Here is a 72,089-nt window from a genome sequence, read left to right as displayed (position 1 = left end):
TTTGGTCGGGGATCCCCAGGAGATTCCCACAACAGTGCAGGCTACGGCTGTTGCTCTTTGTAGCCTTCCAAAGTCAGAAGGTTGAGTCCCTATTGTTGAATACACCATGCACTTTGGGCACTCGAAAGTATGATGCAAGCTGTCAAGGGAGGGATGCAAGTAACAGTCCTACTAAGCTGTGACGCCTATGAACCACAGCAACTGACGTGGCAAGATATCGAAAAAGGTACACTAACAGCACTCATGTCTGATTGGATTAAATCATACAGTACAGGTAAGGAACCATGCCTGGTACTGGAAACCTAGTCACCTACCCCAGACTAGTGAGTAAGATGGTAGCTCTCAGAGGAGGCCAACTCTCAGGTAACTCTCAGCACACTCGAGCGCGCACACACACACACACACACACACACTACATCACTGGATTGGCAATGAAGGAGAAACCATAGAGCATACTACTGCTTAATGCTTCTAGGCTCCTAATCCCACTGCTCCCAAGTTCATGGCCCTAAGCAATTTGACTTCCAAATTAATTTGATAGACCTTTGGTGCCCAGTAACCTTGAGCAGAAAGCTGTCACCCAACTGCAATCTTTGACAGCCACCAAGACTGTCTTCATGGCCATTGTGTTGAACATTTCACAGATGCCTTGAGGAAGCTGCATTGCCCTGCTCACTGCCAAAGCACCACTCTGGCCCCTGTGGCTGCTAAAACTGGTTTAGTCAGTGTACACTGAACCCGTTGCTATCCACAGCCCAGGTAAAAACTAGTTGGGGCCAGTTTAGACGGACAGCCTTCCCTCTGGTGGTCCAGCCTAAATACTAGGCTGGTACAAAAGCATCCTGTATTTCTGTTGACTGTACCTTGATTACCGCAGGCAAAGGCCTCTCTTTATGTGAGGGACTTTGGCACCCTTGTCTCAGCCCCCTCCTGACTATGTAGCCAAAATGGTCAGCTCACTTGAAAGTCAGCCTTTCAAATATGGTCTGCTGGCTTTAAATGGGACGATATAGAGCCAATAAAGAGCTTTTCTCCTGTGCCCTTTCCTTGTCGACTTTTCTCCTTTATCATTCGGGGAGTAAGGGGAATTGGTAACAAGAAGAGATGGCAAAAGCAGATCAGTAACAGCAGCGATAGAGTATTAAAGAGCTCCAGAGAGACAGCTGGAAGAGTCATGGCAAGACGCTGGCCCTGGATGAGCAGAAGGAAGAGAAGGGGACAGAGAGCTGAGGCTGAAGAAAAATGCTGACAAAGAGCCAGCGATGGCAAACCGTGCATGACCAATTCAAGAGAGCTACCAAATTTAAGAGCCCGAGCACCAACATCCAAGCTCTAAACCGACAGCAGATGCCTCTGCCGGGAGCCATACGTCCTGGCATTTGTAGGCACTAGAGCCGGACCCTCGGATCCTCGCCCTGCTAGCAGTTGAAGAACTGGCCCTGAAACCTGAGGCCAGTTCAGCAGCTGTAGCACTCACTGACTTTGCCTGCTGTAGGCACTCACTGCTGCTGGAATTACACGGCTGCCAAATGCCAGAGCCACTGGGAAGTAAAGCCCACAGAAACAAGCCTCCACAGCCTGAGTTAGTCTAGGGCCGTAAGTCTCTGGTTTCTAAACCCTAAGGATGTGCCCTGACCATCAGAGGTCTTGGGCACACAAGGACCCAGCACAGCCAGCAGTAGAGCAGTTTCTTCTCACCTACTCATGACTTCCCTCCAGTCAGAGCAGAAGGATCCAAGATGATTGGTGGTGTTATAATTAAATTCACGTAGTGATGCCTAGAAAATACTTCAAGACCAACTTAGTTGTAGGGGTGGTGACTAGTTCACTGTTCAAGAAATACGATTAAATTTCTTATATTAAGCTTTCCAAACATTACCACTGAAAAGGGAACCGGTCTCTGATACCCTTGTTCCTTACCCCTGGGTGTAAGATTCCTTTCTCCATGTGGTTACACGGACTTCTTTCTCCCTGTCCGCACTTACACTTAGCTTGCCGCTCGCTTCTCTGTCTCCGTTTGGAGTTTATCATCCCTGCTGTTTACTTGGCCTTTAACTTTGCACATGCCAGTCTGTTCAGGTTTATTCACACATTCAACTGCGAGAAGAAAAGGGCAGAAGCAGTGTGTGGCTTTAATTTACCAAATTGATTTCCCAGAGAGTTAAGTAAACTCCCACCTTAGTTAACAAATAATTTTTCTATTCCAATCACATAACCAATGTGATTCTTTTTCAGAGGCTGCACGCGGAGCTGCTAACATAGGACACCCTAAAACCTCCAATCTTCCTTCCCATTCCTTATCTCAATCCTGGCTGTGCCCTATCTCTGGCTTTGTTGCTTCTCTGAAGAGACAGGGACAGAGAGATCCCTAAAAACGTTGTTCCTCAAATGACGAAGACACGCCGAACTGCAAATTTTGGAAATCAAGACTATTGCAGTATATTATTCTCAAGATCAGTGAAGAAGACCCAAAATTCTACCACTAATTACGAGTTACATAGGAGCCACTCCTTTCCATGCTCTAAGGGGACCGACCAGCTCTGGGGCAGGCAATGTTGCCAACACATTCTTTAAAATGATGAGCTCACCCTTTAGAGTATGAAGTCACCCTTCTGCAACCATGTAAACTAGGAGACTTACTTAGCAGGTATTTCTGTCTCTGGTATCAGTGCTTCTTAGCGTTTGCTAATAAATGCAATTCAGTCTCTGTTTTTGCATCCTGAGCGTTGTAAGGGCAAGAAGTATGCAGTTCCCAGAAGCAAGCAGGGTCTTAGCACTCGGTTCATTCAACAAGCTTGCATCTTAGCACCTGCTATCCGTTAGTATGGCTAAGCTCTGCGAGTATAAGGAGGACAAGGCAAAGCTCTGAGCTCGTGGTTATGGAGTTTAAAGCTTATCATCTGTAATAAACGATATCAAAGACTAGTGGTGTCATAATGCCACTGAGAGAACACAGGAGAGGAAAATGTTCACTTAACTATACCAGGAAAGAATGGGAGCTTCAAGTCTACAAAAGGATGTTGCTTTGAAAGTTGATAAGCCATATGAAATAATGTTCTTCTTACCAAAATGGTACACTTAGATAAGATGTCAATAGTGTAAGAAACTATCACCTTGAAGCTGAGGCATGGTGAATATGCTCTTGTGGTCAGACAGCCAATGCACCTGTAGGCACGTAACACATCCTGCACAGCTTACCATCGTGTTGCACACGCAATTAATGCTAAGCTGTTGTGATTTTGTCACTGTGTTAGAATGTTAATAGCAGACCGTGGGCTGCCCAGGCTCCTCCCAAGGGCTCACCTCTTCCTCTTATTCAGGGCTGTGTCTAGTGAGCTTCTAATGCAGCTCCTTCCCACGGCACACTTAGGAGGGTTCTCCGAGATACACTGTTACTTAAGGAAGCAGACATCTTTCAAGCCCTGAGAACATTAGCACAGATGCTTGTATGGAACAAGCCGGGGCTGGTACTGATGTCTCTCCTTCCTTCCCTTCCTGTCCTTCCCAGCTGATTTGTTGTCCGTGAGAGAGGTGCTGGAATCAGTTCACACTCTCCACAGAATAACCCATTAAAAGAAGCTTTCTAGGGGTTGGGGATTTAGCTCAGCGGTAGAGCACTTGCCTAGGAAGCGCAAGGCCCTGGGCTCGGTCCCCAGGTCCAAAAAAAAAGAAGCTTTCTAACTGCAGAAGATGTTATTCGCTGTGCAGCAGATGCTACTCCGAGAGAAGGGTTGAGGGTGGGATTTGTGCCTTGCACTTGCTTTGGAAGTCAATTACTTCCAATTCACTGGCATCCCATCAGCTGAAGTTCAGAGACTTAAGCTGTAAGATCTGCTTACTACGTATAATTCCTCTACCAACCATATTATGCCGTCTATTTTCTTTTCTATGGATTAATCAAATTCAATCACTTCAAGAAGAATTGGTTGTGTCTGTGCATAAACACAGTAAAAATATGTGGGAAATGAGTATTGGTCACTGGGTCAATGGTCTCTTTAATGGGAAATTAAAATTGGTAGAATCTGGAGCTAATAGGATAAATGTATCTGATTGTGTGCCTCACACAATATTTTTGTTTCTTTTTCCTCTGATTCTTTTTTATTGGATATTTTTTGTTTACATTTCAAATATTATTCCCTTTCCCAGTTTTCTGTCCATAAACCCCCTATCCCATTTCCCCTCCCCCTTCTTCTATGAGTGTTCCTCCACCCATACACCCACCCCTTCCCGCCTCCCTGCCCTGACATTCCCTTACACTGGGGGTCAAGACTTGGAAGGACCAAAGCTTCTCTTCCCATTGGTGCCCAAAAAGGCTATCCTTTGCTACATATGCAGCTGGAGCCATGGGTCTGTCCATGTGTACTCTTTGGATGGTGGTTTAATCCCTGGGAGCTCTGGTTGGTTGGTGGTGTTGCTCTTATGGGGTTGAAAACCCCTTCAGCTCCTTCAATCCTTTCTCTAACTCCTCCAATGGGGACCCTGTTCTCAGTTCAGTGGTTGGCTATGAGCATCTACCTGCTCTGGCAGAGCCTCTCAGGAGACAGCTGTATCAGGCTCCTATCAACAAGCACTTCTTGGCATCAGCAATAGTGACTGAATTTGGTGACAGCATATGGGATGGATCCTCAGGTGGGGCAGTCTCTGAGTGGCCATTCCTTCAGTCTTTGCTCCAAACTTTGTCTCCATTTTCCTCCTATGAATATTTTTGTTCCCCCTTCTAAGAAAGACTGAAGCATCTATTCTTTGGTTGTCCTTCTTCTTGAGCTTCACGTGGTCTGTGGATTGTATCATTGGCCTCAGATAAAAGGCAAGGTCATGGCAATAATTGCTAGAAGGATCTTGTCCAGGTGGCCAGATAGGGAACCTCTAAAAAGAACATGACACAGCAATTTCACTTTCTACCTTAAAATCAAAATAAATTTACTTCCCCTTCAAAACTGATACACTTAATTCTTTCTAACTATATTTCTCTTTCTACTTTGGCTACCCATAAACTAATATCAAATGTGTGACATACACTTATTACATAGGACATACATTGATTACATAAGACATGTTTTCACTGTACTCTACAAATTCTAGTCTAGCAGGGTTTTCTTTCTTCCTTTTGTAAATTTTACTCATTTGCATTTTGTACTTTATTGAATGTCTACACTGTGAAGTATAAAGTTAAGTAAAGCTTTTCCTAATTGTCATGACCCTCACTAAATCCTTTAATCTCTAAATTTCTATTTTCCCATTTATAAAATAAAAGTATTACTCATGTAGTAAAACTCAGAATGCATTATTTGTATAACAGGTCTCAAAGAAAAAATATTTATTGCTTCCCAAAAGTACCGATGAAATTTGCATTAACTCGTGGTCCCAGTATTAGACATTTTTGCCATTCTTTCAGAATATCTTTAAACTCTGCTCTGGAAATCTGTCCCCTGCCCCTCCCGAACCATCCTAATCAATGACTCAGTCGGGTCTGAAAAAGCATCTCATGTCCCCAGCCCCGCCCCACACCATTCAGCCTTGCCCCACCCCCTTCAGCCCCGCCCCCCACCATCATGACCAATGACTCAATCCGTCTGAAAGAGCGTCTCATTTCCCCAACCTTAGTGGCCGATTCTACGTGGACACATGGCGAAGGCTGAAACAAACCACGCCGCACATAGGACAATTCTAACACTGAGAGCAAACAGTTTTCTTCACTTCATTGAACTCCCCATGGGGAGGTCAAGAGGTCTGAAAAGCGCATTTTTTGTCACTTTACAGGAGAACCGTATTTTGCGATAAAGTGACGAGATCACAACTGGGGTTGGGAGAGACCGAAGTGATATTCTGGTAACAGACTCTGCTTACCTTCTTCCAGTCTTTTGTGAACCCATCTGCACCCTGACCGCCAGCCGCTATCTAGTTCTGTACTCTAATTCAAGCAAATGTGCAGGACCGCAGAAACAGACGAGCTCACCGATAGCACCACTTTGAGATATGTCTACGCAATACAGAGAGTGTAAAAGAATCCATGGGAAGGATTTTGAAGAACCAGACTTCCATTATAAGGGAAACATTTGGAGATTTTGAGAGTGAAAATCTTCCATACCCTTACTATATTGTTCAAGGTCTCCTTAGACATGGATGCTGTAACAAGACAGAGCTACCAAGCATTGCCCTAGAAGAAGCGTTCTCGGTAAAGAAAATGGGACGGAGTGCAGTGGAAGAGCCATTCAATTATGATACAGTCTGGTCCACAGTGAAGGGAAGGGGGAATAAAGCTTGGAAAGAAGCCTCCTGGGCATCTGCTGTGCAGCTTCTGCCGTTAGGTGGTCCTGGTACCCAGTGTTGTCCCAGGCGTCCCAGGAATGGGACCGCCGTGGTACCCTAGGTGTAGAAAGCAGAGGGCCAGATGCATCCTCAGGGAAGTATGCCCTGGGCTCAAATGTCAAACTGTATTTTGGGGTGCAGCAGTACCTGGGAGTTTTGCAATCACTTTGTGTCAACAGATCCCCAAAGTAAGAACCTATGACGCAGAAGAGACAATTGGGGCCCAGGAACCAGTCTAATGTGGTGCCGAGTGACTAATACCGAGTTGTGAAAATGACAAGGGGAAATTCCATTTTTTCCAGTGATTCCGAGCCAAGGGACACAGATAGTTCCATAGAGGGTCTCGCTGCAGGGAAGCACAGGACGACTGGTTACAAGCTCGCAGCTCTTGCCTAAGGTCTCAAGAAACTGGATACCAACTTTCTTTTCCCCTTTCCAATCCTCTTGATACGACTATTTATCGTCAGGGTAAGACTTACCATTATACTATAACTAGTGCCAAAACCAAGGTAATCATGGCGGGGGGCGGGGGAGGGCCCCGCGGGGTGGGGTGGGGGTGGAGGTCAACTCCAAACAGTTGTCTGTTTTAATCCATGGGAAACGCCTCCGATCGATCGGAGCTGACTTTAGCTCTTCCTTTTCAAAGATACTTTGTTTCTTTGTTACTCTGCCTGTGGAGTGAGTGCATCTCATCGTGCACCTGAGAAGCACAAAGGCTGCCTTTGAGGAGTCGGTTCTTTCCTTCCATCACGGGTTCCAGAGACCAAACTCAGGCAGTCACACTTCCTGCTGGCCCAGCTGTTTCTTTTGAATTCCCAGTCGAGTCTTAAGAACTAAAGTCTGGAGCAGAGCACAGGCACTCCATTCTGCACCCTGAGATGTCCTTCAGACAGTGAGTGCCTAATGGCACGCGCCTGGGTGTCACGGAAGACAGTATCGCGACATTAAGCTGGGAATGAGGGAACCGGTTTTGGTGACTGCTTTCAAGTCTTCTCCCATATCTAACTGCCCTGAGGAAAATTACGTCCTAAGGCTGAAAGCAGACTCTAGGAGTGTTTTCCTGAGTTCCAGATTCTTACTCATGTCTCCAGAGTCATTAACTCTCCTTATGCTAATGTGTTTTAGGCCACTGATCGGGTGTGACAGTTCTTACTTTTATGTGCTATAGAGAAAGCAAATTCGTTGCAGTTTAAGACCCTCACTATAGTCCCCTTTAATTCAATTTTTTTTTTTTTTTGGTTCTTTTTTTCGGAGCTGGGGACCGAACCCAGGGCCTTGCGCTTCCTAGGTAAGCGCTCTACCACTGAGCTAAATCCCCAGCCCCTAATTCAATTTTTAAATTGAGTTCAAGAAATTAAATCTCACTATTAAAAGCTCCTTCTTTTTAAAAGAATCAAGGATGTTTAGAAGAAAAATATGGAAGGGGGAAAGCCATAGAAATGTCTTACAGGGCTTGAGTATGCCTTGCAAATGTGATAGTCCTGAGCCCAGTAATCTAAGTCCCATCGTCCAGGTGTATCCTAGTGTCCAGAAAGTGGGACCTGTACAGTGGGTAAGGGGACGGATTTGGAGACAAGCAGTGTGGTTAACTCCCCTGGTGTACATACTTCCTAACCTTGTATAGGAAATGGGGATGTTGAAGACTCCAAGGAGACCAAAGATGGGCTGAGGTAAATCTGCAGGAGTCTCAAATGCCTTCCTAGGCAATGGGACAACACACTGTCATAGTGAAGTGGACTGGCCAGCACACTGGGTCTGGCATTGTTGGTGGTCAGAGCACCTACTGCTGTCCGGCCCTCTCAGGTGTGCAGCCACAGAGTAGCAGAAAGTCTGTCAAAGCTCTGGTCCCACTGACAGAAAACCTCAAATAGTCAAGCAGCCTCCCAAGACATCCCGGTTGGTTCATCCTAAAACAGGAGCATCAAACCAAGAGGGAGTGACAGAAAGGGCATGGCCAGCAGCTGGGCACTGACAACATGGAGCCATTCAAGTAAAGAAACAACCAAGTATGTAAAAGGTCTGTAAACATGTGTTCTGCATGGCTCTAAATGCAGCACCTCTGGTGAGTAGCTGGCTATAAGAGGGTCAAGACTTTCACATTCTGCTTTTTATTTTAAAACACAGGTGTAAGCCATACAGTACATCTCAGGCCCCAATCTCTGTGTCCTCTCTCTACAAAGGAGGTACTCCTACGATCTGGTTCTAGGTCCTTCTGGACTTGTGTATTGACAGACAGACCCCTGTATTCATTGGCTGGTGAAGCACCAGGTAATTGTCCTCACGTTCAAGTTAGGGCAGCTCCTCCAGCACCCATCTAATAGGGTGAGCAAACCTGTATCCTCAGGACTTTACTTTGCTTACACTGTTACATTGTTTACTTTGTTTGTTACATTGATGGCTGGCTAGATCTAGGTACAAACACTAGACAGAGTTCTTCCCTCAAAGACTCCTGTGACACATCTGCTAGGTCCCCACATCTAAGCGCTTCTGTGTCACCTTGTCCATCCAGTGATGTCTTAGTTATTGTTCCCTTGTTATGAAGACACTATGACCAAGGCATAAAAGAAAACATTTAATTGGGGGTTACAGTTTCAGAACATGAGTCCATGACCATGGTGACAGGGAGCATGGCAGCAGGTAGACAGGCATTGTGCTGGAGCGGTAGCTAAGAATTTACATCATTATCCAAAAGTGGAAGGCAAATAGTTAACTGGTATTAGCTTAGATCTTTGAAACTGCAAAGTCTATCCCCAGTGATACATTTCCTCCAATAAGGCCACACCTCTTAATCCTTCCCAGAAAGTTCCACCAACTAGAAACCAAATATTCAAATATATGAGCCTATGGAAGGCCATTCTCATTCAAACCATCACAGGTAGGGGAGTTCTTCCTGATGAAGATGACATTGTGTAGATGTGCATGACGTGCACATGGTGGTGCAGCTACTTGATGGCAAGAAGGTGATGCCTGGGAGGCAGTGCTTGTTGAGAACCACATCATAAATGACAAAAAGAATGGGTGTGTTCAGTTGTCCTCACAAACAAGTACTCCTTGCTGTACACAGGTAACTGCAGGCTTTTCTTTGTCCCATTCTTAAAGTAAAATGCCCAACTAAGTATGCTAAGTCGTTCATATCTATAATCCCAGAAGTTCGGAGGCTGAGGCAGGAGGATCAGAAGTTCAAGGACACCCTTAGTTATAATAACAAGTTTCAAGCCACCTTGAGGTACATGAACTCTTGTCTCAAAAAAAAAAAAATCCCTTACAGGTAGGATTAATTAATAAATGTTATGAACATTAATTCAATGTCTACGTGTCCAAATCTTGTTTGACTTGAATTTGAAGATTAAGTGGGAAAGAGGGATAAATAAGCAAGGAGTTCAGGATGTTAAGTGTGATTGGTGACAGTGGTGGCTAGTATGAACTCAGCTGGCAGACCGGACTTAAGTCTTAGTATTGCTGTTCAGTGGATTGTTGGCACTGATGGGTTCCATGGGCCGCTCTGCACTCACTTACTTCTAAGTACAAGGACCTGCTTCTCCATCTAAAGCCAAGCTTGCCATTCATTCTCTTGATCCTATTTTTTTTGATCATCTTCTCATGAACGTTTACTTTCAAAACCTTGGCTCCTTCTTTTCTATAATTTATTTATTTAGTGTTTGTGGACACGTGTGGAATTAGAAGACAACTGTGGAGACAGTCTACTTCCCCACGTGAGTCACAGGGATCAAACTCAGGTCGTCAGGATTGGCAGGGAGCACTCTTCCCTGCTAAGCTATCTCAGCAGCTGTGAGTGAGCTGCGGTGAGCTCTGCACAGCCCGGATGGCATTCGGAAGCAGAATGATGTCAACCGTGATGTCAATGGGGAGCTTGTAGACGCTCAAGGAGCAGATGGAAGGCCAGCTGGAAAAGGAAATAGCTGACGGCTCACAGCTCCCACGACTTGAATTCCATGAAGCAGGAAACAGAAGTTATGGAGTCTGAGAGGGAGGTGGCAGGGACCAGCTTGAAAGCACTTGGGTTTGACAAGGCAGAAGTGGTGGGTGAGTTTTGTCCACCAGAGGACTGGAGAACCGCAGCATGCTTGCCGCTAAAGTGAATGGAGGTCAGTCACCTGAGGGTCAATAACAAACTGCTGGGAATCAACACTATGACCTTCATCAACAGACATGAGAAGCCAGCCATCAAGGCTCTCCTCTGTAAAGAGGGCACCATCAACAGTGGTGAGGCAGAGGAAATCCATGCCTCATAAAGTAGCCATGCTTCTAGACATCAACAGAATGGACACAAAGGCAGTAGGATCAGTTTGGAGGACGAAGCATAGACCACTTGCACGTCTGGTAGCCCCACAAAAGCGAGGGATACTTCTCCTTGGGAGACAGGATTGTTGTGAACAGTGGCATCCCTTCAGTTAAGGATATCTTTCTTGACATCCTTCAATTAAGGATGTCTTTTCTTGATGTCCTAAGCTGGTTGAAGTCATTCTCTTCCGGAGTTTGGATAAATCATCCCAAGGCCTCCTGGCTTTTAGGGTTTCAAATGAGAACTTGGCTGTTATTCTGCTGTGTTGACCTTTACTCTTGACTTGCTCTTTTGGCTTTCTGTATTGTTTCTTTGTTCAATAGGCTCATGTTTCAACTTTAATATGAGAGTATCATTCTTGATCCTGTCCTTCTGACATCCTAAATGCCTTCTGTATCTGAAAGACCATCTCTCTCAACTAGACTTAGAAATACTTATGCTCTGATTTTCATAGAACATATTTTCTATGCCTTTGCCTTGCACTTCTAGTTTGATGTTTCAGCAGTCTGGTCTTTTAATGGCACCCCACAAAGCACCTGTGTTCTGCTTATACTTTCTTATTTTAGTTTCACTTTGTTGCTCTCTCTCTCTCTCTCTCTCTCTCTCTCTCTCTCTCTGCCTTTTTTAATGAATATTTTTTATTTACATTTCAAATGTTATCCCCTTTCCTGGTTTCCCATCCATAAGCCCCCTATCCCCTCCTCCTCCCCCTTCATCTATGAGGGTGTTCCCCCTCCCCAGCCACCCCCCTTCCTGACTCCCTGCCCTGAATTCCCCTACACTGGCGGGAGGAGTCCAGCCTTGGAAGGACTAAGAGCTTCTCCTCCCATTGGTGCCCAAAAAGACCATCCTCTGCTACATATGCAGCTGGAGCCCTGGGTCTGTCCATGTGTAGTCTTTGGATGGTGGTTTAGTCCCTGGGAGCTCTGGTTGGTTGGTATTGTTGTTCTTATAGGATCACAAATCCCTACAGCTCCTTCAATCCTTTCTCTAACTCCTCAAATGGAAACCCCTTTCTCAGTTCAGTGGTTTGCTGCTAGCATTTGCCTCTGTACTTGTCATGTTCTGGCTGAGCCTCTCAGGAGATGGCTATATCAGGCTCCTGTCAGCATGAACTGCTTGGCTTCATCAATATTGTCTAGGCTTGGTGGCTGTATATATATAGGCTGGATCCCTAGGTGGGGCAGGCTGTGAATGGCCATTCCTTAAGTCTCTGCTCCAAAGTTGTCTCCATAGCTCCTCCTGTGAATATTTTTGTTCCCTCTTTTAAGAAGGACTGAAGCATCTGCACTTTGGTCGTCCTTCTTCTTGAGCTTCATGTGGTCTGTGGATTGTATCTTGGGTAATTTGAGCTTTTGAGCTAATATCACTTATCAGTGAGTGCATACCATGTGTGTTCTTTTGTGACTGGGTTACCTCACTCAGGATGGTATCTTCTGGTTTACTGCTATCTTAATGTTCTGCTTCACCTGTCTTGTCTCTGAGCCTGATGTCTGGACTTCCACTTGATTCATTTCATGAATGAGACTTTTCGTTGAGCATTCTATTAGATTTGTTAATCCTTTTATTTTCAAATTTTAATTGATTTTTTCAGCATTCCTATGTCTTTCTGAATTCTACAATTCTGCTTTCGTATCCTGTATCGATTTCCACATTTGATTCACCCATTTATTTATACTCGCTTTTAATTAATTAAAGGGTCTGTTCATATGCTCTGATTTCACCAGCCATTCTTCCCTTGTCTGTCTCTGTCTCTTGTCTCCTGTCTCTGTGTCTCTGTCTTTGTGTCTCTCCCAGCCTCTCTCAATCTGTATCCTCTGCCCACCCCCTTACAAACACACACACACACACACACACACACACACACACACACACACACACACACACACACACAGTCTCTCTGTAGCCCTGGATGTCCTTGGACTTGCTATGTATACCTAACTGGCCTCAAACTCACAGAGATCTGCCTGCCTCTGCTTCTGGGATTAAGGACAGGTTTCACCTGGCTTCACTGAACATTCCTAATTTTTAAAAACTGTTTGTTGGTTTTTTGTGAATTTCACATCATGCACTCCAATCCCACTCATTTCCCCTCCCCTCGTCCCCACCCTCCACCTTTGCTGCAGTCTGTCACAGTGTATCCCATCGTACATCCTTTTGTCCATACCTCTTTGCTTACAAATGTTCATGGCAATGAGTCCTTGGTCTGGTTCGAGGCCTCTGACTTCTGCTACTCTAGCAATACTGGATCCTCCCCGGGACTCCTCTCAGATATCCTGTTTTTGCCCTGTGTCATGGAGATCCTGGACTTTTGGATCTGTAGAAGCAGCTCCATCATGCACTCTGCAGTTCATCAATGGGGTAGATGTTGTGGTGGGTCAGTTCAAAGGCCTGGATGTAGGCCTAAGATGTATGTGAACTGGTCAGCCTGCTCTCACACCCTTGGGACCAGCTCACCAACAACCCAGACAACCAGAGCCAGCTCTACCCTCATGCCCAGGTGAGGCGCCAAGCCAATCACTCTCCCAAGTGTTGCAGCTGGTGAGGGACGTGGCCAGTTGTTCTCTCACACTCCAGGGCCAGTCCTCCAGCCTACCATAGATGTCAAGGGATAAGGAGGGGGAAGGAGGGCGTTTCTCCCTCATATGTGCCACTGCCCAGCAAATAAGAGGCAGGACTAGCTCTTCTGCACTCATGCCTGTGGGACATCCCACCTGCAACCCTTACATCCAGGGCCAGCTCTACTGTGTTGCTCAGGTGAGATGCAGGGCCTGTTCACCCAAGGGCTGTGGCAGGTAAGGAGCAAGGACAGCTCTCCCGCTCTGATGACCCAGGGTCTAGCTCTTCTGCCTGGCAAGGGGTCTAGCTCTTCTGCCTGCCGTATGTGGCAAGGGGTATCCCTGGGGGCATCCCTTCCTCCTCCGTGCCACTACAGGGCAGACAAGTGGCTAGGCCAGCTCTCCCATGCTCACAACCTCAGGGCCAGCTCACCATCACCCACTATGGCCCCGCCCAGATGGTGATTCACTGTGCTGTTCTGGTGAGGTTCAGGGCCCACGCTCCTGAGTGCTGCCACTGGTGAGGGGCAGGGCCAGCATTGAACATTCTTATAATCAATCTTCTGGATTCTTGATTTGGGGATTTTATCTAAGTTCAGTTCCACCAAGAACCTCTACTGTGGATTTGATAACCTTTGAGGAATCATGTTGTCCTCGTACCTGGTGTTCTTGTGTTTCTGCAATGGAGCTTACACATCTGGCATTAGGTCATGAGTTGGAAATTTTAATCAACACACTCTCCAGTCACAGGGTTGAGGTGTCTTCCCCTATCCCAACTTACCCTTGTTTGATATCCTCACACAGCCAACCACAGCTTCCAGTACCAATCCCTCTAAGAGTGGAAGGCTTGCCCAACTGGAGAAGCTCACCATGAATTCACAAGCAATAACAAGGAGTAACCAGTGTGGTTTTAAAAAGTCGCTCCTTTAAACCCAGTGGCTTTGGGGGGGGATAAAGAAACAAGGTATGTAGGTACGCACCATTCATTGTGTACAGGGACAGAAAGAATGTGATCTAAGTATTAGATTACATACTAGAGCAACAGAGAAATGCAGTAGCAACACCCAAATAATCCCAGCACCAATTGGAGGGCTGGGACAGAAAGACCTGAAGCTCCAGGACAGCCTGTGCCCTGTGGGAGCATCACCTCAAAACCGTGGACAGAGAGGATGGACGGAGAGCAAGACAAAGTAGTCCGCAAAATTAAAATTAGATATTAGCTAGAGTCAGACTCCATGAGGTTACTCTCCTGACCCTAGTGCCAACTGTCTGTCTGTCTGCCTGCCTGTCTGTGGCTACTGACCTGAGCACAGATGCGGGCTATCTCTTGCTAAGCCTTGCCTGAACACAGGAACAGAGCTTGTCTTGTCTTCCTACCTCTTGACTTTCTGTCGCTGTTCATTTGTGTTGGTCTCCTCTGGCTAAAGCAGAGCCGCTGTAGTCTTGTGCTTCCGGTGTTGGTCTTCGTTGTGTTTCCTCAGCACCAGAGGCAGCGAGCTGTGGGCCAGGCGCTGATATTATAGCCAGAGATGGCTTTCAGCCTCTAGGTACTAGATGGGGATGTCAACAAGCCTCCCGAATGTTGTACGTTTGAGCACCACCGTTCACTCTTTGTCTGGGAAGTTAGTAAATTCACTCCACTCTATGGCTCAGCTCAGATTTCTACAACACAAAAGACATAGAGCACTGCATGCTCTGAACTCAGATTTTTCTAGCTAGCTAGAAGAATTCTGCAGGCCAGGTCTCAGAGGACAGAGTCCTGACACACATGCTCTGGGACTGGATAGTGTGGATATTTGCTTCTATAGCCAAGTAGCCACCAACTCAGCAAGGGTCTCTTAAAAATGTCTTCTTGCCACTGCTTGATTCGAGTGTGAGAAGAGAGGGCTTTCCCTGACTCTGTCCAACTGGACCAAAAATGGTCTTATGGTGTGCGGTGTTAGTTGTGTTTTTGAGAATATACATAGTTCCTTTTGGTCTCTTCCATTCGTTCTGCCAGCATGGCAGTTGTGGACTTGGGGTCTCTCCCCTTCTCCCTTCCCCTCCCCCTCCCCCCTTTCTCTCCCCCTCTGCCCTCTTCCCCCTCCCCCTTCCCCCTCTTCCCTCTGCTCCCCCTCCCCCTTCCCCTTTCCCTACCCCTCCCTCTCTCCCTCCCCCACCCCTCCCTGATCCCTCCCCTTCCTCCTCCCCTTTCCCCTCTTCCTTCCCCTTTCCCTTCCTCCTCCCCCTCCCGTCCCCCTCCCCTCCCCCTCCCCTCCCCCTCCCTTCATCCCTCAAGCCACAGTTCCTACCTTCTGCATTTTAATCACCATACACTGGCTGCACAGCACTGCACAGTTGGGACAAAGTCATTCAGAACAGACTCTGCGTTCGTTCTCTCTCTCTCTCTCTCTCTCTCTCTCTCTCTCTCTCTCTCTCCCCTCTTCTACTCTCTAACATTCCCTACCTTTCTTTTCTACTGAGACAAGCGTGTTTTTTTCTGCTATCACTTGCCTCATGGGAACTACCACTCTGCAGCGATTCTCCATGTATTTCCTCCAGACTCCAGTGGTTCAAACATAGGTGTCATCTGGCATGTTGTATGTCCAGTGATTACTAGGAGCTTGACTGGTAGAGGAACATTCAACCTCATAAGCTTTTAGTGAGTATCAGTATGTGTGGGACATTGCTAGACATAGAACGGTGGGTGGGAGGGGCATAATTCTCTTCCTCCTGTATGTGCTTTCCAAAGCAACACGACTCCAGTTGAGAGAGGACAGCTGACGATGTAAGGGCTCCAGAACAATGCTAAAAACTTTGGTTTATGTTAAGTTGTTCATGGGGCAGACAGCTGTAACATTGAATCTGAACATTTAAACCTTACTTTAGGCATTTGCATTCAGCAAGTGCCTGCTACCCTTATAGTATGTGTTTGACAGGAGCCTGCGGTCAGTGGTCATGCCTATTCGGGAGTAGAAACTATCAGCAGCTCACAGACAATCCTTCTTGTCAATCACACACTCACACACACACATGCACACTCACATACACACACACACACACATGCACACACACACAAGCTACACAGGAAAAAAATCAGCTTAAATTTCAGTGTGCTTTTGCCTGTGCCTTACAGGATTATAATTCTTTTGAGGGAAAATTGATTTCTCCTATAAAAACCTATAAAGCAGTATTATTATGTGATGGGGCCTTTGGTAACTGTGAGGGAAAGATGGGAACTGTGAATCACTAATGCTCTGCTCTCTTCAATAAAGAACCACTTCAATCAATAGGAAATAGCAGTCAGATATGGAGGAGACATTCCTTCTCTAGTCTGATAAGAAAAGATATGGATTTAAAGCCATTAGAGAGACAGTCGCCATTCTATTACAGAAATACAGTTAATGCCCACAGTTAGTTAGCCCACCTGACTCAAAACCACTTAGTAATTACTAAGTAATTTTTCTCACCATTTCACAAAGTAAAATGTTCAGGAAACATTAAAAAAAGAGAGAGAGACAAAATAATTCAAAGTAACCTTGAAAACTAAACGTGAAGGGCAACTTAACACCAGATGCTTAGAGGTACTTCAGCCATCATAAAGAAGAATAGCAACAATTAAAACAATAAGAAGAAAAAATGCAGCACGGTATATTTCAAGCCAGCATAGCACGGTTGTCCTGAATATACACTCTTAATCAGACAACGTCGGATGTAAAGTTCATCTTCACCTAGCGGAATGATCTTCTAAATGATTTCTCTGCTGTGCAAGGGCACACCAACAGCACCCCTGTCACAGGAAAGACACACGGTGAAACCCCAGTCTACATATTTGCCTATGAGGATGTGGTCTTTAAAGAAGTAAATAGACTAGCCAAGGTGGGTAGCGATGTCTGAGGCCAAGACCTAGAGGCCGCTGTGGCCTGGGCCAGGCTGACCTCCTGTTGTTGGGGCATCCTGGGGCTCAGGGCTTGGCTAGATCAGGTCTGTCTACAGAACCCTAGCTCCTCCCATGCTGCAGCAGCTCCGCCCATCCTGCGGCAGCTCCGCCCACCCTGCAGCAGCTCCTCCCATCCTGTAGCTCTCATGTTCTTTCTGGCTGCTCTTTCACAGTACTTCCTGGGCTTTGGATCTTAATGTGTGGTGGTGATATTACTGTCTCATTTACAGCCAAGCACTTTCAGTCACTTATTCTGAGCACAGAGCAGTAATGTGTCTGCATTAACCACTACCCACTTCAATAAGAAGCTTCTTTGGTCAAAAGAAGGAGAGGAGGAGGAGGAGGATGAAGAGGAGGAGGAGGAGGGGGTGGAGGAGGAGGAGGAGGAAATAACATTACATAATGTCCTAAGTGTAAGTCTCTAACTCACAGGAGGAATGTCCCAATAATAAGAGGGAGAGACACTGTGGGTGCACATGTGAAAATAAAAAGCCTTTTAAGGATTCAGTGAGAAGCAGCCATCTTCCAGCCAAGGACCAATACCTCACCAGGTGCCAGCTTCTCCAGCACTCTCACCTCAGACTTTACACCCCTCTTATCCCCAGGTATAAGCAACTTAAAGGGGGGAGTGTTTCCTTTTTTCTAATGGTTTCTGAAAGCTCAGTGCATGGGTACCTGGCTTCATGTTTGGGCATAGCATAATGACGTCAAGAAACAGAGAGGATACAGGAAGGGACCAGACAAATGCAGCTGCCCCAGGACATGTCCCTACTGACACTTCCTCCTTCTGGTTCCACCTCCTGCCTTGCACCAATTCCCTTCTCACATAATCTCATCGAATGATTAATACATTCATTACGGCAGACCTCTCCCTTATAGTATAACCTCATCAAATGGTTAATACATTCATTATGGCAGACCCCGGAGGATCTAATTCACTCTGAAAACATCAACACAGACTCACCCAGGACTTGTTTCATTAATTTCCTGGGCATTTCTCAATGCAATAAAGTGACAGTTATGACCTGCCAGCTAAGATTCTAGCCTTCAAACTATGAGGGAAGATACTCTGATGTTTAAGCTACCCACTCTGATATTTTGTTATTGCAGCTGACGCAGGCTAATGCAGTCTTTAGCAGTTATTCCAAGGGTTTGATGCACTCATGGGTATTACAGATCTTGACAAATAAACATTGTTGATATAAATTCACAGAGACCCCCTGTGAGAGGATGGTGGGATGCTCTCCGCATCCTTCATCACCCTTTGAAGAATCAGCCAAGAGAGATGAAGCTCTCGTTATTTGATGACAAAGACTGGGTGTTGCGGTAAATCCCCAACCCCAGGGGCAGCCCCTCTTAAGGAAACAGAATTAACATCAAGAGTACAAACAGCACCAGGGCAACCCACAACAGGTCTGGGCACCTTTAACAGTAAGGACTGATGCCCGAAGCTGCCCGAGAACACACTCTCCCCTCTTTCAGATGACACTGAAAGTCAAGAGCATCCTTAGACCCCTATTCGGGCAGCTGTTAGAGACAGCCCAGAAGTAGTTATATCTTGTCCTAGAGCAAGCTTCCTACACAAGGCCATCATCAGCCACCACAGTTTCTCCCAGGAAATAAATTCTCGAGGGCTAGATATATCCATGCGTGGAACTGAAAGAAAGACATGTGGAAAATTATTGCAACCAGGCATGAAATCATTCGTTGCTTTTTTTTCCCTCTCACCCCACAGTCATGAATGGCTTCCTCTGCTAGGATGGTGATGCAGCTGTCCTTGAGTTATTTGTGTAACACCAACAAAAGTCATTGGTTCACCAAAGAGACAGAGACACAGAGACAGAGGCAGACACAGACAGACAGACACAGAAAGAACCTAAGATGGCACTGCCCAACCACTCTCTTTTTTTTTTTCTTTTCTTTTTTTCGGAGCTGGGGACCGAACTCAGGGCCTTTCGCTTGCTAGGCAAGCGCTCTACCACTGAGCTAAATCCCCAACGCACAACCACTCTCTTAATCTCTTCTTCAATCCTCTAAGAAAACCTGGTATCGTCTATGTATTTTTTTTTAATTTTCATTTTCCTTTGTACATTTATTTTGGCCAATCTCTTAAGAAAACAAAATTTTGCTACTGATAATTTTTTTTTGAGGTAGGGTCTCATGGAACCCAAATTAGCCTCTAACTCTCCATGTAGTCAAGGGTGGCCATGAACTACTGACCCTCCTGCCTCCATTTTCCCATGGCTGACATAACCAGCAAGCACCCGCACACCCATTTTTATCAGTGTGGTTTTTAGTATGATAATTTCTAGAGGTTTTTATAGAACGTTTATGGGTCCATTATAAAAGAAAAGACCCCAACATAGCAAATTAACTGAGTAACTCGAGGATTATGGCTGATTCTTTTTTGATAGCTGATATTATTAATTTGCATTTAATTATTATTTTTGAAGCCATATTTGAATTATGACATTTCCCTTCCCTTCCTTCACTCTAAGCCCTCACGTGTCCCCTTCCCTGTCTCCTTCAAATTCACAGCCTCTACTTTCCTCAGTTGTTATGATCAGCCCTGAAAACACACATACATGTAACATCGCATGGAACCGATAGGTTATATTGAGGAATATATATGTATGCACAAATGCATATATCCATCTAATTATATTTAACTTACAAATTAGCCATGAGAGCTCACACTGGAAAATACAGTTTTTAGAACACGGGTTTTTTTAATGGCCACAAATAAGGATCATGTCCCAAATGTGTCTTTTTCAGCTTTCCTGTCTAGAATTCAAACTATCCCCTTGCACAAGGCATTGAAAGCTACAGCCTAAGTTCTGGTTAAATCAGTCCAACTCAGTGAGGACCACAACCTGCCTTTTCTGATGGAATCAAACTGAGGAGATTGGAACGCTGTGTATAATATCACTCACGGATCTGAAGAGCCCCCTCAAGAATAAAACAGGCCCCGTGAAATGCCTCTAGATTTTTCAGAAAGCTCAAGGCAAGACCTGATGCCCACTCCCATGTTCTGCACTTGCTGCCCTTTCTCTGTGCACCTGTTGTCGGCAGTTGTGAGAGCCTCATCCTATGACGCCCTCACGTCCTGGGGAGAAGGATAGACTCAGTCATACTGTAGGGCATGAGTTATTCAATGGAAGAAAAGCAGTAAAATGAGCGTTCTACCTAAGAACCCTATTTTATTTAGCTTTGCTTATGTGCATACGGCCCACAGTAGATACTCAAAAGATAAATTGAAAAGTTTTAGAAAAAAATAAAACATATGTCAGACGTGGTGGCGTTCCTTTGATACCAGCACTCTGGAAGGCAGAGGCAGATGAGTCTCTGACTTTGAGGCCAGCATGGTCCACACAATAAAATCCAAACTATCCACGAATACATAGTGAGACCATCTCAAGATGAAGCAAGCAAGAGAGAAAGAGAGAGAGGGGGTAGGAGGGAGGGAAGGAAGGAAGGAAGAAAAGAAGAAAGGAAGGAAAAGAAGAAGGAAAAAGGGAGGGGGCAAAGAAAGAAGGAAGGAACCAATAAACCTTTCTGGAGAGCTGTCGTAAAGCATGGATATTGTTCCAAAGTTCCCCTTGCTAAAGATAGCCTTGCTGTAACCGAACCAACCTTTCTCTCTAAATATGTCATAACCTTTGTCAGTAAGACATTAAGCCCCGCCCACATATCCATACAGCAGAGCCTGTGCTAAACAAACTACTAATCATTTCAAACAAGTAACTCCCTCTACCACGGTAATCTATACACTACGTAATCAACTAATGTTGTTGAAGATTACAATTAGCAGTGTGAGCATTAAGGGTGCACGACAGTTAAGGAACAATTATTGAATAACCTGATTTGATGGAAGGCTGAGAACATATAGCTAAGGAAAAACAAATCAGGTTTGTTTTAACATGGAATTATTTCCTCTCTGTGTGTATTTGATCTCTCAAGTCATCATCTAATATACTGTTTGTTTCTTTGAAGTCTATGCGTGTGGGTGTTTTGTCTGCATAATGTCTGTGCACTACGTGCATGCTACATGCTCACAGGGCCACAAGAGATCATCGGATCCCTGGAAACTAAACTTAGTTAGGAGCCACCATGGGTGCTGGGAGTGAACCCTGAGTCCTCTGGATGAGCGGCCAGTGCTCCTGGGTGCTGAGCCAGCTCCCTAGCACCCTTTCCTCTTTAAACCTTAGATTCTTAAGAAGAAACCTATTGACTCTTCCTACTGACATAGAACATATTTTATGTTAGATATAGTAAACAAATTTGAATAGCATATGTGGAATGCTGTGGGCAGAATCATGTCCTACTAATTGTACAAAAACATAAACTCTAGAATTATCAGGAAGACCTAGTAAATTCCAAGCTAAATTAGCAACAGTGACTACTCAAGACATCTCAATCTGAAATGCTTCTGGGTTATTTGTAACAGTCTTTCCTAAAGCTAAAGCAATTAGACCTACTTTTCACAACATGGGGAATGCAGTCTTTGTAAGGACCCACTCAGCGAGCCTTTGCGAGTTAGAAATCGCGTCACAGACCAGCTTTAAAGAATGGCCCTGACTATCAAAACACATCCTTTTCTAAACATAAAACTACCTTTTACGTCATTGTACATGTTTACCAACTCTATTGGTTTTGTTTTTCTTCTCTCTTTAGAGGTGGATATATCAATCTACAAGTTAAACACCATATGGGAAACACTAACACGCGTGCATATGTAATAATTTATCTACATAGCATGTGTATACATGTTCATACACCAAAATTGCAGTATATAAGATAATTTACAATTCATCTTGACTTTACTTTAATTACAATGTAAGATTCGAATCAAATGGTCTATCATCAGATTTAGCGTGGGGTTATTTTAAGTCAATTCATTTCCATAATTTAATGGTCTCGTAAACGGTGAAATTGAATTGTTTTCCTAATTTCTTGGTCTTTAGTTTTTAGGTAGACTTGACTCGAATTTCAAATTCATCAGTAATAACGTTTTATGAGAATGAAGTGTTTTGTAAGAGGTCACCTGTTAGTACTAGAGAAAAATCCAGAAGGTTTCAAATGGCTTCTTGCCATTCACGTTTTGGATTTTTTTTCCTTCTACTTCCTCCTAGAAGTCCCTCTTCAGAGGCTGAGGTAACATCCATAGGAATGGAGTATGTTTCTCCCAGACACTTTTGAAACTCCTGAGAGCAGAACGGAATCCCCAAAGGACTGAAGGAAGAATGTGTCACCATGTCCTGAGTGCCACATGGCTCTTCTGTCCTCGAAAGACATGCTTTCCCCACCCATCCAATCACAGCTGAGAGAAGTGAGCACATGCCAAGGGTGAAGTGAGCACGGGGTGAGACTGGTGTTTTCTCTGAGAAGCATAGGGGCTGCCAAGGGATGTTGCCCATCAATAAGATAATATTAAATACAATATAAATGTTTGGTAAGCATCTACACTTCACTTGCGAGACAACAGGTGGGGCAGAAATAAGGAAGATTTAAGCAATGGGGTCACTCGTATCCCTTCCTTGTAAGGCCAACCTTCTATGCCAAGTGTGTTTTCTAAGTATTAGAGCATGACGTCACTAACAATAACTTACTCAGTGACGCACATGGAGTAGAGCTAAGTATCAGAGCATGACATCACTAACAATAACCTACTCGGTGACCCACATAGAGTAGAGCTGAGTATTAGAGCATGACGTCACTAACAATAACCTATTCAGTGACACACATGGAGTACAGCTGAGTATTAGAGCATGACCTCACTAACAATAACCTACTCAGTGACACACATGGAGTACAGCTGAGTATTAGAGCATGACGTCACTAACAATAACCTACTCGGTGACACACGTGGAGTAGAACCAAATGTTTACCTTTTGGTTATGAGGCGCCTGTTCTCCTGCTGTTAAAACTCTAATGTCAACCACAACTCTTATTTCTAACCACGGCTCGTCAGCAACCTACAAGGATTGATGGTGTCCAAACATCGAATGAAGAATTTAACTAAAGTCACTGTCCAAAAGTCCAAATTGTGAGGTCCACTTGTGAGTGAAATAGCTATTTGTGTGTGTTAAACTAAAATGTGAGGTAGGAAGACCTGTTGGTCCCTCCATGCTTTTAACATCTGGCTGACCATAATGCCAAGCCCATGGTTCGTACTTTAGCATACAGCCATGTTCACACAGTCCCTTTATGTTTATGATATTCCCCCTACGAAATACTTTAAATGGCTTGGGTTTAAAGAGTGGCTAGTTAGGCCTTCTGGATTAATTTGGTTTGATAAATGCCAATTATTAACCACACTTGAATAATTCTTTTAATAAATTTTAATTCTTAGCCCTGCGGAAGTCTGGGATTTTAAGTTTGTTATAAGCAAGACAGAACTAACAAATAAGAAAACATTACTTTTTAATTTTATCCCACAAGATCCAAATGTTTGTGGACTGAATAAACGTTTGCAATCGTTTCCGTTTGGGAAGCTCCGCCCTCGGTCGCCAGGGTGTCACCATCCTCTTTTTGTTTCCACCAAGAACAAGGGAGGGATTTTGCATGGCAGGAAAACTGTGGTGTGAACTGGATTCTGTTTTTTTTTTTTTTTCCCCTCAGCGTAACTCAAGAAATAGACACATGCTTTCTTCTCTCATATGTGAAGGGGAAATAGAAAGGAACTTTTATGTCTAAGGCACCTGTCATTTTTTTCCCTGCATCTTTGGTTGCTTTTAGAATTTATGGCTTCCTAGACACTGAGCTGTAAACGAAAGCCATAAAGGTGAATAAGTAGCCATGCTTCCTGCCCTATCAGAATCCAAGCTTCAACAGGAGAGAAAGTTGGCTAGAGTGTGTGTGACAGGGCGTTACAGTCAATATTTAGTGGACATGGACTGCAAGCCCATCTTGGTGCTAGGCTCTCTGTATATACGATCCCCCCACTTTTCCACAAACAGCAAATCATCACTCTCACTGTACACGAGAGGACATGTGACTTGGAGAGTTTATATGACTTGACTTCAGTCAAGGGCCAGAGCAAGGGCCAGAGCTACCATTTACACCTTACTGGCCTGACTTAGGGACTGTGGCCTTAAGCACTAAGCATACTGTACCCAAAAGGAGGAATTTTTAAAAATGATGTAAAATGCTTCTAGCCTACCAGTGCAAGCAAGTAGAAAACTGTTGGCCGAATCCTATTTCGGTTGGAAAGGTCTTTATCAAGTATAGTCTTTAATGGCACTCTCTCCGTGCTCACAAATCGCTGTGAGAATAATAAACCTTAGTCACCCTATTTCAATAGGAAAAGACATCTAAGTGTGTGTACAAAAGAGGAATTTGACAGGACTGAAGCCCTGAGGGCCTGCAGAAAGAGTGAAAAGGGCAACCTTGGGAGGTAGGAGGTGGAGGAACCCTTTAGAATGTACCAAAGACCTGGGAGGTGAGGGACTTTTAGGACTCAAAGGGAGGGCTCTTAGATGAAATACCCTACCGCGGGGAGAGAGAACTTGGAGAGCCCACCTCTGGCAGAAAGACAGGGCATCAAGTGAGGGATGGGGTTGCTATCCCACAGTCAAAACTCTGACCCAGAATTGTTCCTGTCTGAAAGAACTGCAGGGACAAAAAATGGAGAAGAGCCTGAGGGAAAGGTAGTCCAGCGACAGGCCCAAAGTGGGATCCAGTTCACGGGGCAGCCCCAAGACCTGACACCATTACTGAGGCTACAGAGCACTCACAAAAGAAAGGGACCTCTCATGACTGCCCTCCGAAAGACCCAACAAGCAGCTGACAGAGTCAGAAGCAGATATTTACACCCACCAATGAACAGAAGCTGCTGACCCCTGTGGTTGAATTAGGGAAAAGCTGGAAGAAGCTAAGGAGGAGGAGGGCGACCATGTAGGAGGACCAGCAGTCTCAATTAACCTGGACCCCTAAGATCTCTCGAACACTGAGCCACACCAACCAGGCAGCATATACCAGCTGATATGAGGCCCCCAACACGTATACAGCAGATGAATTTAGATTGTCTAGCTGTGGCCTGGCTCTCTGGTCTGGAGGAGCCTGTGGAACACCAAGAGCATTCTGCTACCCCACAGAAACCTACAGGGGCCCCAAAACTAACCAGTTTAGAACCCCGTCCAACTACCCATCCTAGTTGGATCCACCCGCACCCCCAACTGGTTTGCCTGGGACAGCAGGCAGAGACGGGAGCCTCCCATAGCAGCCCTCTGAGAGGCTTTACCTATCAGCTGACTGAGACAGACACAGATAGCCACCAGGACCCCTGTGGAAGAGTTAGGGAAAGGAGTCAAGGCCCTCAAGGAGATGGTAACCACACAGGAAGACCAACGTGACAACTTACCTGGACCCCTGGAACTCCGAGAGACTGAACAATCAACTGAAGAGTACAGATGGGCTGCTCCGAGACCCCCCAACACATATGTAGCAGAGGGAGGCCATATCAGGCCTTGGTGGGAGAGGATATGTCTAAACCTACAGAGACTTGATGCAGGCGGAGGCAGGGGGCTGCCCTCTCAGAGTCGAAGGGGAGGAGGGATGAAGGAGGAACTTTTCAAGGGGAGACCAGGAGGGGGCAACATTTGGGATGTAATTAATTAAATTTAAAAAAAAATAAAAGAATTTGCAAGCTGAAGAGTAGACACTTCAGGAAAAATGGAAATGACCACAGAGAGAAGAAACACCAGGTATAGCTGCAAGACACCAGAACGCAGCACCAGGCAGACGTTCTGGGCACTGGTACAGAATGCCTGTGGTCAGATCTCAGCCAACCGCTAACTACTGTAGCTCGAATACTCTCCATGTCAAAGCCACGCCAGACCGTGAAACCAATCGTCTGATGCGATCTCTCGGGCTTTGCATTGCTTGTTGGATGAAGTCTCCATTCCGCCATCTAGACAACGAGCTTTTGTTCTCCATCCCCTCGGATGGATTGATGGATTGATTGGAAATTATACGACGCCCTACTAATTTGGCTCAGGTAAAACAGGTATTACAGGAAGCAGGGGAAACTCCCTCTGCCTTTCTAGAGAGACTTAAGGAGGCCTACCGTATGTACACTCCCTATGACCCAGATGACCCAGGACAAATGACGAGTGTCTCTATGTCCTTCATCTGGCAGGCTGCTCTAGATATCAGGACTAAGTTACAGAGGTTAGAAAATTTGCAGGGCTATACATTACAGGATTTACTTAAAGAAGCTGAAAAGATTTTTAATAAGAGAGAGAATTGAGTTGAATCTTGGCCGCCGTAGTTCAGGGCCAAGAAAGGAAGGGAGATAGGGGGGAGCTCGAAAGGGGCTGAAGCTGGATAAAGATCAATGTGCCTATTACAAAGAGAAAGGGCACTGAGCCAGAGAGTGCCCCAAGAAGCCTGGCGGACCCCGAAAGCCTCGACCACGAACCTCCCTCTTGGCTCTAGATAAAGATTAGGGAGGTCAGGGCCAGGAGCCCCCCCCTGAGCCCAGGGTAATGCTTAAAGTTGGAGGGCAGCCGGTTGCTTTCCTGATAGACACAGGAGCCCAGCATTCAGTCCTCACTCAAGCTTCAGGACAACTCAGCGACCGGACGGCCTGGGTACAAGGAGCTACTGGTGAGAAACAATACCGATGGACTACGGACCGCCGGGTTCAGCTGGCTACTGGTAAGGTGACCCATTCCTTCTTACATGTTCCGGACTGCCCGTACCCTCTGCTGGGCCGTGACCTGCTCACCAAACTAAATTCATTTTGAGGAAGGAGGGGCCCAAATAACTGGCCCCCACGGAACTCCCCTTCAAGTTCTAACCCTACAACTAGAGGATGAATATAGACTATATGAACCGGATCAGGACAAGCCACAATCCCTAGAAATAGACACTTGGGTCACGAATTTTCCACTGGCTTGGGCAGAGACTGGTGGGATGGGGTTGGCGCTCCAACAGCCCCCCTTAATTACAACTCCAGTCTCCATAAAACAATACCCCCTGTCACATGAAGCTTATCAAGGTATAAGGCCTCACATTACGAGGCTTCTAGATCAAGGCATCCTAATCCCCTGCCGGTCGCCTTGGAATACGCCTCTTCTGCCTGTTAAGAAACCCGGCACTGGAGATAGAAGATATTCATCCGACTGTTCCAAACCCTTACAATTTGCTCAGTAACTGTTCATCGATGAGAAACAGGGGTATGCTAAAGGGGTCCTAACACAAAGGTTGGGACTCTGAAAACGCCCTGTGGCCTACCTGTCTAAGAAATTGGACCCTGTGGCCTCCGGCTGGCCACCGTGCCTAAAGATGGTGGCTGCTATTGCTGTCCTGATCAAGGACGCTGGAAAATTGACTTTGGGACAGCCACTCACCATCCTAGCACCCCACGCAGTGGAGGCCTTGGTAAAGCAGCCCCCAGACCGCTGGCTCTCTAATTCTTGCACCAAGCCTTGTTACTGGATGCAGAACGGGTTCAGTTTGGGCCCGTAGTCGCCCTCAATCCTGCCACCTTGCTTCCTCTACCAAAGGAGGCAGAACAGCATGACTGCCTACAAATCCTCACAGAAGTACATGGAACCAGGCCGGACCTATCGGACCAGCCTCTTCAGAATGCTGACCACACATGGTACACGGATGACAACAGCTTCTTGGCAGAGGGAGAGTGAAAGGCTGGAGCTGCGGTCACTACGGAGGACAAAGTGATTTGGGCGAAAGCCCTGCCTGCTGGTACCTCCGCACAACGGGCTGAACTCATCGCCTTGACTCAGGCGTTCAAGATGACAAAAGGTAAGAGGCTAAATATATATACAGACAGCCATTATGCCTTTGCCACGGCACACATCCACGGGGAGATCTACCGGAGGCAGGGGCTGCTCACATCTGAGGGTAAAGATATGGCTAAAATTCTGGCCCTCTTAGAAGCTCTATTCTTGCCCAAAAGACTGAGTACATTGTCCAGGACACCAGAAAGGGCACAACCCAGAGGCACGAGGAAACCGGCTGGCCGATGCCACGGTGCGAGAAGCGGCCATGAACAAACAAATCTTGCCCTTAAATAGCCCAGACCAACCCACGCCCCCACCAGTGGGACAAACCAGTTGGGTTTATGCCCATGAGGACATAGAGCTCCTAAAAAAAAATGGGGGCCATCTACCACCCTCAACTAAAACAGTGGGTCTACAAAGGACTTTTGAATTGACATAGAGCTCCTAAAAAAGTGGGGGCCATCTACCACCCTCAACTAAAACAGTGGGTCTACAAAGGACTTTTGAATTGATCTCCTTTTTACATAAATTAACCCATTTGGGGTTTAAGAAGATGAAAACCTTACTAGATCAGGAAGAGATAAATCTGTGTTTTTTTGAATCGGGACAAAGCGATACAAAAGGTGACTGAGAGTTACAAAGCGTGCGCTCAGGTTAACCCGGAAAGGACCATGATTGGACAAGGAGTTCGTCCTAGGGGACACCGTCCCGACATCCATTGAGAAATTGATTTTACTGAAATTAAACCAGGTATATATGGATACAAGTATCTCCTAGTGTTTGTAGACACCTTCTCAGGATGGGTCGAAGCCTTCCCCACAAAACACGAGACTACAAAAATGGTCACCAAGAAGCTCCTCGAGGAAATCTTTCCCAGGTATGACATGCCTCAAGCGTTGGGGTCGGACAACGGGCCCGCTTTCGTCTCCCAAGTAAGTCAGTTGGTGGCCAAATTGTTGGGGATTGATTGGAAATTACATTGTGCCTATAGACCCCAGAGTTCAGGTCAGGTAAAACACATAAATAGAACAATTAAGGAGACTTTATCCAAACTTACGCTTGCAACTGGCTCAAAGGATTGGGTGGCCCTCCTTCCCCTAGTTCTATATCGGGCCCGGAATACCCTGGGCCCCCATGGTCTAACTCCTTTTGAAATAATATATGGAGCACCACCCCCATTTGTCCATTTCTTTGATTCAAACATTGCTGATTTTGCTGACAGCCCTTCTCTGAGGGCCCATTTACAGGCCCTACAGATTGTGCAGAGAGACGTCTGGAGACCTTTGGCCGCTGCTTACCAGAACAAGCTTGAACATCCGGTGGTGCCACACCCGCTCCAGATTGGAGACACCGTGTGGGTGCGCAGACACCAGACCAAGAATCTCGAGCCACGGTGGAAAGGACCCTACACCGTCCTCCTGACTACCCCGACCGCCCTAAAGGTAGACGGAGTCTCGGCTTAGATCCACGCACCACATGTCAAGGCAGTCCGGTCTGAGGAATTGACTAATCACAACACTACACCCCAGACATGGAGAGTTCAGCGCACTCCAAACCCCTTAAAGTTAAAACTCCTATGTGGCTCCTCCTAGTCCTTTTGTGGCCTAGAGTCAGTGGGGAAATAAGCCCCCACCAGACAAAAATTTCTTGACCAAGTCGAGTGAAAGATTTCACTCAAAGTTAGCAAAAAAAAATGGGGGAATGAAAGACCCCAGCTTAGCAGCAGTAATGCCATTTTGCAAGGCTGTACTTAAGATGACTGGTTCAGGGAAAGGTTAGAACACTGAGTACACAGCGGCTGCCAAGCAGGATGTGTTTGGTTGAAGGCCTGGCAACAGGACGACTTCGGTTGAGCACCTGACAATGAAAAAAAAGCCCCGGGAGAGGTCCCACACCCTGGTGGGGGGCCGAGTCAGTCGTTATGTTCCAAGAAGGTAGCTAAGAAACTTGCCCCCGGGCTAAACCCTTGCCATATTAGAATCCACCAATTATATCCCTGTAACCATGCATCTGCTTCTGTATGCTTGCTTCTGCTCCCCAAAATCCTATAAAAGCCCATCCTTGGTTCCGTGGGGCGCGCCAGTCCCCCAAGTGACTGAAGCGCCCGCAGGTGCCTGTGCCTGTGTATCCCGACAATAAACCAAATCCTCTTGCTGATTGCATCCTGTGGTGTCTCGGTCTGGTCTTTTGGAGTTGGAGGGTCTCCATCCTGAGGGAAAGTTCTCCCTGAGAGCTTTTCATTTGGTGCATTGGCCGGGAAATCATCCCATTCATGTACATCTTCCTGGTTACCCCTCCACAAACCCCCCCCATCCCACATCTGCCCTCTCCCCCCTCCCCTTTGCCTCTATGAGGGTGCCCCCCGCCCACCCACCCTCTCCCTCCCCACTGCTCCAGCATCCCCCTATGCTGGGGCATCAAACCTCCACAGGACCAAGGGCCTCCCTTCCCATTGATGTCAGACAAGGCCATCCTCTGCTACATATGTATCCTGAGCCATGGATCCCTCCCTGGACACTCTGTGGTTGGTGGTCTGGCCAGCCAACATTGTCCTTCCTCTGGGCTGTCAGTCCCCCTCCACTTCTCCAATACTTCTCTTTCTGACTAAACCTCTTTTGTTAATGTGTCCGATAAAAAGATGAACCTAAATCCAGAAGGAAGAGAGGGAGGGAGCGAGGGAAGGACAGAAGGAAGTAAAGAATGCCTGCGTCTCTGCTTCCTGGCGTGCCTATGAGGATAGCTGAAAAGCTTCTCTCTTGATAGGTAACAGTTTTAAACCTTGCAGAGATGAACATGATTGGTACTCTCGGCAAACTGACAAGGCCATGCCAGGACATCTTTAGCATGCTAATACAAACTAAGACGTTTAAAAGTTTGGATAAAATGAGCTTCAGAGAGGCAGTCACGCAGACAGGTGAGGAGTTTGAGGGGGCCTATGAAGAACGAGGGGTGGGGGTGCAGATGAAACCCAACTGGGAGCCTTATCAAAATGAGAACAGCCTGTACAGATAATGAAAGCTGGAAGAGCCTAATGAACAGGAATTATATTAGGCGGCAAACACATTAGCAAAAGCATGAGATATTTTTAATGGATTTTCATTCTTTTCCCGGTCTTTGTTGTTATTTGCTAGCGTGCTTTATGACTGTTCCAAACTTCCATTTGTATTTTCATTAGCTTCATTCTTTTCCACCGGCAGACATCAATTCTCTTTCCATGGGCCCTTACTTCAGAAATATATAGAACTAAAATGAATATGAGGGTTATAGCCCCCTCATGACACTTAGCTTAGTAATGAAGTCAAAATACCTTAGAGTCGCCACGTACATATTATCTGCAGAGGTAATTATCAAAAGAGGCATTCTGGGAGAGGGACATTCGGAGAATTTCCCTTATTATTGTTGAGGGAACATTTCTGTGGGACAAAAGCAAACAAGACAAAACAAAAACAGGTGAAGCCAGGTAGAAAAAAAATACCAAGTGGCAGAGAGATCGGTACAACAGCAAACCGTAATGGCTGAGCTTCAGGCCTGGAGAGATTGCTCCGTGAGCTAAGAGAACCTACTGTTCTAGCAACATCGTGTCGGAGTTTGGGTCACAACATCTACACCTTTTTTTTAAAAATCTTTTCAAAAAGATAGACTGACTGACTGACCGATCGACTGAGCCTCTCGTATCCACACAACACTATGTCTAGGCCTCAAGAGTACCAAGAATTTAGTGACAGTGATCCACAGCCCCCTGAACCTGACTAGGGAGACCAGGACAGGGGCATCCATGACAAGGCCAAGCCCATGTCAACAATGCACCTTCTCTGGAGACTTACTTCATCTGCTCTCCACAATGATAAGTAAGGGCGGAATACGGAAGCCAACTAATGTGGGGGAACTGTGTAGATCTGAAAAAAAAAAAAAAAACACAAGGGCTGGGTATGGTGGTATGTGTTTTTAGTCGCTAAGCTCCAGAAAAGGCGGTGAGAGCAGAGGCAGAGGATCTTTGTGAATTTGAGGCTAACTTGACCTACATAATGATCTCTAGAGCTGCCAGGACTACATAACGACCCTGTCAGAAAGGGAGGAAGGAAGTAAATAAGAAAGGAAGGAGGGAAGGAAGGAAGGAAGGAAGGACGGGAGGGAGGGAAGGAGGGACGGAGGGAGGGAGGGAGGGACGGAGGGACGGAGGAAGGAAGGAAGGAAGAAAAGAAAGAACGGAGGGAGGGAGGAAGGAGGGAGAGGAGAGGAGAGGAGAGAGAGAGAGAGAGAGAGAGAGACCCCCACAAGCATACCAATTGACAGCTGTTTGGTTGCTGTGGTTATCCCCTAGTGGCAAAGATAGATGCAGAAGAAGAAAGTGCACAGAGCTTCTACTATTGAGCGGAAAATCTGCAGGTTATAAATTTGTGAAGAGAACTCAGAAAGTTATTTTCATGAGGACGTAGTCTAGGAGTATGAGGCTAGAGGGGGGCTCCATGACACGTCCGTGCACACTAAGCAGCTTGTTTCCAGAGAACGAAAATTTCGTGTAAAAGGAATTAGTGGATAATGTTTGAGAGGATTCTGTTATCCGCGAGAAGTCTCGTGGGAAAAGGTTCCATGTGATTCTGAGCAGAGAAAAGACACAAGAAAAATGTTTCGGTAAAGAAATGTAACTGGATGTGCAAGTTATATCCACAAGGCACACCCTTGCAAGACCCATAAACCAGTTACGAAAGTGTTCAGTTTTTCACATGAGGGGGCATCTCCAGGGGATGACTCACCTGTCACACAGAAATCCACAATAAACACACCTGTGCTGATGGAATGACAGGTCATAGAATTCTACTAACGCTTCATGACGCCTGCCCCTCCCTTTGCACACTCTACGTTTCTTCAAATCTTATATCCATCACATGTCTCAGCACAGGGTCCCACGTTCTGCCTACCCCCCCTGTGCTACGGAATTGGAGTTAGGCTGGCTTCCTGCTCTCGAGCTGGACCTTGCCCTAGAGGCTTCCTCCTGGAGTCACTCTTGGCCTTCCTCATCAACCCATCTTTTCTTAAGTCTGGGAAATCAACCTACATCCATAAGCCTGGATTCCCGCTGGCTTAAACCAATGGACAAGAAAGAGGACATGCAAGTGGTTAGATATGCCAACAAAGAAAAGAGGAGTTAGAGAAAGGACTGAAGGAGCTGATGGGGGTTTGCAACCCCATAAGAACAACAGTATCAGCCAACCAAACACCTCAGAGCTCCCAGGGACTAAACCACCAACCAAAGAGTACACATGGAGGGACCCATGACTCCAACCGCATATGTAGCAGAAGATGGCATTGTTGGGCATCAATGAGAGGAGAGGCCCTTGGTCTTGTGAAGGCTCGATGCCCCAGTGTAGGGGAATGCCAGGCTGGAGAGGCAGAGGGAGTGGGTAGATGGGGGAGCACCCTTATGGAGGCAGAGGGTGGAGGGATGGGATGGGATGTTTCCAAAGGGGAAATTGGGAAACGGAATAACATTTGAAATATAAATAAAGAAAATATCCAATGAAAGAAGAGAAAAAAATCTAAAGCTTCAAGCTTCCTTGACCCTAAAAATATGTCCAAGAGCAGACACTGGTATGGATATCAACATCATATGTGCTTTTATATATGGTGATGAAATTAGTCATGTTTCTTTGTTAGAGTTACTATCACCATGTTGAAACATCATGACCAAAAGCAACTTGGGAAGGAAAGAGCTTATTTGGTTTATATATCCTAAATCACAGTCCACTGAGTCCAAGGCAGGAACCTGGAGGCAGGAACTGATGCACGGCTACAAGGGAGTGTTCTCTTGTTGTGCTGAAACACCAGGAGCTAAAGCGACTTGGGGAGGAGAACTTGGCTTGTGTCAAGTTGAAATAAACCTAGCCAGCACAGTCACAACAATATGGAAAAAAAAAAAAAAACTAGCACCAAGAAGAACTTCAGATCCAAACAGATCCACGGAGATAAGAATGGACAGAATCGCCCGTTTCTGCTAGATTTGGTTTCTTGAAACATGGATTGGTTTAGCAGTGTTTAATATTGTAGTAGAATCCTAATTGTAATAAAGCTCCAGTGGTCGGTATGTTTCCTGTGGCAGGCACAGCTTTAATCCTAGCAGCCAGGAGGTCCAGACGGGCAGGCAGATTGATGTGAATTCAAGGCCATCCTAGATTACCTTGCAAGTTCCAGGCTAGCCAGAACTACATACTAAAATCCAGTTGAAGGAAAGAAAGAAAAGAAAGAGAGGACAGGAAAAGAGAAGAGGATGGGAGTGAAGAAGAGAGGAGGGGAGAGGAGAGGAGGGGAGAGGAGAGGAGGGGAGAGGAGAGGAGGGGAGGGAAGGGGAGGGGAGGGAAGGGGAGAAGAAGAAAAGAAGAGAGGGGAGGAGAGGAGAAGAGAAGGGAGGAGAGGAGAGGAGAGGAGGGGAGGGGAGGGAAGGGGAGAAGAGGAAGAGAAGAGAGGGGAGGAGAGGAGAAGAGAAGGGAGAAGGGGAGAGGAGAGGAGGGGAGGGGAGGGGAGGGAAGGGAAGGGGAGGGGAGGGGAGGTGACAGTTTACCTTCAAAGCATCAAGCTGATGAGACCAGCAACCTCCTGTCTAGTCAACGTCTAGAGAACAATATTTGGAATATGAGTCTCAAGCAAAGAGCTTTAGAAGTGACTCGAAGGATTCTTCCATTCCAGGTATGTGCTTCAAGAAGTGTCTAGTGGAGTCCTCCTCAGTGTTCTGGCCTCTCACTGTTAAGTCTGAAGGGATGAATTATCTGGTTGTTTTACGATTTTACTTATGGCGTACTATACAGTACTGTGAAGTGTCACAGCTGTCACATGTACCTAACACAGTGCTAGCATTTTCTTGTAAATACAATCTTTCTGTGATATTCTAATATTGGTCATCAGCTGGATGCGGTAACGCATGCCTTTAATCTTGTCCTTGGCACTCAGAGGCAGGAGGATTTCTGGGAGCTCAAGACCAGTAAAGTCTACATGGCAAGTTCCAGGACACCTAGGGCTACTTAACAGAGAGACTCTGTCAAAAATAACAAAAAACAATAAAAATAAAAATAAAAACAAAATCTTATGACCAAAAGAATCAGTGTTCTTCTAAAGATTTTATTTTTAATTTATTTTCTGAACAAAAAAAAAAAAATACAAGCAAATTATAACCTTGCCTCAGAATGCAAGGCTATGACTTTCACTGTCAAATGCTCTTATAGCCTCAGGTGCACATGGAAGCAGAGAATGTCGCACTTTCTCTTGGTAACTAATAGCTACGATTATTTTGTGACCGCTATATATGTCAAACAATCGACTAGGTCTTTACATATACCATTTTTTAAGGTTATTTATCTATTTATTTATTTCATGTATATGAGTACATTGTAGCTGTTCTCAGACACACCAGAAGAGGGCGCCAGATCCCATTACAGATGGTTGTGAGCCACCATGTGGTGGCTGGGAATTGAACTCAGGTTCTCTGGAAGAGCAGTCAGTGCTCTTAACCGCTGAGCCATCTCTCCAGCCCATATACTATTTTTTTTTAATCTTCATGACTTTATAATAGAGTATATAAGATAACATTATTATATAAGAGAGTTTATAATATGAGGCTCAAAGATGCTTAAAGCATATCCACGTATATCGGTGTTATCTAGTGGCATCGCTATACAGTCTGTGTGGTGTTCTGAGCAATCGGTGGCACTCTTAATATTTAGTGATCAAGGGAATCTAACTGTAGAAATAATCAAACTCCACCCATTCCCAAGGACCTCAGCAGAAATTGAGGAACGTGCAGGCAGTTTTAGGAAAAGGATCAAGATGGGGCCTTTGCTGCTCCAGGAGTCCTGACCCTCAGAAACTTCGTGAACATTAACACGTCTGTTTGAGGTAATGAAACAGTCAGTAAGTTTATATGTGGCCTCTTAGAGCTGAAGGGGCGATAATAAACAAGGATTTGTGAGAACCTACTTCCAGGGGGTCAGGAATCTTGGGATCCTGGGAGTTTCAGAACACATACTAAGAAAGAGGAATGTGGGGGTTGGGGATTTAGCTCAGTGGTAGAGCACTTGCCTGGCAAGCGCAAGGCCCTGGGTTCGGTCCCCAGCTCCGAAAAAAAAAGAAAAAAAGAAAAAAGAAAAAAAAGAAAGAGGATTGTGGGCCCCAAAGGGTTTAAGAACTCCACAGAAGTACAACAAAGTCCACTAACCTGGACCCTTGGGCTCTCCTGTCTGAACCACCAACCAAACAACATACACGGGCTGGACCTGGGCCTCCCCGCACCTATGCAGATGTGCAGCTTGGCCTTCGTGCGGGTCTTGAGCAACTGGAGCAGGGGCTGCCCCAAAAGCTGTTGCCTGTCTGTTCTTCTAGCTGGGCTGCCTTGTGTGGCCTCAGTGGGAAAGGAAGCGCCTAGCCTTGCAGAGACTTGAAATGCCAGGGTGAGGCAATACCCTGGGGGCTCCCACGTCTAAGAGAAGGGGAGGGGTAATGAGGGAAAGATTGTAGGAAGGGGTGACTGGGAGGGGTCGGTGACTGGGACAAAAAGTGAATAAATAAATTTTTTTTTATTTTAAAAAAGAGTTAACTTTCTTTATCCTGTCTGCCCCCAGATTTACTTGACCAGTCGTTCCTGAGAGGCTCTGCCTGCTCAGATGGCGTTTCCCAGGGTCTAAGGTGGAGGTGACCCTGTACCTAACTCACATGTCACCGTGTAAGTTTGGTTTAGGAGCACACAGCGCTCAGTACTTAGCACTCTGTAAATATTAGAGAGTGAAAATTAAATAAATAAATCTTGAGAAACTGAGTACAACTACCCTCGCCTCCGCCCGCCCCCACCCCGGCTCTCAATTCTACAATCAATCTCCATTCTCGAGAAAAAGTGAGATACTCCCTAAAGTGTCAAATGCTGTTTCTGAGCCAGTGAAAACCACAGTTGCTTAACATCACACTATTGCGGTTGCCCACTTAGGTCTAGAGCCCTCCCGTCTCTGGCTGCATGGAGCGGTCTCTTTGACTAGCTTTCTATCTGACAACATCAAGACCTTCCTCCCTCCCTCCCTCCCTCCCTCCCTCCCTCCCTCCCTCCCTCCCTCCCTCCCTCCCTCCCTCTCTTACTTCCTTCAGAGTCGCTGGAGAACTGGACCCCAGCTCTTACAGAGAGGTCTCAGTTCATCTGTCTCCAAATCCAGTGTTAACGCTTAGCTCTGTTCCTCGTTGGGTGTTTGGTGAGGATTCAGAGAAAAAATGAAAAGGAAGACAAGGAGGGGGCAGGAGGAAAGAGTCACCAAAATGCCTTACCCTGGGATGTAGTAGTTACTCGAAGCTCTCTATTGTACACTTGGATTAGAAAGTTGGACTAATTCGTTTAAATAAATTACTTCATACTTCTTTCTCAGATACACTGAAATTTTTACATTCTATTTTTCTTTTGATGACAGCCCTAAAATACAAAGCATATAATTTCCTAATATCAGAAGATAGTGTTCTCTTCTGCTTCTCAGTTATTAAAAAGACTTCAAAGTCTTACGTCAGGCCACACCTCCTCTTGAAAGCTACTGTCTTCCAGCATTTTAACTAACCTTGATCTTCCTCCTGTCAGAAGACAAAATTACAACAAAGATGTAATTGGCTTTTCAATCCTAGAGTAGAGTGAGTGTTACAGTGAGCAACACAGAAAGATTGGCTTGAGAGAGGAAAAAAGGCCAAAGAAAGTTCTAGAAAAAGAGTCAAAAGCATCCTATTTCTTTCTGAGTTAGTCTCCTTATGGGATTAAAACAGAGATGGCCTCCTTACTTTGCTGACTTGGCACTGAAATCAGCTAATGCCTATTTCGTATTACTCCATATTTAATGAAACGGTGGTTTTCCAGGCTGAGAAATCCCCTGGGAGAGTCCATCTTCCAAACAGCTTTTGATTCTTTTGAGAGAGCAAGAGGATGACTGCAGCTATGAGTGGACCTAGAATTTGCACCATCTGTCAGACACCACCATCCAGCAGACTGGTCAGTGATATTCCTGAAGGGGTGGAAGGGGGTCCTTGAGTTTATTGGTAAGACCTGAAACCATGGGGGCCACATGGCCACATTAAATTCATGTAACAGGAACCAGGACCAAGAACTTACCAGACGCACCAGATCAGGGGGAGGGTGTGACCCTCCCTTACTAGGACCCCCATACAGAGACAAACACCGAACCCTGAGACTACAGGCTTCCATACCAAATTACCATCTGAGCTTTGTCGTGTGCATCAGGGACTCCCCAAATTGGCGGGGACGAACTAGGTCAGAGCTGGAAGCTGTAGGTGTTTCTGTGGAGGCAGCTGAGTCAGGGTTTGACATTGAAGCTGAAGGGTACAGCTGCCAGGTAGGTGGATGGTTGAACAGTGTCCAGGACAGTAAACAAGACAAGTAGACAGTTTGGTAAAGCTGCATTCATTCCATAACATACATACATACATACATATATATATATATATATATATATATATATATATATATATATATATACCGTGTGGTATGTGATATGAGAGTTGATATCAGTAATTAAAATCGGAATAAAGAAGATGCGTTCTCGCTTTGCGCTGATTACTAAGGAAGGCAGGCTTTATGACAAAATTGCTACCATTGAAACTGCCAAGTCTCTCGACTTTGTTGTCTGTCAGTCCGTGCTGGCCTGGTGGGAAGACTGGATCACATTCATTTGTGCTTCTGCCGCCGCGTGCTCGTGACCCTCGAACTGTCCTAGACTCTCCCAGCTTTGAAAACCTGGACCCTTCACATTTGATTTGGTTGCATGGACTCTGAATGTCCCCATTTCATTTTGGCCTGGCTTCCTCCAGCTTGTGGTGGGAGATACTGCAGTCCGAACCGTGAGTGTTCTGTAGACCGCTCAGTGCACTCTGAAGCGAGCGTCGCTATTTTATTGAAGAGGGATGTGCCCTGGCAGGTATGGAGGTCTTCATGTCTTGTTCTTCATCGACTTCCCACCAGCTAGCTGGTCCTAGAGCCTCTGAGGTCCTGTCTTCACCTCACACCTCCCTGCAGCAGACATTCACACTACTGTGTCCGGCTTTTGCATGGGCTCTGGGGATCAGAATTTAGATTAGCCATCAGGCTAACATGGCAAGCACGTTGCCCACTGAGCCATTTCCCCAGACCCTGAAACTGCTTTTGATGTTCAACGTGCTCAAAAATGGTTTTTATTTCCTAAATCTTTGTCTGTTTATTTTCCCATTTTTGCTTTTCCCTCATCTCTGTCCTTCTGATCTGACTTTGCATCTTTTTGTAGCACCCTTCTAGCATGTCCCCTAAAGAATATACTATGTTCTTGAAAGAGAGCACATACAGCACAGAGTCCCAAGTCTCTTAAAGATTTCAGGACAATCTCCCTGGCCTTGCTGTTGCCAAGTAACTACCATGAAGCCCTTGGAAGCATGTTTGTCTTTGGGGTCTACGGTTTCACTTGACGTGTCTTAGTTCAGACTTATTTCGAATATCTTTGTGGGGTGTGGTTAGACCCATAGAATTGGGGTGTTCGTTCTCTTTACATAATCCACATTATTTCTTCCAAATATTGTCTCCCACTTTTCTCTAGGCGTGTTCTGAAACTCAGAGTAGATGCGTGTGTAGTGTAAAATGTGCCATGTACGCAGCCCCATGGCTTTCTTATGAATTATTTACATTTCAATTCCAGAACCCTGTTTTTACAACTTTTGAAAATCTAACCTGATCATTTGAGGTAGAATGCTGCCCTTGCTTCCCCTGTCCTCTTCAAAATGTCAACACCCAGAGTGTGCACTGGCTGCTTCTGTAAGATGATGTCCCTAACTTGAAAATATCATCCTGAGTGAGGTAGCCCAATCACAAAAGAGCACACATGGCATGCACTCACTGATAAGTGGATATTAGCCTAAAAGCTTGAATTACCCAAGATACGATCCACAGACCACATGAAGCTCAAGAAGAAGGAAGACCAAAGAGTGGATGCTTCAGACCTTCTTAGAAGGGGGAACAAAATACGCACAGGAGGAAATACAGAGAGACAAAGGGTGGAGTAGACTGAAAAGCCACCCAGAGACTGCCCCTCCTGGGAATATATCCCATATGCAGTCACCAAACCCAGACAATACTGCCAATGCCAAGAAGTGCATGCTGACAGGAGCCTGATATAGCTGTCTGCTAAGAGGCTCTGCCAGAGCCTGACAAATACAGAGGCGGATGCTCACAGCCAACCATTGAACTAAGAACACAATCCCCAATGGAGGAGTTAGAGGAAGGATTGAAAAAGCTGAAGGGGTTTGCAACCCCATAAGAACAATATCAACCAACCAGAGCTCCCAGGGACCAAACCACCATCCCAAGAGAACACAGGGTTGGACCCATGGTTCCATGCATATATGTAGCAGAGGATGGCCTTGTTGGGCATCAATGAGAGGAGAGGCCCTTGGTCCTGTCAGGGCTCGATGCCCTAGTATAGGGGGATGTCAGGGTGGGGAGCTGGGAGGGAGTGGCTGGGTGGGTGAAGGAGCACCCTCATAGAGGCAGGGGGGTGGGATAGCGGGTTTCTGGAGGGGAAGGTAAATGGGATAACATTTAAATTGTAAATAAAAATGAAATTTAAAAAGAAGATGATGTTCCTACTGATGCCTGTGATTCTGCACACACCCTCCAATACTGCCACCACGTCTTCTTCTGCACAGGAATTCCATCTGTGAGATTCCTCCCAGACATTCATGGGGGGCAGAGTAGGAACAACAGAAATCTGAGCTTGCCTTGGCATTTAGATGGTGGTTTTTCAATGACAGAGTGGATTCTTTGCAACAACAAAGAGGATGTGATGTCTGACGATGGGTTGAAGACCTCTCAGGAACCGAACTTTATGTAGCTTCAAGTAGAGACAACTAAATGGCCTGAGCAGGTTGTGCTTATACATGTAGACACACACATGTAACAATAGCACGAAAGGGAAGGAGGCCATTACCTCAAGCATTCCACTCTTAGGCACTAGTGGGCATTCTTCACCAGGAGAGTCATTCTGATGCTACTTTAGGTCCCTGAGTCCCTGGTCTGGCAGTACACACACACACACACATACACACAAACACACACAAACACATGCATGCATGTACACACACACACATGTATACACATGCATGTGCACACACATACACACAAACACACACACAAACACACTCATACATGCACACACATACACATGTATACACATGCATGTGCACACACATACACACACAAACACACGCATGCATGCACACACATACACATGTATACACATGCATGTGCACACACACATACACACACAAACACACGCATGCATGTACACACATACACATGTATACACATGCATGTGCACACACATACACACACACACACACACACACACACACACACACACTGCTCCACACTGAACTAAAATCCCATAAACCCTTGAATCCTTCCTGATCGTGCATGGAAACGGTCCTTTTTCAGAACACAGTGGTGGCACCCAGTCAACAGTGAGATGGCTAATATGTAAGTTAATAGCTAGATAGCCAGGATATGCAACCCTCCTCCTTTCTTCAAACCAATTAGCCAACTAGGATTTGTCCTGCCTTGGGAAACAAGAGAAAATTTCTTCAGAGGAAAAAGAGGGACAGCATATTGATTGAAGTGTTTCCACAGTGTAAGGCATTCACATTGTTATGACATTGTTCTAGTGACATCTTTTGAAGTCTCCTCAGAGAGAAGGCCTGTTTAATAGTAAGCAGAATGCAGCTCGATACTGGAATCCTGGAATCTATACACTGAACAATAGGGAAATATCTGTATGTCCTGGCTATCGTCCGCATGCCCTCTTTGTCCTTTCCAAGCTGCAAATTCCACTCTTGCACAGGATTTGTGCATTAAACAGCACCGCCCACGGTTCCGTGGGTCTTTTTGTTTTTGCTCTTAGAGTAGAGGACTTCGGAGAAGAGAAGCCATGTGTGCAAATAATATTATCAGTCACCAGGCATTAGAAGAATTGCTCTCCCTTCTCCCTATAATGCCCATATTTTTCTTTCTTTCTTTTTCTTTTCCTTCCCTTTTTTTAAGGATTATCTGAGCCTGCCACTTGGTTCCTCAACACAATTGAACACGTAATTACTATGTAAATTTGAGCTTCCACCTGCTTCTGGAAGAGCAGAGAGCATTTGGTACTAGAGATTTCAAAGCATTCATCATTTGAAATATGGTACATTTGACTTAATCTGTAAAATGAAGATAATTCTTATCTGCCTTGCAGGGCTTACTTTGAGGGATTAATTACTTAATTTTGGTTAAGCAATTTGAACATAAAAGTCATTACTTAAATGAAGGTGGGGTCCTGCTATTCAAAACAGGAACTGCTGGCTCGTCCACACAGAAGAAAAAAAAAGTCCCTTTGTTTATTTGTGTTACTATTATTCTAATATCTGATCAATAATTATCCAATTATTTCATACTAAAAATGCCATATACCTTTTCCTAGAGACCTAGTATGCATGTATTGTTGTTCTTTAACTAGTAGTATTGATGTTCTTTAACTAGTAGTATTCTTGTTCTTTAACTAGTAGTATTGATGTTCTTTAACTAACTAGTAGTATTGATATTCTTTAACTAGTAGTATTCTTGTTCTTTAACTAGTAGTATTGATGTTCTTTAACTAGTAGTATTCTTGTTCTTTAACTAGTAGTATTGATGTTCTTTAACTAGTAGTATTCTTGTTCTTTAACTAGTAGTATTGATGTTCTTTAACTAGTAGCATTCTTGTTCTTTAACTGTAGTACTGATCACATCCTTGCTATTAAAGTCTGTGAACCCCAATACTGTGATTTAACCTATTTCATAAAATAGGCCCACTGACATTATTTTAAGTTAGGATATTTGGGGGCGGGGGACCAGAAATTCTCTTTGGAGAAATCACTCCTTAGCATAAAATAAAAATAATTTGTATGCAGAGAGATTCACTTTTAAAAATCAAGGACCCGGGGCTGGGGATTTAGCTCAGTGGTAGAGCACTTACCTAGGAAGCGCAGGGCCCTGGGTTCGGTCCCCAGCTCCGAAAAAAAAAGAACTAAAAAAAAAAAAAAAAAAAAAAAAAAAAAATCAAGGACCCAGACCAATTTACAAACAATACAATCTGGTCTAACAATTAAAAATGTCCTACTGTGTTTGCTGTCGACTCCTGGTCATACATGGAATACTCAAGAAATAATTATTCATTAAAAAACCTCTGCAAGCTTGGTCTTCACATGGGTCCCGAACAACTGGAGCGGGAGCTGTCCCAAAAGCTGTTGCCTGTGCATGGGATATGTTCTTCTAGCTGGGCTGCCTTATCTGGCTTCAGTGGGAGAGGGGACACACCCAGCCTCACAGACTTGATGTGCCTGGGTGGGGGGATACCAAGAGGACTTCACCTGCTCAGAGGAGAAGGAGAGGTGGGGAGGGGAAGGATTGTGAGAAGGTTGACCAGGAGGGAGCAGTGAGTAGAATGTAAAGTAAATAAATAAATAGGGGTTGGGGATTTAGCTCAGTGGTAGAGCACTTGCCTAGGAGGTGCAAGGCCCTGGGTTCGGTCCCCAGCTCCGAAAAAAAGAACCAAAAAAAAAAAAAAAAAAAAAAAAACCAAGGGACAAGGGTCCAAACGTTGTCCAGGAAATGTCTCACAGGAGAGAAGACCGGTGACGCTGTGTGTGTCTGTTTCGGAGGGGAGATCTTGGATGGTACAAGAAAGCAGGAAGAAGCTGTGGTACAAGAACTGGCTGACGATGAGGCTATGGTGCAGACGAGCAAAGTCTTAAGAGCCATTTTAGAGCCTTTCCTCAGAGCAACAAAAAATAACTGAAGTGTGGAACAGTCACACAAAAATGTTTCTACAAAGAGTTATCTTATTCCTGCAATATATCCAGAACGTGTATAAATCAATAAAAAAATCGATTCTAGATACTAGACTCTCACGTTTTTACATTTTAAAAAAATGTTATGTATTCATTAAAATTAAACTTAGCTGACATGTGAAAGACGTTTATAACAATATTAAAATTAAAATGTCATAAGCCGCACACCCTGTGAGACACACTGAAGTCCAGCTGCGTCCCAACGTAACTTGAGTGTTAAGGTAAGTACAACCTGACAAGATGGTGAAATGGACTTTTTACCCAATATTCTGCACTCTGATTGGGTCTTCACACTGCACTCTCCCATAAAGGATTCATAAGACTTTATTTAATTTAGCTTCACCAAGAATCTCAGACTGAGTTTTCTCTAAGCGACCGGAGCACATGGGAAGTTTGTGGAAGAATGGCTGTCCTCCGAGAGTAAGAATCGATGCTACAAAGCCCACACTCGCTGGTGAACGTGGGGACAGATGGAGCCTAGAATAGCAGTCGTGAGTGAAGTGACTTGATTTCTCGGGTGTCAGGTTAGCATCATCAGTATAACGGGTAGCAACGTCACGGGGCCCCACTCCTGAGACCAGGAGAAACCACAAAGGAAGCGTAGAGTTCCGAGAGGAACAGCAGCCAACACTCACGCGGCCAAAGGAGATACGAAAGGATACAGAAAGCTAACGGAGCCCCGGGAAAGGAAAGCCATGGCCTTTCTAATGTCTAAACCTAAGCCACCTAAATATTCCACAGTTGATTAGAAACACCAGACCAGTGTTCTTTTTTTTTTTTTTACTTTTTTTTTAAGATTTTTTTTTATTCCATGTATGTAAGTACACTGTTGCTGTCTTCAGACACACCTGAAGGGGAAATCGGATCCCATTATGGATGGTTGTGAGCCACCATGTGGTTGCTGGGAATTGAACTCAGGATGTCTGGAAGAGCAGTCAGTGCTCTTAACCGCTGAGCCATCTCTCCAGCCCCAGACCAATGTTCTTGATGCCGTGGAGGCACGTGCTCTCTAGATTCAAGATCGATTTCGTCAGCGCACATATGTGCGAGCAGGTGCATACTCCGAGCGTGTATCTGCAGATGACAAAGGGAAATGCCCGGGTTTCCTCTTTTGTTTCCTCCTTGTTTCCTTGGGGCCTTTTGCTGAGCTATTTTTCAGCTTTCTGGCAACCAGTAAGCTCCAGAAATCCTCCTGGGTCCGGCCCTCCCCTAAGCACTAGGGGTACCTGCGTGGGCTGCCACACCCATCCTTAAAATATGGTTGATACGTCTCTGAACTGAGTTCCTAAAGCTCGTGTTGAAGCCATTCTTACACACTGAGCCACCTCCCTGTTCCGTCTACTGAAATTTTTCCTGGTGGTCCAGGTCACGCTCGCTCAAGCACCATCTTCAAACTAACGAGCACGGTCTCATTTTGCATCTCCTTCCACAAAGAAAGGAGCACGGCGCTTGGGAGGTGAACTGGGGATTTGCACGCAGTGTGTTCTGCATTTGATTCCACACTAACTCATTAATTGGGTGATAGGAAAGACTGCTAGATTTGGGCTAATCCCAGAGGGGAGATTAAAACTCCCCACAGAAGATTCAAAGTGTAGTATAAACAACCCTTCGCCTTGGCCCATATCGTCTGCCAAATCCCATGACAGTCTCTTCAGTAGAGAAAGATAACAAAGCCATTCGTGTTGATACAGACCGGGAAGCAAACGCTGAAGAAGGTGACGGCAGGCAGGATGTCAGGCAGACTCAGGCTCAGAGCACAGACCTTAGGTTACTACAGTAAGGACCTGCCTTCCACAACAGAGGACAAGGCACCATTTGAAAAGCAGCTACTAGAATGTTCTAAAGCACTAAGATCTAGTCGTGGGATGTACGGCTACCATCGCCAGTGTGGATCCGGATGCTCAGAGACACCCCACGCCACAGGTTAACATGGCTAAGGTTGACAGGGAGCTCCTTCAAGGCATGCTAGCTACCGATTAAAAGGCTAACCACCTCTAGCTATTGGGTTACTTGGGGGGCTATCTCTGCAGACGCATAAACCTCTCACAGGTCACACCATTCCCAAGGCCTATGTCTGGCAACTCAGACGTAAGCGCACAGACCTGTTCCAGGGCACACCAACAAGACACCATTTACTGCACAGCTCCCAGGCTAGTCGAATGAGGCCTTGCCGTGTACACATTGAAGTTTCATTTCCTCCCTTGACCAATATTGCTGGGCTCCTCTTCTTTACATAAATGGAAATCCTTTCCGAGGTGTCTTAAACCTCAAATTCCCTCCACAAAATAAATTGCATAAAACAGAAGTGGTGTATCTAGAGTTGTGGTCGACTGGTTCAGAGAGTGTATGTGTGTATGTGCGTGTGCACACACACACACACACACACACACACACACAAAGCTTCAAGAACATGTGACCCAATCCCTATGTCAGTTACCACCACTGGTATCAGTGTTTCTCAATTCATACTTGAGAGCTGATTGGATGGGGTTGGTTATGACCTTTTGATAAGCTGAATAGTCCTGTCCCTTATGCCCACAATAATGAAACCCACTGGTCTCATACAGACCTCACTATCCAAAGCTGCTCACCTGGAATGGATTGAAATGGCTTCTAGAAGACACAGCTAAGGGAGGTTAATACATTGTCTGAGGCAATTAACCTTGATTGTCAGGAACCCCATTGTTGGCTACTCAAGCCAGTCTCTTAGACTCCCTTTGTCGACTTTGTAAATCCTCAAGGCAGAAAGTGCCCAGGTCCCCACCTGGGAGCTCCAGCAGCCAGGCCCCTCCCCCTGACCTCCCTAACTGTCATAAAGGTAGTTTCAGCCTCTGTAACTATAACAAAGGTTACCTGCAGCCCCTCAATTGGACCCTCTCCAGATTATGCTAATTTTAGGTGAAAAGTCTGAACAAAGGCCACCAATCCCTGAATAGGAAAACCTACCAATCCTTGAACTTCCCACAGAAACGCACCAATCCCTGAGCTCCCCCAAACTCAGGACTTGAAATTCTACCAATCCTCACCCTGGAAATCTCTGCTCTAGAGACCCCCGCCCCCTAAGAAACCCTATATAAAGACTGACTGCTCAGTTCCTCGTTGTTTGCTCCTTCCTGCCTGGGTTCATCCCTCCACACCCTGAACCTTCCAAAAAATCTCTTTCATGAGATTTGCTGCCTGGTGTGGTTCACCAGAAGAAGAAAAGCTATAAAGAAAAGCAAAGAGAAGAAGTTCGCTGAGGCCCCTGAGCGCCTCAGCTCAGCTGGGGATCCACTCCCCTGGGAGCTGCAGTGCCACAGCTGAGGAAGCTTCCTCTCAAAGCTGTGTGGTTCCTGGGCCCCCGTGTCTCAGGACGCCCCTCCACTGAGATTCCTCCCCTCAGAGCTGTGTCATTCCTGGGCTTCCAAGTCCCAGGACATCTTCCCCTCTGAGCAGAAAGGCCAACACTCATTACCTAAACTTTTTAATTCTTTAGAAGCGCAACCATCAGAAGGATAAAGAGGACTGTTACAGATAAAGGCGAGTAGACATGCTCAGCCCACTGGTCACCTCTCTTTGGGTATTCGTACAGCCAGTTTCAACTCTAAATGGATCGATTCAAGAGCAGTCAATGTACGATCATCAGAAGCTTGGCCTTCCCACGTTAGGAATTTGGATAATGACGGCAGGAAGCCCACAAGCCAGTGCAGACCTGCGAGGGGCAGGCAGGGGGTTACGTGGAACAGAGGGAGAGGTGGGTGGTCTGTACCTCTGATAATCCTGCCACAGCTGAACCTATGAGTCGCACTAACTCTCTTCTGAGGAGCAAGCCCATGTGAGCAGCACAGGCTCTCATTAGTGGGAGAGGCAGACATCTCAGCACGGCTGATATCCCACCAGGTCGCTTCAGCCCCCGATGCCCAGGTCCATCAATGGTTATAATCACTGCTAATGGCTCGTCTGACCCCTGCTCTCTTGAAAACCGCCCCGTGTATCTGTGTAAGCACACAACGGTAGATCCCTCTTCTCTTTACCCTAAAAGGGTTAAGTTCAAGACACCTAAATGATAATTTTACAAAGTTTCTAAATACCTTCTCTCTGCCTTCTGTTTACGCACATTAAAATTACTTTTTAAAGGCTTTGTTGGCATGGTAGCGGAAGGATTTTCTATGAATCCATATGAATCTATATCATATGAATCTGTGAAACAACAAAACCACAGTGTCACACTAATTAACCACATTCTACTAAACGAAGTTCACTGTAAATCCAGCCCAGCCTCAACTGTGTCGCGACTGCTCCACCCGAGACCCTCCCACAAGCCGAGCACGAGTTCTCCCACTGAGTCACATTTCCATCCCCCAGACTTCAATTCTTGATAGAAGGAAGAGCAGAGCCTTGTTTTACAGAGCCATGCATCTGGGGATAGACAGAACTCTGGGTTCCTTGGAAACTGTTTCTCAGCCTAGCCTCTGTACCGCTGCTGTCCCACATGAACACACTCTGAACTCTCTTTGTCACAATGGTCTAGAAGAAAGGTTTTCAGTTCCAGTGTACAAATGCAGGAGCTCTGAAGGAGGCTACCGTCCCGTTTCTGTTTCCGGATTGTTTTATTACGACCTCCTCTGGTCTGTGACTTTATTTCAATCAAGTTGACCACTTTTCCCATCAATGATTTAAAAGTAAAAAGTAGGCTACAAAAAATAAATTTTCTTCGCGAACCAAAAAGATATAATACTGTGTATCATCTCATTTTTCCTTTCGTAGTCCAGGGTCAAAATAAACTCACAGTCTGGGCATTCTGTTATCAAAATGAATACCTGATGGATGAGGTATTTATAACTGACAAGCAGTAGTTGGGTTCGGCTGACAGAGTACCAAGGGTCGGATTCAAAAGCATCAAAGGGAGAAGGTGGTTCCTAAGGGCCCACTAAATCATCATTTTCCAACTGAAGCTCGTGATGTGTTAACAAGCGACAAAGCCAAGTTAGGGAGCCACCTCCCACGTATCTGAAGAGAAGTATAGCAAATTACAGTAAGAGAGCGATAATCGACCTGTGTTGCCTTGAATTGGAAATAGCATTTTCCTCAAAAACTTTAATTCCAGTCGGTGTGTGCTTGTGTGTGCGTATGTCAAGGATAAGTCATGATGTAAAGTGTATTTTCAACAGAAGATTGTAGTTTATAAAACCTAAAGTCGCCAGTCTAGATAGAAGATGTCTGAAAATACTAGGACACACACGGGTTGCGTCTTGAGCTCTAGTGTGTAATCACACAGTTCACCAGTTGCTGTGAGCCAACTCAGGTGGCTTTTCATTAGTCCTGGCCCCCAAGCCATCACCTTAGCTATAATCACTGCTCACTGGATTACACCCTTCCAAAACTCAAACACAAACAGGAGACCCAGATAATTACAGGCTCGGTTAATTTGTCCTATTTGTTTGGCTGTAATCTTCTTTACTGAGCTAAGCTAGAGTCAACTAATATTATTAGAAACAAATTCTCTTAAAGCCGGGGCTAATTAACTGACGCGGTGTTCTCTGAGAATCACTGTGCACCTTAAATTATTTAAGAGTCGATATCTAACCTTCGCCTTGATGCTGAGGTCTACACCAAAATGTTGGCCCGAAAGAACACAATCGCAACGTTTTTTGTTCCAAATGCCTCATAGACAAACTGAAACCAACTTCCCTTTTACTTTATTTTTCAGGGCAAATCATCTCTCAGAAAAGTGTAAAAAGCATCTCATACAAATGGAGAAAGACTGGATTTCTGAAAGAAGGGGCAGTTAGGACTGGAGAGACTGCTAAACAATTTAACGCAATCGCTGTACCTTGGGGGATGAGATTTGGTTCCCGGCACCCATTGGTTACTCTAGCTTCAGAGCATATGACCCCCTCTTCTGGCCTCCATAGGCAGCTGCACACATGTGCATTATATATATATGTGTGTGTGTATGTATGTATGTATATATGTATGCATGTGTGTATATATGTATATATATGCATGTGTGTATATATGTATCCATGTATGTGTATATATATACATGCATACATAGATACATAGAAATAAGTGTACATATATATACACATGCATACATAGATACATAGAAATAAGTGTCTAAAACTGAAAAGACAATACACTCAGAGGAAAACATAGGAGTGCAATAGCTATCCACTCTCCAGAACTTAGTAAACCTATCAAGATTTTGAAAAGAACCAGACTACAGAGTTCAGAGCAGCTGAAGACCATTTAGAAACAGCACTGTAAGCATCTCTGATAACTCTTCACAAGGCATTTTCCAAAATTTCGAATACTAACAACTTCGTGGCTGGTATATTAAAAACAATACTTTATACACTGACGTTGTATCCTATAATCTGACTGCCTTCACTCCCTAAGTCTAAACTTCTGTTGGGAGATCTTTTTCGCCTAAAGCGTCCCCGTTCGTGCTCAGTAGCCCATGGAGTGTGGAACGTTTCCGCTCCAATGCCTTGTCTGTCTTTCTTGCCTCATTTTGTTGGCTAAGACATCAAACAAAAGAATTAAGCAGAAGTGGTAGGCAGGGATCTCCTGACTTCCTTCCTTATGTAAGGTAAACACTTTTAATATCTCACCTTGACAAATGACACTTGCCACAGCCTCTATAAATATTCCCCATTAAACTACGGGCATTCCCCGTACTGTTTAGCCCGAGTTTACTGTTATTATTTTACCGTGCTTTCGTGTTAAGGTTTATCATTTTTTCTTCCCGTTTGTATAACTGAATTACTTCTCAAGTGTATTCTATTATTATGGGGAATTACACCAATTTGTAATTCAAGTGAGAGACCTGTTCCAGGTTCCGGCTGTTAATGTGTTTACTGTTTTTTGTCTACTAGTTCAAATATGCTCGGAGCAGCGTTACTCGGGGTAAACTGAAAACAAAGACAATTGCCAGTAGGAGAGCAGGAACTTGGGTTGAGCGCGTTCCATAAAACATTCCGTAAATGTTGAGAGGTTATTGATCCAGGACAGGCTGAGCCTCCAAGATAGGACATTGGTCAAAGAGGTCAAACTGAATGTTTCTGCTGAGGACGTCACATCTATGTAGCGTATATTTGACACATAAATAGTATATCACATGTAAGTATCTATACATTGTACCTACCACACATAGAGTTCAGAAACAGGAGGCAGATTGTGATATCAAGAAATCAGGGCTGGGGGCTGGAGAGATGGCTCAGTGGTTAGAGCACTGACTGCTCTTCCAGAGGTCCTGAGTTCAATTCCCAGAAAGCACATGGTGGCTCGCAACCATCTGTGATGTGATCTGACGCCCTCTTCTGGTGTGTCTGAAGACAGCTATAGTGCACTCATGTAAATAAAATAAAGTTAAAAAAAAAGAATTCAGGGCGTCAGTTAAAAAAGAATTTAGGAGTCAGTTAGCCACTGTGAGAGGGCTTAAGTGAGGGAGGAAGGAGACTTCTGGATAAAAACAGCACACTTATTTTTGATCCAATAGTATTTTCCATTTGTGGGTACTTATAGAACTTATATTTAGTGTCCTTTTAAGTATGTTACACTTCAATAAATGGTTTTAAAGGGGTGGTCAGATAAAAGCAGTATATACATGTGTAGGTATTTTATCTCTTTGGTGTGGTAGGAAGTCAAGAGTTGTGTTAGTTCAGATCCTTCGAATGACAGCTGCTAAGATAAGATTAAATATTCAAAGATTTTATTTTTTTTTTAAACGTCCCTTGAAAGACTTTGAGAAGCGGTTAAATAAAGCTGGGAGAACAGTTGGCGTGAGTAGAAGCCTCCTACATCACGGGGATGTCGAAAGTACTCAGAAAGGCTACGTGGGAATCTCACGGATCCTGGAAATCAGCCTGTGTAGCGTCCCTACCGTGGACTCAGCCATAGCAGAACTAAAGAGGACTTCAGCATGGCAGCTCAGCCTTCCACAGGACGACTATTCCCGCGCTGGGCACTCTTGTGGACACCAGGAAGCTCCATCCTCATCCTAGTTAGGGTTGCCATTGCTCTGAAGAGACACCATGACCACGGCAACTCTCATAAAGGGCAACATTTAATTAAGGTGGGCTCACAGTCAGTGGTTTCGCCCATCATCATCATGGCCAGAAGCATGGCAGAGTTCAGGCAGGCACGGCGCTAAAGGAGCTGAGAGTTGTATGTCTGGGTCAGCTAGCAGCAGGAAGTGAGCTGACTTGAGCATCTGAGACCTGGAAGCCCACCCCCTAGTGACACACTTCCTCCAACAAAGCCACACCTACTCCAACACACCTCCTAATAGTGCTGTTCCCTAAGGGCCAAACATTCATACCCATGAGTCGATGAGGGCCATTCCTGTCCAAACCACCACAAATCAGTAGTAGTATATTTCTCTTTTTAATATAGACTTTTTTTAATTTTTAACACGTTTTTAATTTTTTGTTCACGTTTAAGATTTAAATAAAGAAAAATTAACTCTTGGTTTATAGTTCTACAGGTTTGGGCAAATGCATAAAGTCACCCCTACACTTAAGATAGTAGCCAAGTGGGGCTGGGGATTTAGCTCAGTGGTAGAGCGCTTACCTAGGAAGCGCAAGGCCCTGGGTTCGGTCCCTAGCTCCGAAAAAAAGAACCAAAAAAAAAAAAAAAGATAGTAGCCAAGTTCCTGACACTAAAAACTCCTTCATAAGTCATATCTAAAGCCAGTCTCTCACCCTCACCCTGGCAATGACTGAACATTGCTTTCTAGACTATAAGTGGTTTCATACGTATTGTGTAGCCTATCGACACAAATACATGTATCATCTGCGTACTTTAATTGATAATCTGCATTTGACATTAATTCAGATTGCCGCATGCACCGTCTCTTTTGTATTGCTAAACGACATCTCACTGTATGGATATAAATATATATATTTTTAGCAGTTTGTCAGATACTTGGATTTTTTCCAATTTGGGGCATTTAAGGAAAAGAAAACAATGTTTACCCTTCTCTTAATATGTAACTACTTACAGAATTTTTGAGTCATGTTGTGTGTTGAATGCAAAAATGAAAAAAAAAGTCCCCATGTGGTGGCACCATTTGTGCGTTCCCTCTGGACGCGTGTGCAGCTCCTGGTGGCTCCACACTCTGATGCACATGGTATCATCGAGGGGTTTGATTGCCGAATCATTTTACCTGTTCTAATGTGTGCATTGTCCTCGCTCTTAGGGTAATTACATCTTCCATAGTGGCTGAGGAAGAACACCTGTGTGTGTGTGTGTGTGTGTGTGTGTGTGTGTGTGTGTGTGTGTTGCTATTTACACATCTCTTTCTTGATTTCCATCTTGAGACTATGACATAATTCTTTACATCATTTACGCCTTCCCTTCCTTCCCTCCAAACTCTCCTGTACACCCTTCCTTTCTCTTCCAAGCTCATGGCCTCTTTTTTTCATTAATTGTTGTCACATACACATAAGTATATACATAGCTATTCCTAAATACACGAATCATTCCTCTCAGTCAGTATCTATGATCCTTGTTGTGTGTGTTCAGGGCAGAGCTGACCAGTTGGTATTGGATAACCAGATTTTGGCCCTTCCTTGGAGAAGACTATTTCTCCCGCTCCCAGCACTCCTCAGTCATCCGTAGTTCTTTGGCTTGAGGCCTCCTGGGCAACATGCACTTTAGCATGTCTATTCTCAACCCTGCGTTTTGACTAGCTGCACGTTTCAGTACTGGGCTTCTCCTATTGCAAAGAGATGTTTCCTTGCGAAGGGGTGAGGACCACACTATCTGTGCACAGAAGAATAAATATTTAAAATGTAGTTAGGGTTTAGGTGGGATTAATAAGGCAGTGAATGTAGGTTTCTCAAGATCCATGACTTCACTATTTCCTGGGGAGTTGGCTGTGTTGCCAGTAACAGGCATAATTTTTCTCTTGTTAAGAGTCCAAGTATAAGGGCTGGAGAGATGGCTCAGCAGTTAAGAGCACTGACTGCTCTTCCAGAGGTCCTGAGCTCAATTCCCATCAACCACAGGGTGGCTCACAATCATCTGTAATGGGATCTGATGCCCTCTTCAGGCAGGCAGATGTATATGCAGCAGAGCACTCATACATTAAATAAGTAGTTTAAAAAAAAAAAAAGTTCAATTATAGAGCTGTTGGTTACTGCCAAGACATGAGCACCACTACTACACCCTTAGGGTTATATCATGCTAATGGTCCGTAGGCATCTCAAACAGGCTTTGCCATTGTGATTGTTTGCTCACTTCCACAAGAGATGGGAGATACGCCCCTATGGTAAAGGCACTATGCACTTCAGACACAAGGCCCAGGAGCCCCTGACCTAGAACGCTTCTTCCCTGAGAACTATCCTTCAAGGTACCAGAAGGTGCTATGCAAGTGTTCAGTTGAGAGAAACAGCTAACAGTCCTACCCAGCTATGATGTCACACATCTCCTTTAGGGACTAGCTATTCAAATGATTATAAGGACCATATATTTTAATCTATGAATAAAAATCAGCTTTCTAATCAGAAAGTTTCCAATTTTTTTTTTTAGTTTGGGGGTATTCATCTTTATATGAGAAAAAACAAAAAAAAAAATCTTTGAGGTTTTTGTCTCTTCGAAATGTGAACCAGAGTAAATACAAATCCACGTGACTAACTTGTGGGAATCAGCTGCAAAATTATATATTCAAGACATTGAACAAGCAGCATAACATGGGCATTGAACAGGCAGAACATGCAGCTACAGATGAAATGTCTAGCCATCAAGAGACATTGGATAGGTGATAGTTATGGTAGACAGAGAGTATATAAAGCTTGGGAAATAAATATAAATTCCATACTAACAGTCTATCATAAGCACCTCCTTAATTAGACACACACACAAACATACACACACATGCATCAAAACACATATACACTCAAAATGTTTCTAATACAAGAATTTTTAGCATAATCTAGCTCTTCAATGAAAATTAAAAGATTGTTTAAACATTAAAATATAAACTAGGGCTGGAGAGATGGCTCAGTGGTTAAGAGCACTGACTGCTTTTCCAGAGGTCTTGAGTTCAATTCCCAGCAAACACATGGTGGCTCATAACCATCTGTAATGGGGTCTGATGCCCTCTTCTGGTGTGTCTGGAAAGAGCTACAGTGTGCTCATATAAATAAAATATAAACTAATAGGCATGCACTGTGATCGTTTTAAATGGTGTTTTAGCAGGGCATGGTGGCACACAGGAGAAAAAAGGCAGAGGATCACAAGTGTAAGGGTAACCTGTGCTAAGGTCCTGTCTCAAAAAAAGATCCCCAAAAGATGTTTGGGCCAGGTTCTGTGGCACACATTTGTAGTCCCAAAACTGAGCAAGTTGGAGGACAGAGATAAACCACTTTTTGTTAAGTACATATATTTAAATTATTCAAATGTAAGCTGGCAGGTGGTGCCGCATACCCTTGATTCCAGCATTCAGGAGGCAGAGGCAGATGGATCTCTGAGTTTGAGGTCAGCCTGGTTTACAGAGTGAGTTCCAGGACAGTCAGGGCTACACAGGAAATCCAGTCTCGGGGGAAAAAAAAAAAACCAGAGGTGGTTCTACTGATATTAAACCTACTCAGAGAGAAGTGCAGGCGAGAAAGGGGAATCTTACGTTCCTATCTACTTAGAACGCGTCTGCATACCTGAACTTGCAGAAAGTAGCAGGAGGAGAAGGGGGCACAGTAGCGATGTTTTCTTTCGTGTGCATTGATGCCTTCTGATGGATCTTCCGTGAGGAAGACTTGAAGAATGAAATCAAAGCAGAGAGAGCAATAACGCGTCTTGGTTAAATACTAATAGTGATGGAAGAATCAAGAAAACAGTAAGATGTGTTGCGTGTACTTACCAAAGAAGGTAGATCTGCAAACAGTATCAAAACTCTGTATCTATCTAGGTTTCGTTTGTATAGAGAAATCCTCACTCCCCGCAATACCAGCTACGGAAGAGTAAACGTATTTTTGAGCTCATGTTTGCCTGTGTAAGTCACGCTGGGCATGTGCCTGAATGCTTTGTATGAAGTGAACCTGACTTCCTGGGCTTTCTGGTCAGCAGAGAGAACACAGGGCACTATCTGGTCTACCCAAAACCTGTGCGCAGAGCTGCTAAATGACCTGTACTCGCTCCTCGCTCCCAGAGTTCACAGCGCAAATCACGCTTCATGCTCTCCTTCACTCAGGCTGAGATCTACTTCTGCGTGCCATAGTTACAGGAGCCAGATGAACCTTTCAGCCACAAAGCATGCGTCCCGGGGATGGGCTATTCCAACAATAGGAACTTCAGGCTTCAAGCCGTGGCTTTCATCGCTCCCGTGGCTGTGTAGATTTCTTTCACTCTAAGCTGGAAAGATGATGCCCAGGGGGCCTTATCTTTCTTAAAGAATGTCAACCCTACTGACAACCAGACACACAGCAAGCATCTTCCTAAATAGAATATATTTTCCACGTCATTCAAAAGCCCTGGATTTTTCTAACCAATCTCAGGCAAAGTCATGGCAAGCTGAGAGCTGTGAAGATACTGGCCATTTAAACCCACGGGCTAGGATGCCAATCAGATCAGAGACACCACCCACAGTGGGAGACCCAGAAGTCACAGGACAGACATGTGACCTATTCCAGGAGCACTGGGGGTCCCTCTATTGTCCCCACTGAACACTGCCCTGCTGCTTCCTGGTATCTCATTAATGAACAGAATCAGTAGAACATTCCACTAGGAGGGAGGAAGGTTTTTAATTCAATCTTTGGGCACAAAGGGGCATCTCTTTGTGAGCTACTAAAAGTATGAAGACAAAAATCAGGACCGCCCTTCAAAGAGTGTGATTAACACATTCCCTGGGGAATGCTGACTGAAACCAAGCCACAGCCTGTCAAGCCCCAGTACACAGAGAGTGAACACTCTGCTTCTCCATTGTGCCCTTCATCAGGTGGAAACAAAAAGCAGAAACATTCATGACATTTTTTTTTAAAATAAAATGATGCTATGGTAAGGAACAGAAATAGAAACTTTTAAATATGTATGTGAATGGATACATGGATGGGTGGGTGGATGGATAAATAGATAGAAGATAGATAGGTGGATAGATAGATAGTCAGATAGATATATACACACATAGATAAATGATAGGTGATAAATAGATAGACAGACAAATAGATATAGATAGATATATACACACATAGATAAATGATAAACAGATGATAGAGAGATAGAGAGATAGACAGACAGATAGAGATAGGTAGATAGATGGAGATAGACAGACCAACAAACAGATCTCACCCCTCACAACAACTGTCCCTGAGTTTAAAAAAAGAAAAGAAAAGAAAAGCCCATGGGGTTTAGCTTTCTTTGGAGCACATGCACTTAACCAGCATTAATACTTTGTCATAGTCACTTTAAACATTTGGTTCTTTTCAGAATATTTTCCACAGCACTGAAGTCAATTTTATCCATCGTTGGTTAAACCCTCCTTCCATCCTCCAAAGAGCTGTCTGTTCTTAAGCTAGTGGCTCCTTTGGTCTTGTTCTTGTACTTTCCCCGTGTGTGGTCATGAGCAGAATGTCGTGGTTTCGTATGGCTTGGCCTCCGTCTCCTCTGTCCACCGTATGTTTCTGTCTTAAACTGTGTGAACCCGGTGCATCCATTTGCCTGCATTGTGATCTTTCCTTATGCGAGTGTCCCATGATGTAGATACCACTTGCCCAATAATAGAAACCCAGGATATTTGCAACAGATAACCAACACTAACACAACCATTAGAAGAGCTATAGCAGTCCTACCGACTTCGCAGTCCCTGGGGGTACGGATATGACTTGCACTGGCTGGCACATCCGGTAGAATTCTTGTTTTAAAACTATAAACTTGGGCTGGAGAGAAGGTTCAGTGGTTAAGAGCACGGACTGCTCTTCCAAAGGTCCAGAGTTCAATTCCCAGCAACCACATGGTGGCTCGCAAACGTGTAATGAGATGTAGTGCCCTCTTCTGGCCTGCAGGCATACATGCAGGCAGGGTGCCGTATACATAATAAATAAGTAGATTTAAAAAAAAAAAAAAAACTATAAACTTGGTGTGCGCACCTTCTGTCCCAGCACTCAGGAGGCAGAGGCAGGCCCATCTCTGAGTTCTGAGCCTGGTCTACAGAGTGAGTTCCAAGACAGCCAGAGCTACACAGAGAAACCCTATTTTGGGGTAAAGGTCCTTTGAACCACTTTATATGTGATATTTACTATTTTCCCTATCCTCACATTCTTAGAGCTTTGAAAGGACCTATCTCACATTAATTTACTACCTTGAATTATTAATGCAATTGTCAGTTGTGTGTCTGTCTGTCTGTCCGCGTGTGTTCCTCTTATGTGAATTATCTCTTCATATCTTTGCTTACTTTTCTGTTGGCGTATTTGTCTTTTTCTTAGCAGCATTTAGTTTCCTTTATATGGCCTAGGTGATACCTCTTTGTTGGTTCTGTGTGTTATAAACACCTTCTGTCTCTTTTTTTGGAAGTCATCTTCTCACTTATTTATGAACTGTGTTAAATTTTTATAATATAAACTGTCCTTTTAAGCGGAAGTGAATTATGCACAAAAAAACGCATGACATAAACCGGGCTGCCGGACTCACAGCTGCACTGCTTCACAGTTTTCAATTGATTTCCTTTGATAGAAAGCGTATGTGCCTAACACAAAATTCAAAACTTGCAAAATGAACAAAATCGTCCTCCTCCTCCCCAAGATACTCACTCAGTCACCTTCTCCCTCCCCACATTCAGGAGGGGGTAGAATGTCTGTATCTATAAAATCATGTATTTCTGTGGATTTATCAATATATTCTTTTTCCACAAAAATGGTAACATGGTTCACTAACTCACATGGTTTTATTACGTGCTACATTCCTTAGAGACATCTATGCCCGTTACAAGGTAGCATCGGTTATCAGTATTACACCTTCAGCATGACTTCCTTCTGTTGGTTTGATACCTGCTAACATTTCTATACACACAAAGAGAAATTCGGCCTGGGGAGCCAGACCATGCCAGCCTGGGCCAGGACTAACTAAGCTGGAGTTCATTTGCTTTCTCCACTAGAAACAAGTTAGCCGCCTTCTCCTCGACTTACTAGGCTTCCTCTTTGTAAAGGGAGAGTCACAATGTGTCCTGCCCCATATAGGAGGAGGAGTTGAGTTACATTACGCATTCAAGAGCTGGCCTAACACCCAATACATAGTAACCACTCAAAGCCTCAGTCCCGCTTCCCTTACAGGCCAGGAGCCAACACTCTACTGAAGAGTGTTGACCACTTGAATTCCTGTCTCAGTCTGCGCAATGCTGTTAGAGGTATCTTTGTACATATGCTCATTTTACATATGTGAATGTGTGTGTACGTAGGCTTGGGTATTCACACACTAGAGTCAATAAAGAGGAATGCATAGCAAGATCAAAAGCTATATCTATGAACGTAAGTATTGCGACTGTCAAAAAGTTTACATTCATGTTCATGACTGTAAGTAACATATGTATACTATAACACATCTCACTAATCCTGTGTTATCAAGATTCCAACTTTGTCCATATATATATGGTGTATGTGCGTATATGTATGTGTGTGTGTGTGTGTGTGTGTGTGTGTGTGTGTGTGTGTGTATAACAGTGAAAAGATGAGTCCTGCACATGTAGCTCAGTGACAGTGACAGAGTGCTTGCCTGGCACATGACCGGCTCCGGGTTCAATCCCTGTCACTGACAGTATGGGAGGGTCTGCTGAGGCTTCCCATTTTGCTTCACATTATTATGGTGAAAGTGTCTTCACCTATTCAGGTCATGTCTTTCTGTTGACATATCCTCACTTCTGGACAGTTCCAACCTTTGCGTTCATCAGTTCGTAGACTATTTTAGATACTTAAAATTGTATCACTTTGGCTTAATGTTTCACGCGTTTTTCCAGTTTTGCCTTTCCCTTGTGTTTTTTTCTTTCATTTTTTGTTTTTATGCTTTTCATTATAGCAAATTTAATCCTTTTTTCTGGACTTTGGAATTGTGGATTATTTGTAGACAGACTCTTCAGGAATCAAGTTTCTGGAACATTCTCTCATTATTCTTTCTGGTGCTGATTTGGCTTTACTGTGCTAATGTGATGACTTTCAGTTACCTTCATTTATTTTGGGGGAGAGAAAGTCACTCACTGTGCTTTTTCCAAGAAGCTATCCAAGAGCTGTACTTCAGCATCCTCTGGAAGCTGGGAGTTGCCCTGGCAACTTGGCCACTGAATTCTGACACCTGTCACACTGGAAGGAGGACTCAGAGCCTCAGGGAACAATGAAGCCCACAGTCCTTTGTCCTATAGTCTCATAAAACCTGGAGCACAGCACCTGTCTGAGCTGTGCCTGGCCCCCTAACCCACAGACTGCAGTGACACTGTGTTGTCTGAGGCCTCTGAGTCTGTAGTAATGTGTAATAGCGACAAGACAGAGTAAATTAAGTCAAACCCAGACCCAGAACGGTACAAGCACAAATAGTAAATATCTCTTAGCATATAAACTTACGGCAGAGGGTAGGGCTGAAGGAAATGTCAGCACAGCCCCGTACGTCTGTCCCTAAGTTTACAGGGCCATGAGTCAAGGATTCCAGACTGTCATCCAACACTCCAAAGTTCAAAACTTTGGCATGACTCTTTCACAAATAACAAATGTCAAAGCCTGGGCTAAATACTATTTATTAACACTCAGGATTTGTCTAAATTGGAATCTTCTGAGTGCAGAATCAATTTGGAGAAAGTAGTATAATAATTTATATCCAAAGATGAGAAGGCTCGTTTTTAGAATAATTGAAATTTTTCATTTCTCTCTGCCTCTGTTCCTCAGGTACCCCGGGCGTTTGAGTCTGGGTGATTTTCTTTTTTACGGTTAGAAATGAGACCACAAAAGCCTGCTCCCAGCCACAGCTCTGAACACCAAATCAGTGTTCTAGAATTTCACACATTATAATAAGCTGAACACCCGCGACGAGGTGTTTAATTTCCAACTTGACATTAATTGTCTTTGTCCTGGAGCAAAGCTGTTCTAGCTTCCTCAGGCTGAATGCTGAAAGCTGTTGTTGGTTTACGAACTAAAATGTTGATTAAATCTGTTTCACACTCTCAGATCCAAAATCCAAAAGTATCATTTCCCTTAAAATCTTCTGTTTTCCTTTTTGATCTGGTTAATTTGGGTGCGTGGTATTTTTAATTTATGCACAAGTTTTTTGATGTTTAATAGAATTTACTAAACATTTTAAAAAGCGTCTTTCTCGCCCACGATATGATCTTAACGTCAAGTTCTTGTGGTCTACTGCTCAGCCTATTTTGTTTCAGATTTCTTTTTTCTTTGTGGAAGACACTGCACATCTGGAGGCTAGACGCACCTACCCTGCTAACTAGCTTCCTTGATGCCAAAAAGCTCTGTACAGGTTGATGGGAGGGAGAAGCCTGTGATAGAAAGTTCTAGAAAGAAGTGGGTTTCTACCCTGCCTTTGTCCTTTTAGTTTCTGGATAAAAGCCACACACAGCATTTATATTTACAAAAAGCCTTAAACAGGACAAGAGCTGGGCAAACACCTACATCTGTGCTATTAGAATCTACTTTCCAATCGATAACCCTGAGGTATTACATATTATGCTTCATCTAGGCTGCTCTTAACTCCAATCTGCCAGCCCTCATGGCCGAGTTCTTATGGCTCACCTAACCCTTGGTGGCTTCTCTTTCCCCCTCCTGAACCTTCCTCCTCCACGACTTTGTTCATAAACATCTCTAACTTCTTTTCTAATGTCTGCTTCTGTGTTTTATCTTTTCCTTTCCCTGTTTCTCAGACAACGGAACAGTCTCCATATCCTGATTTGTAACTTCTAGTCCTCTCCCCATTTGATGTTTTGACGTTGTTTTCTGCTTCATACGACATTTTAATCCTTTTCCTAAGGCTTGTGAAATTTTCTCTGAGGCCCTGTGTACTGAAAAGACACAGCAGGCCAAAATGCTTATTAAGACAAGAGGGAAAGCTTAACAATGCAGTAATTATAACTGTCAGTTCCCTCTAGATCCATCCCTTTTGAGCTGTTTGAAATAGTCTTACTTAAAGTCCATAAGCTGTTTATTGTGTTTATCATCTTGCTCTGTCTACTTTTTACCCCAAATACCAACTTCCAACCCTATTACCTGATCCGAAGTTTTCTGTGCCTTTGTCTCCCTTTGTTCAATTCCAGAGTCTGCAGTGGCTTCTGATTCTTTTATTCATCGGGAGGGGCTGATAGCAGAAAAAAAAAAAAGCATGGCCTTCATGCTCTGGTGCTGGTGTTGGTCTCTGCATCCTATGCATGACCTGTGAGGAACAGGATTGGAGGAAGAGGCTGTCGTGACGGGAAAGGAACCATGAGCATATGTCCAGGAGAAACAGCAGGTATCTGGGGTACACTGATGGGGAGGTACCCAGGCCTACACTTAAAAAAGTAGATTGAAGTGACCTCCCCCTCCCCCCAATCAGGAATTGTCAAAGCCAAATAAAATAACCATAGTCTGAGTCTCGTTTATTTGTCAAGTTGTCAGGGATAAGTAAGCTTAAACTGTTTGCACTACAAAAGCTGTCAACAGTCTTACCTGCCAGTAAGGACCCACCTGGCAAAGTATCCCCATTGGTGCAATGTGGCATGAATTGCTTTCTGGTTGCATTTAAGGCCCTTGACACAGGAAGGAATGCATACCTGGTAGCCCAGCCAAAACCATCATCTGGGGAGCTCATACACCCCATAAGAGTCTCCTGCTGCTATTTTGCCAAATGTATGTAGTGGCTTTCTAAACACATCCTGACCAATCTGGGTTAATGTAGCTCTCACACCTCCTGCCTGATGCCTCGTCCTGTAGTTAGAAAACTGCTAACACAGAGACTCACAAACCAAGTCCAGAAAGTAGGTGGCTTTGGAGTGCTCATGGCCAAGTGGGATCTCCGTGCCACCCCTTCCCCTCAAGCTCAGGGAGTATCACAGAAAGGAGGACAAGAGATTGAAAGTCAGAGATCCTAGGACTCGTGAAAAAGAGAACACCTTTTAGACATGATGGGGCCGTTTCACTCGAGAACACACAGAATCGAAGTGCACAAGACCTCAACAAGATCCAGTAGGTGCTGTTAGAGACTGCCCAGGCCCCAACCCTAGCGGAGAGCTACTGGCTGCTGAGGAAGAGACAGTCAGCCTGTGTGCTGTCCGATAGCCCAACATCCATGTGCACACAGGCAGCACAGAGTGGACTCTGGATCACAAAGGAAAAGAAGATGAGGACGTGAAGCTGGAAGGCAGACTTGGGGTGTCTCAGAGGACTTGGGGTGGAAATGATCAAATACACTGTGCACGTATATCATATTCTCAACGGAGGGCTGAATAATTTTAAGGTGTTTTTTGGTTTGTTTTTTTGTTTGTTTGTTTTTTGTCTTTTTGTTATCTCCCATGTTTTGTAAAACATTTTAAAATCAGTGTCTGACTTCCTATCTGGATGTAAATCTAAAACTTCAGTCCCTCAAAGAACAGGACCCATCCAAAGTCAGGTTTTAGAAGGATGCTGTGGATGGAGACAGACTTCCCAAGAGATCAGGGAGCTACAGAGTCACCAAGAGTTAATAGCCTTTCTCCCACTGCATGTCGGAAGAATAAGCCACGAGTAAAGGAAATAAGACCACACATAATTACATTCATCATCTCGTTTTTAAGTTCCAGGGTCGAGTTGTTATTCCCAAATCTTCCAGAAAGCCAGTGTACCACAGCCTTCTGTTATCAACCCTGCATAGAATCGTTAATCAGAAGGCACTATACATACTGGTGAGGAGACAGCAGGGAAAAGGGACCTTCACCAGCAAACCCTCCCCCCTGCCTCCTCCCCTCCTCCCCCTCCCCCCTCGCCACCGGCCGGTCTAGGAATAGCATGAGCGAAAACAGACCTTCAGGCTCTGACACAAGGACCAATGAAAATGACAACTGACAAGAGCTTCCGAGAGGATAGGTGCAGAGCACCGGGGAGGAGTCACAGGGCCTCACCAGGTGCAAATTAACCCCACAGGAAGCAAGCCTCAGAGAAAATATCCCTTCTCATGGGTTCTGGCAATTGAACTCAGGTTCTCTTAATCACATCTTACTTCCGTTGATCACAAGGTGTTTCGCGGTCTTGAGAGCAAGGCAGACTTTGGCACCGAAAAGAGCTGATGGAAGTAACAGAAGGGGTGACTTGGGGATGACAGCACCTCAGGCCTGTGTGCCAAAGAATGCACACGCACATGCACACACACACAAATAATAAATAAGTGTAATGATTTTTTTAAAAATAGACCACAATAACAACAAAATATGTGGAGCTAAGACATTCAGATTGGTGTACAAACTTGAAAAAGGCCGCTGTTTGGGGTGCATACCTGCAGCGAGCCTCACTACATCCGCCAGAACAAACCAAAGGGGCGTGGCTTGCAGTGAGTGCTGTGGAATCAATCAAACCAAAAGGGCGTGGCTTGCAGTGAGTGCTGTGGAATCAATCAAACCAAAAGGGCGTGGCTTGCAGTGAGTGTTGTACAATCAATCAAGACAAAAGGGACTCGCTTGTAGTGAGTGCAGTCAAAGTGAGCTCTGACGTGGGCCACTGTCCGGCAAAACAGGTTCACAGACTAACCAAAAAAGACTGTGCATACCTGACCCATCAGGTCAAAGAGGCTAGTAACTTGTTTAAGCACGAAGGAAAGTGAAATGATAGTTGGCTTTTTGTCTGCTATTTCTGCTCTCTTCGCCTGTTTTCCACATGTAAAGCCAGGCTTCTCAGTGAGTTCGTTAGAACAGCCATTCTCTCTTACAGAAATGAGAGGTACCCGATTCTAGAATCAGGAGCAAAACAGCTAATTTGGCTTAAATTAATTTGCTGTCAATTTTCTCTTTTGATAAAATTAGAACGTGAAAGTCTCCTCTAGCCAGATCTTGAATTCAAGGTCAGGCTGGGCTACTTAATAAGTTGAGGTCTTCCTAAAAGACATAACAGGAATATGTCTTGAAAAGGAGAGAGAGAGAGAGCAAGAGGAAGAACAAGGAGGAGAAAAACAAAACGTGAATATGTGCACAAGCAAATGGTAATGAAATATATAAGCGATAATAAATTAATATATTAAGGTCATGAAGAACATCTACAAATCAAGAAAAGAAATGGCTCACAAGGAAAATGACCGTAGAATATTTACTAGGTGAAGAACTGGTCTGAAAAAGCTACAACAGAGAATAAGGAATTGGGGGTGCAGTTCAAGGGTAGAACGCTTGCCTAGGATGCACAAGGCCTGGGTTCATTTCCCAGGATGGGAAACAAATCACTAAATATAATAAGTAATATTAACATAAACCCAACTTCAGTGCTACTCAAGACGCCTGCGCCCCTTCACCCTCAACCACGTGGACAAACTTGGACCCCAACACCATGAGGTATTAAAGGACTGGGGAGCAAAAAGATGCTGGGGTGACCAGTGGGTGTGAACTCAGAGCTGCTCCAGAGGAAAACTTCACAGTGGCTGGTAAATTAGTCAACGATTAAATGTCAGCAGCTAGATAGGCGTGCACGCGAGCGCGTGTGCCCGCGCGCACACACACACACACACACACACACACACACACCGCACCCATTAAGACCTCCTTGTAATAAATGTGAGCAGGGCATAAACTGTGTCTATGGAAAAGGTAGATTTTAAAATTTGAATATTATAATTGTATAATTCCAATAATAAATAGGAAGTGATCTAGAGAGACGTGTTCCCACTTGTACAGATTTTGAGCGTCCAACTTTGCGTAAAAAGTTATATGTATTTAATTTCTAACATACCACTTACAATTCACTTAAAAACTATGTCAAAGGGGGCTCGTGGTATAGCTTAAATGGGAGAGTATCCACAAGACACTCAGGCCAATTTCTCAACATCAATAAAAATAAATAAACCACATCAAACAATATGGGGGGGTCGCGAACATGCATGTGCCTGTCTGTGTGTGTTTGTCTGTGTGTGATGGGTAGATCAAACGCGAAAAGTTTAAATCCTTAGAGAAGGAAGATTTGCGCACGCTTCATCTGAGTACCCGCTCGGAAAGCAGGCAAGAAGTAGAGAAGGTGGAGGAGGCGTCATTGTGTCAGGTACAGGGCACAGTTCTAGTTTTTTATAATTTCTATTGAAAACGGATTTTTATGCGTGTGTTCTGATTATGGCTTCCCCTCCCCCAACTCCTCCCAGATCCTCCCCACCTCACCCACCCGCCCAAATCCACACCCCTTCTTTCTCTCCTTTTCAAACGTTTCTGAAACAAATATTTCCTCCAAAAAAACTACCAACCCGTGTGTCAAGCCGGGTTATAAACAGAGGAAACACTGAGCTCCTGTAGCCCTGTGGCCCTGGGAAGCGGCATGGTCGTGGGAGGGGGCCACGTGCTCCCCTCTGTGCTCCTGAACACAGGTCACTGAGGAGTCACCCACCCGCCTGCCTATAAACCATGACTCACTCTTGAGCTCTTCTCTATCTGAGTCCCATGCAACACCGGGCTTCAGGTTCTTATTCTGCCGCCCCCACCCCCACCCCGAACGGTGAACTGAGTTGAGGACTTATTCTAAATTGGTTCAGCCTCTCCCCTTCTCCCAGGCCTTGTTACTAGAGGCAATGTGTCCCCCTTACAGAAGCGCCCAGTAAAATTCTGACAGCGAGGTGAACTATTCCCTAACCTCCATCTAGCCTTCAGCCCCGCTCTTCACACTTGGCTCTTCCTGGACTTTTCGCTCCTGTCCGCTGGGGTTCAGGAATCGCCATGCCAACCGTATGATCGCGAATCTTAGTTATGCAAGAATAGTTTATTGAATGCACACCCGGAGACCGAACGTTCAGGACCTCAAAAAGGACTGGGGAGCCTAATTCTGGTGCCAGTCTGTCCTGAAAACAGTGAGGGTTTTTTTAATAGGAAAAATCAGGTTCGAGCGTTTAAAAGGCAAGGAGGGGAGCAGTCCTACATTTTGACTTACTAGACAGAGTATTGTCAGCCGACCTTTAAGCTGATCGGTCCTGACTGAGGTAAGAAGGGTGGTGGACAGATGGTGAACAGGAGGATTTCAGGACATTGAGATCGCGGAGCATAAGTAACTCAACCATAACCTTTTGGCTTGTTGTTGGCATTCTTCGGTGTCAGCTGTAGATCATTACTTGTGGGAAGTGGAGTCTGAGAACCTGAACTTAATTTCACCTTATGAGCAAAATGGAGACTGGATACAAAATGGCTACAGTTACGTTAAAAGGAATAATAGACCTAGACACTGTCCAGATGGGAAAATGGAGGTGCTCACAGACCGGATGGAAATCCCCTTTTCCCCACCTCGATATCCATTTCCCAGCTCCCTTTGCAAATAGTCTTTATTAAACCTGCATCCAGAGTTTCAATATATGTGTGATGGTTTATATATGCTCAACCCAGAGAGTGGCACTATTAGAAGGCGTGGCCCTGTTGGAGTGGGCGTGGCCCGTTGTGGTGGGCGTGGCCTTGTTGGAGTATGTGTGTCACTGTGGGCATGGGCTTTAATAATCTAGTGCTAGCCTGGAAGGCCGCTAGCAGCCTTCAGATGAAGATGTAGAACTCTCAGCTCCTCCTGCACCGTGCCTGCCTGGATGCTGCCCTGCTCCCGCCTTGATGATAATGGACTGAACCTCTGAACCTGTAAACCAGCCCCAATTACATGTCGCCCTTTATAAGACTTGCACTGGTTATGGTGTCTGTTCACGGCAGTTAAAACCTAAGATAATACAGTAGAGACATACCTACTTGTTTGTAACTTGAAATGTTTCAAAAAGTAAACTTTGACCGCCTTCTTTTAAATGGAAAGCCAGACATTTAGATACTTGAAGGAGGATTTTATTTTCAGGACGTCCTGACAAAATGAGGAGAAAAATCAAAACGAGAACCTTAGCCAGAGCCACTTTCTGCTTGTAGGAGAATCGGAATTTTCCTATTGGTTTGGCCGGGCAGAGGACTCAGTGTGAAACACACAGAAAGGAAGCAGAGAAAGGACTAAGAGGAGCCAACAGACGCCTCCAGATCTAAAGGGCTTGTTAGAGAGGAAACAGAATAGGACGTCTCTGTGCTTGAGCACTAGAGTTATAATCAGTAAACGGAAGCTGTGGGGGAGGGCAGCACAATCTAATAAAGAACAGCTTAATAACCCAACAAGGTGGAGTGCACTATCTGGCAAGTCAGGAACTCCTCACGGTGCCAGCATCCAGACAGAACAGCTACCCCTGGGATAAGGAATGATGAACAAGCATCCTCTGGGTCTCCCCGGGGTTAATACACAAGCTCCAGAATGAACTTGGCCTTCCCCAGCCATCCTTTATTGCCAAAATCCTCCAATTATCAGTAGTTTCCAACACGGTTCAGCCTGGGCGGCAGATAAGTAATACTAAGTGCCACCCTTTCACCAGTGGCGCCTGACGCGACAGAGGAAAGAGATCCTCCAATCTCAGGTAGAGATTATTCTAAGTCATTCTGGAGCTTTCTAGAGGAATGTGGAGCAAAACTGGGCAGTGGCGCTGCACACCTTTGACCCCAGCACTAGAGAGGCAGAGGGAGATGGATCTCTGAGTTCAAGGCCAGCTTCCTCTACAGAGAGGGAGAGTTCTAGGACAACCAGGGCTACAAAGAGAAACTCTATCTCAAAAAAAGTTTTAGAGAGAGAAGAAGGAGGAGGGAGGGAAAGGGAGAAGAAAGCGGGAAGGGGAACGGGGGAAAGGAGAGGAGAAGAAAAGATTGAGGAGCAGACAAAAAAGCAAATTTTTAAAAAATCAACTAAATTTTCTCCACCAAAGAAACTTTTGGTGGCTTCGATTAAGGCAAGGAGAGGGTTTTTCTAAACATCGTAGCAGGAACAAAATGGATTCACGCATCATCTTGACAACATAAAGCTCTGGGAAACCAGAAGAAGCAGAAGCCTGAGCAGAGCATTGAGCAGCCTCTGCACAAAACACCAACACAGTTCTAGAGCTTTCTCAGGGCCTCACTTCCCAACTGCAGCCTCGCAACGTCGACCGTAAATGTCACACTCGGGGTAGAATCCTATCCCACAGAAGCTACTCTTGTTTAAACTCTGCCCTTCATGCAAGGCAGGCAGCAGAGGAAATTCTATTTAGTAAGGCATCTGGCTTCTAAATGAAGATGCATCCCATTTTTTATTTCAGAATAATCTTAATTAGGTTTGTTTTTTGAAACATGGCGATGATGTCACTTGTAGTTTCCTGTCCCGGAAAATTGTGTTTAGGGGGAAAATAGGGATTCTAGATTTTCCTAGTACAAGGCCTTGCTTTTCTCGTGCGTGACAAGTCTGAATAGAGATCCCAGCATTACCGTGCTCTATGGGACGTTCTCCCCTGAGGCACAACATTGTTCAGTTTAACAAGAATGGGTGACTGGATGTTTTCCTCACAGTCTTGCTACTTCGCTGTTATCTAGCTCCGTACTTCTAGTCCTGTTGCTGACTGCAAAGTACCTAGACCTTCTCTGGCTCCTGAAAATCCCTTTGCCTTATACCATTCCACCGCCTAGCTTTTCTTCCTTTTTTTTTTTTTCTCTTCCTGTTTCTTGTTCCTTCTTTATTCTATCTTTGTAGCCAAAAGGATTCACAACTGCCCGGGATAAGAGGAGAGCAGGGAGCATAGGTAAAGGAACAACTGCCTAGAGGAAGGGAAACCTTCTCTTTAGTCCTAAAATTTAGGACGTGTTTTCTGTTTGTTTGTTTTTTAAATAAAGAATCATACAAGAGAGGCTAAAGGCAATATGGAAACCATCATCACAAAAGAATGCCAAACTTAACCAAGGTAAAAATCAGGTTACATGGGGTTGAGAGTGCGACACAGGAGTAGAGCATGTGGCTTGTGAACACAGGGATTGGGCTATGGCGTCTCCAGCACCATAGTGAGAAACAGACAATGTGGGGGTTCTTAGAAGCTAGGAGCAAAGCACAGCCAAACAAAGCCAGCTATGTGTTCTATTCTTACTTAGACATGTACTGCACCTTACTATAAATTAATAATTAAAATAGTTAGCATGTATAAAACCATTAAGGTGTGATATGGTGGGTAAATTGTTGTCAGGAAGATATTTTATGTTTTTAAGCATTCCACTTTCCTACCAAATAAGGGACCCCTCACACCACCTCTAATTTATATATAATTATATACTGTTCTTGAGCTTGTGTTTGAGAAGTAGACATAAATTTATAGTTTAAGTAGGCACTGATTGTATGAAAATGTTTATAGCCCACATACAGCACAGTTTACAATGCTATCCTTCTTATCACATGAACATAATAAAGAATCTAGGAAAACAAAGTAAAGCACATTCGCCCACACGCAGGGGACGCACAAGCCAGGGATGCGCATGGTGGGGAGGTACAGCTGGCTTGATTAAAATGCCTACGAGATGGTTTCTTGCCTACAGGAGAAATTGTTACATAATGGCTATAATTCATCTGCTACGTTTCGGGTTTGTTTTTTAATAAAGATGGATCCAGGTGGTTTCTGAACACCTCTCTAATGTGAAATCAAGACTACCGTTATAGAACTAAAATTGTAAATGGAATATGTAAAAAACCAAAAGTAATTCAAGAACTTAGCCTTTGGCTAAAATGACAGACATTTGTTCGTTAGGGTTTAGAAGTCTGTTGTGGTTCTTGAGGAAATGTCAGAGCAGTGCCCCGCCATTTGTCGGAAATAAACCAATTGTCCTAATAGGCAGATTATGTATCCCAAACTGAGTTACAGAACTGGAGACTGAGTATATCATATATCAAATTTTAACACTATTTCAGCTTGTCTAGCCTTTAAATTAATGCACACTCCAAGTTAGAGATTTCCTGCTTTAAATAGTCCCTTTCTAAGAAAAACACAAATATCTTAACAAGAACTTGCTAGTTTAGTTTCCTTAAATACCTTTTTTTTTTTTTCCTTTTTCTTTTTTTCGGAGCTGGGGACCGAACCCAGGGCCTTGCGCTTCCTAGGCAAGCGCTCTACCACTGAGCTAAATCCCCAACCCCTAAATACCTTTTTTAATAGAGTAAGATGTGTCTTCCATCATTTTTATACTGATACAGTATTTTTGCTTCTTATTATGAAGTCTATACTTACATGCTGGTTGAGTATTATTGGTGCACTCAATTGGCTATTTCCAAACATCCAGGATGAGTGATATCTTAGTCAATGAACGGGTTTTTTAACTTTTTAACTAAAAAATCCACAAAGTTACAGTCAAACACAAGAAATACAGTACAAGGTTTATGCACAAGTAACATACAGAATGAGAAAATTTAATTTATGTGTTATACATTATAAATTAAGGAATACATATGTATGTGTTTGTGTGAATCTCTGTGTCTGTCTCTGTATGTATGTAAATCTGTGTGTGTCTGTGTGTGTAACTGTTTATATCTCTGTGTGTCTATGTGTGTATATCTGTGTGTGTCTATGTGTATATATCTGCATATATATGTCTGTGTGTATCCGTGTTTGTGTCTGTGTGTCTGTGTGTGTATCTGAATGTGTGTCTATGTGTATATATCTGTGTGTTTTTGTGTGAGTCTGTGTGTCTGTGCGTGTACCTTTTTATATCTGTGTGTGTCTATGTGTGTATATCCGTATGTATGTGTGTGTGTTTGTGTCTGCATATCTGTATGTACATACCTATGTGTATCTGTGTTTGTGTCAGTGAATGTATCTGTATGTATCTGTATGAGTGTCTATGTATGTATAACAGTATGTCTGTGTGTGTGTGTTTGTATGTGCGTGTCTTTGTGTTTGTGTGTATGTATGTTTGAACAATTAAAGAAAAAGTGACTGGATGCCGTGGATCTGAGAAAGAGCAGTCTAATATCTCAAAAAGAAGAAATGCTTGCCGTGCAGTGAAGATGTCCGAATTACTGAGGATTCCATTCGTCCTGAACTGAGTACACAGTGGGTTGTTTGTGTTAAGAAAATGCAGAATGCATGTCAAAGTTCTCAAAGACACAGGACGGTCTGATTTGCTCCATCTGAGAACTGGGACAAAACAGGAACCCATGTTCCTTGGACCCTCCACCCCTTGTCTGGTTGTCCCCATCCCTGGACCCATGACTCCCACCTCCAGCAAACCACTCAGTTCATTGGTCTTTCCTGTTCCAATTCTACATGTCGAGTAAGGAAGATCTAAGTGCTGTCGTCCGGGAAAGCCAATGCTCTTCTAGGTTTGACTGTATCTGTTGCTACCCCTGAGGTCAGGGAGGGCCGAGGCCTCATATGTATGACCTCAGAAGGCCTGGCGAGCACTGGCTCCTCTT

General features: G+C 44.6%; 1 long non-coding RNA gene across 1 annotated transcript; it reads right to left on the bottom strand.

The window, feature by feature from the left end:
- Positions 1-30,896: 30,896 nt before the first annotated feature.
- LOC108352699 (uncharacterized) lies at positions 30,897-66,539 on the bottom strand. Its single transcript, XR_015637254.1, has 7 exons — positions 66,468-66,539; positions 61,892-62,073; positions 37,132-37,273; positions 36,041-36,366; positions 34,394-34,581; positions 31,145-31,250; positions 30,897-31,062 (listed from the first exon to the last, which is right to left on the bottom strand). It is a non-coding gene; the product is annotated as an uncharacterized LOC108352699 (long non-coding RNA).
- Between the last annotated feature and the right edge of the window lie 5,550 nt (positions 66,540-72,089).

Source organism: Rattus norvegicus, chromosome 14 (assembly GCF_021556685.1).
Source record: "Rattus norvegicus strain SHRSP/BbbUtx chromosome 14, alternate assembly SHRSP_T2T, whole genome shotgun sequence".
NCBI classification, from domain to species: Eukaryota; Metazoa; Chordata; class Mammalia; order Rodentia; family Muridae; genus Rattus; species Rattus norvegicus.
This window is presented reverse-complemented; position numbering and strand designations above follow the sequence as displayed.